Source organism: Enhydra lutris, unplaced genomic scaffold, assembly GCF_002288905.1.
Source record: "Enhydra lutris kenyoni isolate GAN:26980312 unplaced genomic scaffold, ASM228890v2 scaffoldscaffold133, whole genome shotgun sequence".
NCBI lineage: Eukaryota > Metazoa > Chordata > Mammalia > Carnivora > Mustelidae > Enhydra > Enhydra lutris.
The window spans coordinates 557,278-629,366 of record NW_019154217.1 but is presented as its reverse complement, the minus strand read 5'-3'; positions in this window follow the sequence as shown (position 1 = coordinate 629,366).

The window sequence follows — 72,089 nt, the reverse complement described above, 5'->3', positions numbered from 1 at the left end:
TTTTGTTTTGTTTTGGTTCTGTTAGCCATTAAAGTTTTTGTGGTGGAGAACACTATTAATATCACTGTTTTTCTGAAGCATGATGTGCATTGGGAAAAGAGTATTGGTACTGTTCCTAACAAGGCATCATGCATGTGTACCACAAGGAACAGGAGTGCTACACAATACAAAACGTGACAAATTGCCAATGTGCTTGCATTACTATTCACAGTGAACGGCTGATAATCAACAATATGCCTCCCAGTCTTGGTTCTGTGTTGAAGGAAATACAGAAATTTGTGGATATAATCAGATGGCAATATATGTCTGTTAGGATAGTCTGGGAAATGAGATTTTTCTTTTCCATGCTGAAGTATGCTAGCTCCCAAGATGAAATTTCCATAACTTTTAAAATGATGAAATATAACACACACAGAAGAAAAGGTACAAAACACGTAAATGTACAATATAAGAATCATTAGAAAGTGAACATCTTTTTACCTACCACTTAAAGAAATAGAATTGTCTACACTGAAGAAGTACCCTTCTCCATCACATTTCCTTCATTCTCTCTGATAGGTATAATGATTTCTCCTTTGATATCCTCTGTATTTCTGTAACTTTCATACATAGCCATAAATAAAATGGCTAATATTGACTGGCTTTAAACTTTATATAAAGGCATAGTTTAAAAGAATTTCTTTTGATAATATGTTTGTAAGATTAAAGTAGCTTGTTTGTACAAAGCTCTAGTTAGTTCACTTCAATTATGGCACAAAATTCTATTATATTAACAACCATGAGTTATTTATCTATCCTATCATCCTTATTTCCTGATGGATATTACAGTTGTTTTCAGCTGTGGCAAAAATTGCTGCCATGAACTTTTATTTACATGTTTCCTTACACACATGTGGTTGTACTTCTCTAATTCTTTGGTATTATTTGGTCACAGAATATTGTTTTGTTTTGTCACAGATAAGTATGGGAAAGGACAGTATTAAAGTGGTTGAAACAATTTTCACTCACATTAGCTCTGTATGACAGTTTCTTGTTCATTTTTTCACCGGCACTTGGTATGGTCAGACTTTTAAATTTGCCCAAGCTCATGGATGTATAGAAAGACATCATTATGGCTTGAATTTGCATATGAAGGAGGGAATTATTTAGAAGCATCTTTGACATAATAAATGAAATTTTAAAATAGCTTCATAAAATTAATAATACCAGTAAAGATCTTTTTCTATTATTTGAAATGATTCATTTAAATGATGTGCCTCAGTATATTCTCTAATAGCTAAAATGTCATCACTCTTAATGTTAATTGTAGCATACTAATATTTATTACAAAACCAATCTATGTTAGAAATGCAATATCTGCTATTTTTATACTTTCCCAATACTTGATATTTTGCTTCACTTGTTAGATAAATAAGTTAATGATTAATTGGCTTCATTTGAAAATTACACTCAGATAATGAATAGAATATAAGCAAATACTTTTCAGATGTTAATATAACTAAAGAATACTGGTAATAATCCATTTGCCATATCTTCCAACTTGAAACTTTGAAGCCTCCCGCTTTTGTTTCCATTCTGCTCACTGACCTCATTGGTGAAAGAGAGCTTAATGTTATAGTCAAAGGATATCTCCATCATTTTTGGTTAAATGTACAATAGAAATATCTCAAAATTCTCTGACAGAAGTCTCCAGAATGAGAATGCTAGCAGTCTCAATGGAGTATAATATTGTAAAAGAATAGTTAGTATAGTTGATATGATACTAAAAAAAGAAAACTGGTTATAAGTCTTAGTTTGAACTAATAGAGCAACCTTTATTTTTGTTGAGGATGCCAAACAAAACCATCTTAATCTTTGATAAGAAATGATATATTAACTGTGATTGTATTGTATATGTCTTATGTATGTTATTCAAATTATTATGATAATTTTTCAGAAAAAGCAATGATCACACTTATTCTAAAACACTATTGTGTGGTCTATCAATGATCACAATTTGATAAACACTGGTATAAAGTACCAGTGACTAAGAGTTAATGACAAAGACTAGGACTGACTTGGCATTGCAGCTTTGACAATCTGGAAGAATTATTAATACTTCTGAGTTTCTATTTCTTCATCTGGAAACTACATATCATACAGCTGCATTGATTTGCTCATACTGTTTTGTTTAAATGAGATAATATGAAATATATCTTAAAGACCATTCTGCTCCCTGTTATGATGGGGTGGCTGATATCAGACTCACTGTTCTGTAAGAAAAACTTTGAAAGTCAGGTGCAATGCAACAACAAAAATGAAAACAACAACAAAAAATGTCCTTGAAGATACTAGAGAACAAGATTCTAGATGAATTTATATTTTGCAATTTCCCTTCAAGGCATTTTCTGACCACTAATCAGTATTTGAACAGGGAATGGTGCTGAGAAAATAAGTATAAAGCAAAAACTGAGCTAAACAGAGATTATCACAGCATCAGGATTGTTTAAAGAAGAGGGGTTTTAATAAATATCCTAGAAATTATTTAGTAGAACCCTGAACACCCACTCTCTAGGAGCAGTAGCAAGCCAGAAGTAGACTAGTCTTTACTGAATTAAGGTGATATGTGTATATTCTATATACGCCTGACAGATGAAACCTAAATCCTCTTTGAAGGAGATAACATCATTCAGCAGCACTAGCTTAATTCATATATATCATTTAGTATTTATTCAGAAATTACCAGTCATGCCAAAAAACATAACCAAAGCTGGAAAAATCAAGAGAAAAATAGAAACAAATCCATAAGTGATCCAGCATTAGAACTCACAGACATGAACTGGAAGATTATTGTGACATGTTAAAAAAAAATGGAATAGGGAAAAAAATGGAATGACAGAGGGTAGAAAATTTCATAGCAAATTAAGAAACTATAAAAATAATGAAATATAAATGTTTATAGTTAATGCATTTAATAGTTGATTAGACAAATACAAACAGGATTATTAATAAACTAGAAGATAGCTTAGTAGAAAATATCTAGATTCAAGCAATAAGAGAGAGAAGAAAAGATACTTTAAAAACCATAAGAGATATATGGGACACAGTGAAAGGATTGAATTTATGTGTAATTGGAGTCCAGAAGAAGTGAGACAGAATGGGATAGGAGCTTTTTTTAAAAATATCATGGCCTGGAATTATCTATAATTGTTGAAAGGCCCATTGATTCAAAAATATCTCTAAATCAAAACCAGGGCAAAATCAAAGAACATCACACCTAGACATATCATAGTAAATCTGCTGAAAGACAAAGACAAAGAGCAAATCCTAAAAGTATCCATAGGATAAAAAGAAAGGTTACCTTCAAAGGAACATTAAAGCAATGGCTGAATTTTCAATAGTATGATTTCTTTCTTAAATGTTTTTAAGAATTCTCCAAAGGGTCTCTTTAGGCATAAAATATTCTTTGCAGGAAAGTTTTAAACTTATATTTGATTCACTATAGATATAAGAAAATCACATTTTCTGTTCCCTCTCTTAATTTGGATTGTTAATTTTAAAAAAGGAATTTGTCTATTTCTTCTAAATTTTAAATTATTAAGATAGTACTTTAAAATCATATGCTTTTTTTGAAGTGTACTTTCTAGGAATATCTTCTTTTGTTTGCATGCTATTAGTAATTTGTGATTTCTTTCTTTTTTTTCTTTTTCTTTTTCTGTTGCTTTTCCTAAGGGTGTATCATTTTTATTAATACTTTTAAAGAAGAAACCTTGGGCTTTGTTTATTTTTCTTTACTGCATACTGTTTTTTGTTTTATTGACCTCATCTATCATACATTTTTATTTCTTCTATTTCTTTGATTTTATAATGGGTTTCATCTTTCAGGTTCTTTAGATGGTTGCTTACATCTTCGATTTTCAGGCTTTTTTCTTTTCTAATATACTCATTTTAACATATAAATTTTGCTCTGATAATTACTTTAACTCATTTGACAATGCCAGCATAATCTTAACACCAGAGGACCATAAGAATTTTCCTATATGTCATAATGGCCAACTTCTGTCATTAAAATAAATGCAGTTTTTTTTCCCAAAGAAAATATTAGTAGAATCTACCTAGAAATATAAAAATGAATAATACATTATATCCAAGTAAGCTTTCTTCCAGTAATAAAAAATTGATTCAACAATCGAAAAATAAATCAACATTATTCACCACATGAAAATTAACTTTTTAAAAAAGTACAATTTGATCATCATAAACTTTTTGTTAAAAAAGCATTTAGTAAGATTCCACAACCTTCAGAATAAAAACCTTTGATATCCTTAATCTGACAAAAAATGTCCACCAAAATATCTACAATAAAAATATATTTAATGGTGTAATTACCAAATCTTTCCTCCTGAGACTGGAAGTGACAAGCATGTCCTGCTCTTGTCTCCAATATCATACTGGAGGTTCTACCCAGTGTAATAAGATAAGAAAAAGTAACAAAAAGACATAAGAAGCAGAAAGGTACAAATGAAATTGCCATTATTTGTAGATAACATGATGGTGTTCATAGAGAATTAGCAGAAGAATCGATATATGAAGCTCTGAAATTAATAAATAAATTTTGTAAGTTAATTGGCTATAAAATCACTATATCAGTTAATTATGGTCCTACCCACTAACCACAGGAAAAGTTTTTAATGAAATTTTAAAACATCATTTACTCTAATAGCAAAACAGAAATTATTTAGCGAAAAATACATGAAGAAAGCTATATAAGAGCTCTAAAAATTAAAAAAAAAATAAATAAAACCCTAGGAAACATTGCTATGAGAAATTAAAGCCTAATCAAATGGACTCTATATCATGTTCATGGATTAGAAGACTCAAAAGTGAAGAATGTTTTTCTGTAGATTCAATAAATTACAATTAATATGCAAGTCATCCAATGGAAGGAGTAGTGAAAACTGATATGCTGATTTTCAAACAGTTTTCACAGAATGAGAACAAAGTGGGAGTACTTGTATTTCCAAATATCAAGGTTTAATATAAAGTAACTACAACAGTGGTATTGGTGTCAGATTAGACAAACAGAACACAGCAGAGGAACCAGAGAGAGAACCATATGTTTATAGTCACCTGGTTCCTCTTTGCAATGCAATGGAGAAGGAATTCTCTTTTCAGTAAATGCAGTTGGATCAATTGATTATCCATAGAGATTTTTAAAAAGGACCTTTACTTCACACTTCACACTTTACATAAAACCATTTTCTAGTGGGTCAAAGACTTACACACAAAACATAAAACAATAAAGATTCAAAATATAAGAGAATATCTTCATTATCTTGGGGGTATACAAAAAATTCTCTTAAACACTAACTGAATAGAAGTACAGAAACAGTAAGCACAATACAGAAGATTGATAAATTCTTCTTCATTGAATTTAAGAACTTCTTTTAATAAACTTAACAGGTACCACTAAAAATTTAAGTCACAGAGAATATGTTCACAATAATAGAGCCAAAAATAAGGAAATCCTGAAAATTAATAAGAAACAAAAAAAAAAAGAACAGAAGATCTTATGAAAGAAAAGACAAATGACTGGGTGCCTGGGTGACTCAATCATTAAGCGTCTGCCTTCAGCTCAGGTCATGATCCCAGGGTCCTGGCATCGAGTTCTGCATCAGGCTCCCTGAGTCTGCTTCTCCCTCTGCCCCTCTCCCCCACTCGTTCTCTCTCAAGTAAATACATAAAATCTTTTAAAAAACGGACAGACATTTCATAAACAGGTAATAAGCCCATGAAAGGGTGATCAGCATCATTAGCCACTACGATAATACAAATTAAAACTACAATAAGATTATCATGAATGTATAATGTATACTAGAATGTATAAAATTTAAGGGGAAGAAAAGGTAAAACCAAGTGTAGAAAATACAGAGCAACAGAAAATCTCATTCCCTGCTAATGGGAGTAAAAACTTTAAGAATCACTTTGGAATTCTGTTTCGCAGTATGATCACATGGCCATATGCTACAGCAATTCCATTTCTAGGTACCAATGAAAAAGCATACATATATGCAGCAAAGTGTACAAAAGAGTTCATAACAATATTATCCAGCATAAAAATGAAAATCAATCTAAATGCTCAATAACAATAAAATGAATAATAAATTATGCTATATTGTACAACAGAATGCTACCAGGAATGTAAAAGAACAAACTAGTGCTACATACAACATGGGTGAACATCACAGGGATAGTGTTGAAAGATAGAGTAGAGATAAAAGAGTACATTTGTTTAATTTTATTTATATAAAATTCTAATACAGGCAAAACTAGTATGTGGTGATAGAAGTCAAAATAGCAGTTGTATTTGGTGAGAAAGTCATGATTGGGAGGGTGCATGAAAGACTTCTGGAAATTGGTAAATTTGATCTGAGTCATAGTTAACAAGTGTGTATGTAAGTTAAATTTATTGAGTTGGATTTGTGTACCTTATAATGTATATGTTATACCTCACTACTAAAGTAAACAAACCAACAAGTAAATGAATAACTTAAAAGAGAAAATTTAGGAATGCTTATTCATTCTTCTCCTGTCTCAACTGATGATAGGAACATCTTGGCTGATTACAGGGACATTACAATTTTTTAAAGTTGATAAAACTGAGACTTATGGAAACTATTTCACATGCCAAATCATTCAGTTTTTTTTTTTTAATGATTTTATTTGTTTATTTGACAGAGATCACAAGTAGGCAGAGAGGCAGGCGGGGGGCGGGTCGAGGGGGGGGAAGCAGGCTCCCTGCTTAGCAGAGAGCCCAATGTGGGACTCGATCCCAGGACCCTGAGATCATGACCTGAGCGAAGGCAGAGGCTTAACCCACTGAGCCACCCAGGAGCCCCAAATCATCCAGTTTTTGAGTGGTGTGCCTAGGTGGCTCAGATGGCTGGGTGTCTGCCTTCGGCTGGGGTCATGATCTCCAGGTCCTGGGATCAAGCCCCACCTCAGGCACCCTGCTTAGCAGGGAGCCTGCTTCTCCCTTACCCTCTGCCTGTTGTTTCTCTTTCTCTCTCTCTCAAAATAATAAATAAAATCTTAAATAAATAAATAAGAAAATCCAAGGCACTGCAAATCTTGAGACTATGTGTATAACCATCATATTTCTAAGAAAGCAGTTGGGTATATGAAGCAGGAATTTTCTCTATATCTCCATTATAGAATTAAAAACAATCCATTTCTTTATTAAGGTTAAACTTTGTAATTCCTCCTCCCTAGGCTATGAGATCCTTGAAGCAGGGATAATATTTTATTTGTCAATAAGTCCCCATTTTGTACCACAGTGCCTGGCTCATAATAAATGATGAATTTAAAAAAGATTTGTTTGGTGAGGTGGCTTGATTTGCCATGGTTCTAGGGTTACTGTAGAATCTGTCCATTCCTGTATACATGTTCATAAGTAAAATGGAAATTACCTCTCACAGCGAGCTTCACAAGGGTAGTATGAGTATTCACAGAGTCATGATGCAAATTGTGGGAACTTGGTGATATCTGCTAAATCCAAAATTAACCACTGCTCCAGGAAGAAAAGAAACAAAAAGAAGTGAAAAGAAAAAGAAAAAAAAGAATAAAAGTGACCTAGTGATTGCTTGAGAATGTAATTGAAATTATTTTTATAGTCTGTGGAGTAAAAGCAAACTTTAAGATTCTGAACAAACTTTCTTCACTCTGTTACCACATTTTCCACTTTCTCATTGGAGTGATGATTTCTTAATGCAATATTTTTGTGTTTCCTGGACACTCTTTGTGTTCAGAAGATAAGCTGTCAACACAATCTCAGAGAGTCTTTTGGAAGGGAAAGAATGCTTGGGGATTCTACCTCTGCCCAGAACCCTGCCAGGAGACACATGCCCTAAAAAAAATGTCCCTTTTCCACCAACTCTGTCCTTGGAGAGGAACCAATTTTCCTTGCTTTTAGAATGCATAAGTTATACAGAGATGCCTGGATGAAGACTTTAGCACATCATCCCTGGAATACCTTGGTCTTTGGTTTGGCAAAACATCAATACCGGAGGTGGTAATAGCTGTGCAACAATTTATGGGAGGGGCAAGGGGACTGGCAGCTGCTTTTATTTTTCCCTGTTCTGGAAGCTTGTTTCCTTTGAGTCATTTTTTGATTGTGATGGATTTATTTTCTGTTATGTATTATTTCAAAGATCTTGGGCAATCTTTTTTCAAGATTCATGAAAACAAAGATTCACGGTTCTGATGAGGAAGGGTGTTCAACGTTTGTTGGAACCTATGTTCCTATGCATTTTTATGGCACATATTTGGCATTCTAAAAAGTTATGTAGTATCTGTGATGACACATAGAAATCTCTAAATTATAGCATTCAATGGCTGATCATTCATAAGTAAAATTCTAATGTACTAGAGGTTCAGATTATCCTCTCCTGTATTGATATGATTATTTTAAATGAAACCTATGTTACTTCTTCAGTATGAAGAAGTACTGCAAAAAGAGGAATATATTAAGGAATAATTATTTATTTTCTAATGTTAACAAATATGGAACATGATTTCAGGTGACATTTAAGACCTTCTTCATCTCAGGCAGCCAGTAAGACTTCAAGATAGGACATGTCTTGTTCACTTCTACCTGTGAGTTTATTGTAGGAGAGTCATATTTTTAAATAATAGTTGTTTCTAAGTAGGTTACTGAATTTTTTCTTTTCTGAAATTCTATATAAAAAATTTAAAATATTTTTACCTCAATAGATCTGTTTATTAATAGCAATTTCTAAGAATAAATTCACAGAATTCCTCTCTCTTTATCATGAAAAATGTAGATGTAATGTGAGAAAGGTACTAGGAAAACATAGCCAATGACTTACCCCCCCACCCACACCCACCATGTTGTGAGTTAGGTCAAGTTTGCTTTTGACACCATTTCATTTTCCCTTTGATTCCCTTAGTAATAAGTAGGTTTTTTCATTGCAAGCAATAGAGAAGACACTAACCTAAATAGCAAAGAGCTTATTAGGATATAAACATAAGGCATAACATAAGGGAGTGATACTAAAAAACCCCCATTAGAAGGATATGAAGAATGGGCAAAGCATGAGGTAAGTCTGATGAACCAGCAAGTAAAGGACAAAACTAGGTAAGTCCAAGTTGTCTCTGTATCAGGAACTAAGAATGTCTAGGAAACACTGGACTGCTAAGGCTGAGGACAGTTTCAGCTATTCATCAGTGGTTTGTGATTTGGGGGAAGAGATATGATTGGTCTAGATTGGGCCACATGCCACCCATTGACCAGGGTAAGGCAGAAGATCTTGACTGACATAAAGAATCCAACAGCTGTTACAAAGGTCGCAGACCACTCCAAAATTCAGTAGTTTGAATTCATAGTCATTTATTTCCCTAGGCATCTACAGATAGGCTGGGGATCAGCTGATCTAAGTTGGGCCTAGCTGTGTGACTCTGTTTAAAGATCGGGTCAGATGGCAAAGATATATGTCACATATATTCCTTCAGGGACCCAGATAAGGGCCAGGAGCTATATGGGAGAGGTTCCTGTCATGGGAAAGTACAAAAGTGCAAGTCCTACCATATAAGCAGTGTTGAAGTCTCCACTCATCACATTTGCTAACATCCCATTGGACAAACCAAGTCATGTGGCCAAACCCAATGTCAAATGATGGAAAAGTACACTCTGCTTTTTGTGGGAGTGACAGCCAAACCAACTGACAACAGGGATGCAAAATAGGGGTACAAAAATGAGTCAATAATTAAATTGGGCTAATTACCTAAGAATCAAAAAAATAATAATTATAATAAAAGAAATCAACATTATTACCAAAAACAAAAAGAATGCTTGATAGCAAAAAGAAATGAGCCCAACAAATGACTAATTCCTGAAAGGTCTTGTTTTCACTTGGTTCTTACAAATTTTAGTTTTAGGTAGTTCTTCTGTTTTACCTTCATACACCAATAAGACTCCAAGAACTAACAAAATCATTTTATGGCAGTGATGTGACCAGTACTTCAAGCTAGAAAGTAGAAGTGGTCAAATCATTGTTAGATAATGTGCCTCCTTTTAGGAACAAACTTGCAAGTAATTGTAATTCCAATACATTGTGAAAAAAAGTCATACAGAAGAAGGAATTGTCACTTACTATATAGAACCTGTGAACATCCAAGCACCTGGTAAACTAGGCCGAAGCAACAAGTTCAGCTATTTGGGATCTCTGTGTTGCTCACTTCAGCACTAGCCACTTCTAAAGGATGGTTGGGTAGCAGTGGCTGTTACTATTCTGTGCTTTGCCTTGCGTGGGGAGTGCTAATGGAATTTGGACATCAGATTTTAATGAATCAAAGGGTCCCCTAATGCTGGTCCTCAAATCTAGGCTGGGGTGGCTACATCAAATCATACCTTCAGATTCTAGGGCTCCATTCATAAGGACCCCAATTGAGTATGTCTTGTGTCAAAGCCCTAATATTGATTTTTCTTCTGACATTCCAGAACTCTCTCAAGTGATTCCAAGGTTTATCCAGGTTGAGAATCTACTTAGTCCAGAGGTTTAAGCATGAAAAAATTTACTTAGTCCAAAGCTTTAAGTATGAAAAAACAGAGTGGATGTCAGTATGACTTTCTTTCCTGTGTCACACAAGCTTGTTTGGTGTCAGAACTTAGACTAGTACCTGCTCTACTGTCCTATCTCCCAGTCCAGTACTCATTCCTCTATACCCTGCTCTTTTCTTCACAGAACACCCAGAAGGTATCATGCTGATCTGAACTTCTGGAGAGTGAACCCCATCCCCTCCCCATTCTCAGGTACATCAGTTTCACTCTGAAACACATGTAGATGTAGATATACTTGCATACTTATGTAGACTTCATCGGTCATGGTTGCTAGAGAGGTGAGCTAAGACCATTTTTAAATGAAACCTCCAAATCTTTTTTGCCCCAGAGGCACAGAGTATAAGCCAAAGGTCACTGTGATAAGGGAGACAGCCCAGGTCTGTGGAAAAAACCTCCAGAGCAAAATCATCAACTCTTAATGGAATGTGAATTGAAAGCCAAGAACTGCTAGTGGGGAAAAAAAAAAAAAAAAAAAAAAAGATGGAAAATAGAGGAAAGAAGAACAGAGAGGAGTGAGCATAAGGTGACAGTGCAGAGGGCTTGCGATGGGCCTGGGCAGACTGTCAGGCAGCAGGTCAGCTGGCATGCAGGATAAGATAGGGGTGAGAGACAGCCACCCCAAAGGAAGAAAGATGGTCTTCAGGAAGGGAAGATACGTTTAAAATTAAACACAGGGGAGGAAAAGGGTGTTTACAGTTTTCTGAGATGAGATTCAAGGTTGAAGTCATCGTTTGGCAGCCAAACCAAAGAAATTTGATTTCCCTCTGAAAGATTTATGTCTTCTAGGGTTGAGAAATATGTCTGGCTGCCAATATTTCATAAAGCAACATAAAAAGAAATACCACCTACTTTGGTATTTGGTTTGGGACTTTTCACCTTTGTTTGGCAAGTCATTTTTCATTCTGAAAGAGAGAACAATTCATGTCAGCTTCCTATGAAGATCTCAATGCTCTTTGCCTAAATTATCTTGTGGTTCATAATGTTGTACTTTGTAACTACATACAAATATTTTAAATGGTGAATTAAACTTGTTGATGTGCATTCACAGAATCTGTGAAACTCATAACCTCTCTGTTCCAAAACGCTTTGAGATAATATCACCTTCAAAGGGAATGAAAACAAATGTAATCAAAACCTTTGGGAATTTTGCATAGTAGTTGGGGGAAGCAAAACTCAGAGCCAGCTCTGCCATTTGCTATTTGTGTTACCTTGAGAAGTTACTCAACCCCACTATGCCACAGATTCCTTATCTGGCAAATGGAAATAATAAAAGAATCTGCTTTATAGGGTTGTTGAGGGGATGAAATGACTTCAGTGCTTAGAACAATGCTTGGCACTCAAAAAGGATTCTTTGTTATTATTACGTAATCTGGAATTTCTGAGATCTCCCAATTTCAAATATTCTCTATCACTGCAGTCATGTATCATGGAAAAATCCTAAAAATGCCAACTAACTACACTTTTAGATTACCTTTTTTCGTTTAGTGGCAGACTCTTAAAACAATGGGGAGAGGAAAATTTTCTTTAGTCTTCTCCAGCTCTAAACTATGTCACCCCTATTGTAATCATTGAACTACCACCAACTCTTTGTATATAGCCACCCAAAATTTTATATACTCCCCCCCCTTTATTTAATCAGGGACATTTTTCTCTGGCATAGTCATCTGCATGTTGTAGCTACAATATCCCCCACAGCCTGTCTTCCAGCTTATCTTCCCTTCTCCTTCTGTCTCTTTCTACTTTCCTTTCCCAACCCCTCTCTTTCTCTTTGTTTCTTTTCCATCCTTCCTGTCTCTCTCCTCTCCTTAATTCCAGAAGGCTTTGGGTCCCTGGTCTCCCCCAGGCACTATGTCATTTTCTTTCCAAATTCCCCAATGTTAACCTATATTCAGGTATTATCCAGACAGTTGTTAATTTCTCTTCCCCACCTGCTCCTTAAATATCCATTCATGCTCTCAATGTCCTTGCCATTCAGCCCTTCTGCCTCTAGTTCTTTCTCAAAAGTTTTCTCTATTTCCCAGGGCACATAGACAAGTAATGTAGTCAATAGATGGTACTTGAACAACAGACAAGCAATCTAGGTTCTTCTCTTGGTTCTTTTATTTGCCATCTGAGTGACCTTGGCCAAGGCACTTAAACCACCTGAGCTTCATTCTCCACATAGGTGCATTCTGTGCTGAGTACGTATGGAGATGCTACAGGCTCATATGAGGCAGAATAAGTCAAGCAATATGTTCAAGTGCCATATATTGTTATTTATTTAATGTCATTATTGTCCCAGCCCTCCTGGCAGTCTAGATATCCTATTCACTTCCAACTGATAGAAGTGGTAGTTTCTACTTTTAGCTCTATTATCATTCCTGATGGTAATGATGGCACCCCTGATCCTTTTCCCCCAACCTCAACATCTGTTTCTTCCCCCACATATTGTTCACACCAGTACATTCAAATCACTCACCTCACCACGTTATGACAAGCTGCTGCTTATTCTTATGCTTATGACCCCTCCTCATGTGCTATTTTTGCTGTTTCCCATCTGTCTGGTGATCATTTATTATACTTCAGAACCCAGCTGAGGTATCTTATGTAAAATCATCTCTGTGAGTGACCTGTATCTATTGTCATCTATGTCATTTTGGTTTGAAATTGTTTACCTTCATATTTGTCACTCTTACTAAACTTTGCACTTCTCAGAAGAGGCCTCTTATCCTGCAGTCCCAGCACAGTGTCTGGCACATTACAGTATGTATCTTGCTTTGTTGAACTGAAGTATAAGTTCAAGTTCTCTTTTCATGGTCACGTGAATATGGACTTACACTACTTGGATTCAGGCTCTGGCCAATCATGGATATTGGCTGCCTGACCATGACCAAGTCATTTAGCCTTTAAGAAAGCCAGTTTTCTTTTGTGTAAATGGGAGACAATGTCATCCCTATTTACTAAACACTCACCATCTGCTGGAACTGTGTGTTTGCTCATTTATCTTATCTCATTCAATTCTTAAAATTGCCCTGTCATTTACCTATTGTTCCCACTTTACAAATAAGAAAGCTGAGCCTGGACAACTAAAATAATCACGTAACTAGAATCCTTGCTTCCATTCATTGTTCTTCAATATAATTTGTTATAGTATCAAGGGTGATCTTTTAAAATCATCAAAAAAATAATGTTATGCTCCTTGGGAAACAAACAAACAAACAAACCCTCCTATGGCTTAATTGCATTTAGAGGGAAAAAAAAAAAGAAATCTCAATGTCCTCTCAGGTTCTCTAAGTCTCACAAATGATCTAACTCCTAATTACCTCTCAGATTTCACCATGCTCTACTTTCCCTCTCATAGCACTCAATACACTAGCTGAATTGCTTTTCCTGGAACACGTAAGCTCTTTCCCACCATGGAGCCGTTGCATGTGCTGTTTCTTCTGCCCTAGCAGAAGATCTCTGCTCCCTTCCAGAAGACCTTTACATGGCTGACTCCTTCTTCTTATTCCAGTCTTAGTTCAAATGGTACTTTCTTAGAGTAATTTTTCCTAAAACCCAATCCCATTTAGCTCCAACCCCAGTACTCTCCATTTCATTACCCGATTTGGTTTTCCACAGAGCACTCACAAAATCTAAAAATCATCATTTACTTTATTGCCTGCCTCCTACTGAAAAGTAGCTAGCATAGCAGATTCAAAATGTATTTGTTAAAAGAATGAACTTCGCAAAGTCAACTCAGCCAAGAGCAGTAGAACTGGGATTTGAACACAAGACTGTCTGACTCTGAAGTTCATGTGCTTAACCAGTGTATTCTTTCCCTGCCTCAGCCATAAGGTTATTGGGAAGAAACAGCAGGCCAATATAGGAGACGTGCTTTGTAAATTCCGAGAGTTATACGATCATGAAGTGGCAGAGTTATGGCATTCTGTTCTTCGGTGTTCTTTGTTGGATGCCACACACATTCAGACTTCATTCTCAAGAGTCATCACCAATGTTAGGGAAAAAGAGCTAGGCTATAAGAAGTCCTTCTACTGATATCCCTTTAAGAATTTCAGGCGACATCTATGGGAAATGTTTTCTTCTTTTACTTTCATTCGTGGCCAGACCCTTGCTAATCCTACCCTTGTCTTCTACACTCTTGACCTTGCCTTTCTTGATGCCATTAAGGGAAAATTTACTGAAACATCTTCCATTTATTCTTCAATAACCATATTTAACACATTCAATTTTCATAGATATTTTAAGCCTTTGTTCAATCCCTAACTATGCCATATCCCTGCAGAGGGCTTAAAGAAACAAATTCAAGTTAGAGCTAGAGTAGACAGTGGGGAGTCCTAATTCTTAAGGCCCCCCCATCATTATAAAAGGGATAGAAAACTGAAGCATATAGGTTAATTCACCTGAAATCAACAACACAGCTGTTTAATGGCAAAGCCAGAATAAAAACCTGGTCCCCAAGAGCTCCTTCCCTGAAACTTGTTTGGTTTATTTATTTATTTTAGTAGAATATCATTTTATAAATTTCCATTTTGATTATGGTTTATTGAAGAAAAATTATTTTACATACAAATTATTGTAATAATAATAATTTATAAAATACAGTAGCAACCCATATATTTTATCTTTGTATTTATAAAAACCTCCAAATTTCAAAGGCAAATAATTTGTTTTGATATCAGTGGCATGAATTAATGTCTCTTCACCATATTCCTTTGAATTCTTAAGCTACAATCATTGTCATTTTAGGATTTGCTGAGATCAAAAGTTTTTAGAATAACCTAAAATTAGATACTTCAATAATTCTGTTGTTTTCCAAGCAAAATATGGAGTATGCCCTTTAAAACCTACCGATTGCAAAATTTATATTATTATTTATTTTTAAGTTGTGAATATTTTTGGAAATAAGCCATAGCTTCCTCGTGCTTTGAAACTTTGGGCTCTGCCCTGCTAGTGACTGTCTTTAAAGGATGAAAACACTGGGAAGAAATCAGAGAGAGAGCTAAATCATGAGAGGCTCTGAACTCCAGGAAACAAACTGAGGGTTAGAGAAGGGAGGGGAGTCGGGGGATGGGGTAACCGAATGATGGGTATTAAGGAGGGCATGTGTTGTGTAGAGCACGGGGTATTATATGCAACTGATGAATCACTTAACACTACATCAAAAACTAATGATGTATGTGGGGCCTGGGTGGTTCAGTGGGTTAAGCCTCTGCCTTGGGCTCAGGTCATGAACTCAGGGTCCTGGGATTGAGCCCTGCATCTGGCTCTGTGTTCAGCAGAGAGCCTGCTTCCCCCTCTCTGTCTGCCTCTCTGCCTCCTTGTGATCTCTCTCTCTGTCAAATAAATAGATAAAATCTTTAAAAAAAGAAAACAACTTGGAGCGCCTGGGTGGCTCAGTGGTTTAAAGCCTCTGCCTTCAGCTTAGGTCGTGATCCCAGGGTCCTGGGATTCAGCCCCGCATCTGGCTCTCTGCTTGGTGAGGAGCCAGCTTCCTCCTCTCTCTCTGCCTGCCTCTCTGCCTACTTGTGATCCCTGTCTGTCAAATAAATAAATAAAATCTTTAAAAAAAAAAACAACTAATGATGTATTATATGTTGGCTAACTGAAAATAACAAAAGGATGAAAACACTGAAACAAGGATGACATAGGTAGTCAGAGCATAAAGTATTACTCTTTAGAAATACAGTTATTTCAGCAATTATATCATAGAACTTAAAAATAAAATTTGTGGGTTGCCTGGGTGGCTCAATCAGTTAATCATCTGCCTTAGGTGCAGGTCATGATCCCAGTGCCCTGAGATCAAGCATGGCTTCCTGGGATTGAACCCCAGGAAGAGCCCCAGTAGAGAGTGTGCCTCTCCCTCTCTGGGCTCTTGCACTCTTGCTCACACTGTCTCTCTTTCCCTCTCAAATAAATAAATAAAATCTTTAAAAAAGAAAAAAAAATGTGTGATGTTTTCCTTATCAGACTGTCCAAATCATTTTTCTCTCATTCAGAAAAAACAAGTTCTTGTCCATATAGCAAATATAATGGGTGGAGAAGACTGAAAAGGGGAGAGAAAAAATTTGCTGGTCTTCCAATCTCCTTTCAAAGCATTCCTTTCTGGCATAGGTATAGCATATTAGCCTGCACACACCCACCAAACTTTCCTCAAGTACTGATAAGGAAGTTTTGAAGTTCACCAAGCTCTGTCCTTATATTGAAAAAAAAAAATGTATTTTTACTTTTTTCCCCATCATTTTTAGTTATTGAAACTACTTTCTTCTCTCTATAGGAAGTAGGTTATTATGTTTGAGTCATAGATCATTGCTATTACTAATACATAATGTCATTTGGAGGATACTCACACCCTAGAAAGTTTCCAAGTTTACAATGTCTACTTGAATTCTTCCAGAGAACATTTGTCATTTCATTCAAGAGCAGGCCTATGGGTAATCATTTAATCAAAACTGCTGCAGTGATTGCTACTTGTGCAGAAAATTATAAAGCTACAGCAGGAGTAAAGCCCAGATTGCCAAGTTTAAATGGGCACTGCTTTTTTGTTAAGTGTTGGGTTAGAGTGAATACCACATCCTTAAATTTGGAGGAAATTGAAGAAAGAGATTCATTCTTTGGTCAGAACCACATTTCCTAATTTTCATTTCCTCTATTTTATTTACACAAAAATACATAATGAAAATTCATAGAAGGCACATACAGAGAACATCTAATTATGAGTCATGCATTTAAAGAAAAGTCTTATTCTAGCCTTGAGGCCTTTGATACATCCTTTTTTTTAAGCCACGATGCAAAAAAAAAAAAAAAAATGAAAAACATTGAATAGGTTTTTTTTATGCCTCATTATGATTTCATATATACCAACCATTGAGTGAAAAAAATAAATTGAGATGATAGTTTATGAGATAGTTAATCCTAATATGTGAACAAGAACTTATTAGGAAGCAGGTTAGTATGGAAATAACTGCTCTTCTGGAAGGAAGCTTTGTTTGGTGTCCTAAACTCTATAACTTATGCTTTTGTGTATGTAATTCTTTCTTTCATTGTCTCTAATGGACATAAAGTTTAATATATTGTTAACTCAGAGCATAGCTGTTTATGTATACTAGAGAAAGTAAACAAAGTTCCTTAAAGGATAATACAGTGAGGTCATACTCTCTGTAAAGAAATTTTAACAAAGACAGTTTGGACCTACTATTTATTTTCTTTCCCAATAGCATTCTTTAAAAAGTGAACTCAACTTTTAAGTTAGAAAGTGTCTTTCTCAAATGCTGATATAAAAAGCAGGTCAAGGGGACACATGGGTGGCTCAGTCAGTTAAGCATCTGCCTTCAGCAAGATGATCCCAGGATCCTGGGATCTAGACCCACATCGGGCTCCTTGCTCAGCAGGGAACCTGCTTCTCTCTCTGCCTGCTGCTCTGCCTGCTTGTGTGTGTGATTGCTCTCTATCTGACAAAATATAAAATCTTAAAAAAAATAAAAATAAAAGCAGGTCAAAATTGGTAACCTCAAAAGAGGAATTCAGCTCTCATTTATGGTTAATGAAATGATGGGTGATATATGAATGACACTGGGTCTTATAACATCAAAACATATTTTCTGTGTGGAAATAAAGCATGTAAGATTTTACTGCTATCTCACATTGGCAGAAGAAATGGGAAGCTTTAAATCTATGGCTTCTCTTGATGAGTGATGAAAGACAACATGAATGGGTAGATTTTAGAGGAGCTAACCCACTCTGGGAAGATGCAAGCATGTTGATAAAACCTCACTAGCCCACTGCACCAAGTCTAGCAATAAATAAGACTTCCCATGGAGCACATTTCACCACCACAAGAATTTGTTTCTGACAACAAATTGTCCTAACAAGTTTCTTATCCAAGTTTAAATATAGTTCTTCAGGATATCAGGCCATGTTGCTAAAATTTAGTCCCTGTGAATTTTGATATAGCATTAAGGAAACTCTCTGTATCCATCATCTGGACGGATACTTGATCTGTGTAGCTAAAAGCTGGAGATAGACTCAGACTTATCCTGGCCACAGGCAGCAGGAGAACAAAGCTGATCAGAGGGCAGAGACCTGTAGTTCAGCAAAGTTGAAGACCTATTTGCCAGGAATATGATTCACTCAAGCCAGAAATCATATTCAGGAGAACAGCTAAATCAGGGAAGAGTAGGTAGGAACTGTGGAGCTAAACAAACTAGGGGTTAAGTACTCAAAATCAGCAAAAAGAGAAAAGAAAATGGAAGTACCATTGCACAATGGTTGAAAGTCAAACAGAGCTGGATTAATAACTTTAGCCCTGCCTCTCTCTGGCTGAGAGAATTTGGATAGGTATGAGTACATTATTTGCTGAAAATATTAGCTGTCCTTTATTAGGTACCACCACCTCAGAGCCCCTCCTAGTAGGAGGAGTCCCCTCTACACCCATTGATAACCAGGACTGACCTCGTGACTTGCTTCACAATAGAATAGGAACAGAAGTGATGAAAATCATGTCTAAATAGAAGATTTAGGTTCCATTGCATACTTTTTCTTCACTGTTCTTTTCCCTCTACCATGCAAAGGGTATGTTGCAGATAGGGTCTGCCTGTTCCTTCAGCCTGGATCCCAGAATGGCTTGTATGGAGAGACACAGCCAAATTAGAGACCTACAGCTGACATTTATTGTGAATCTGTGCTGTTAGCCCCTGAAATTTGAAGTAGTTTGTTACTGAAGCATAACCTGGCAAAAACTGACTAGCATAGGAAGTCAGGGTGCTCATCTGTAAAATCAGGACATGGTTATTGTAAAGAGAAAATGGTATGATATTTGGATATTTTGTGGGGGTTTTTTGGCAGCCTCTCACAAGTAGTGGTTATTATTCCGGAGGCCCAGCCCATGAATCTGGAACAAAGAATCAGGAATCCAGAAGAGCTAGGCGGGAATTGATGAAGACCACAGGCCCAGGGTCTACGTTAGATGTTGGAACTTATTTGGAGGCATAAGTAACAAACTCTGGAGGGTGGAGTAGAGGGATATTGGAGCATAAAGTGTAACACTTGAAGATGACCAACTCCCCTCTGAGGCATACACTTTGTAAGGGCTTTCCATAAAGACCAATGCCACCTGAGAGCATAGTCAAATCGAGGCTGTCAGATGCGGACAAATATGGGATAGCAGGTACTTCCTGACATGAGATTTACATGAGGCATATCTTTACAAAATAAACTTTCTATTTGTTCCCAAATATGTTTTTTCACTCTTAGTGTTATTTGGGTATATTATGGTTATGTCTGAAGTTCCTCTCCTTATGGACTGAGTTATCATTTCTATGAAAGCTACATCATTTATATATCTAAAGTTATGTTTAAAATAGTAACATTTTTTAAATACATTAACACAGAAACATATACTTACAATTATTGATAGGGTTGGTTTTGATGGTAATGATGCAAAAGTATACATAAGTTTCTTCCCATAAATTGTTTAGAGGGAAAAACTGATCTGCTCTTTTCCCTTGATGCAAGACAACTGATACAGGACAAGTGAGCCTCAACTAGGCCTAATAATGTTTTTTGGGTAGGGCATATTTTGCCACTAGAATGGTTTTGTGGGGCCAGAGGGCAAAATCCAAGAGTCTAAATCAATCATCCATTGGAAGTGTTTCAGTTGGTTTTCAGTACTGGCCTCACATTAGAATCACCTGGGGCACTTAAAACTGATACTCAGACTACTCCCAATTAATTAAAAAAAAAAAAAAAGACGGGGCACCTGGGTGGCTCAGTGGGTTAAAGCCTCTGCCTTCAGCTCAGGTCATGATCCCGGAGTCCTGGGATCGAGCCCCACATCGGGCTATCTGCTCAGCAGGGAGCCTGCTTCCCTTCCTCTCTCTCTGCCTGCCTCTCTGCCTACTTGCGATCTCTCTCTCTGTCAAATAAGGAAAGAAAATATAAAAAAACAAACAAACAAACAAACAAAAAAAACAAAGACAAAGACAAAAACCTCTTGGTGGGGTGGGAACTAGCCATCACAAATACAAAGCAAAATTCCCCAGGTGATTCTAGTATGCACCCAAGGTTGAGAACCATTGAGTTAGAGGCGGAGAAGTCCAAAGGTAGTTGAGAAATAAGGATGAATAGAGGAAAAGAGAGAGAGACAAGACTACTGACTGGTGCTTCCCAAACTTCAACATGCATAAGAATCACCTGGGTATCTTGTTAGAATGCAGATTCTGATTCAATAGGACTGAGGTAGGGTCTGAGCATCTGCAGTTCCTAATAAGCAACCAGAAGAAGCTGCCAGCCTCCTGACCATACATGGAGTAATAAGAAATTAGAGGAGACAGGTAGGAATTGTTTTGACCAAATCCTAGGCAACTAAAGCCGAGTGACTCCTTCAGAGCTGTATGGGCAAGCTAGGGTTGGGTAAAGTCTGTTGGCAGGTGCCAATAGAAAGACTATAGGGATTTCTCATAAATAAAAGGATGGTTGCTTGAATTTATTTTAAGAATTTTGTCTGGGATGCCTGGCTTGCTAAATTGGAAGAGCATGTGACTCCTGATCTCAGGTAATGTGTTCAAGCCCCATGTTGGGTATAAAGATTACTAAAAACAATAAACTCTCAAAAAAAAAAAAAAAAAGAATTTTGTTGGTGACCTTGTAGCCAATGATACACATGGAATTAGAAATTAAACATCAATAGGAACCTTGCATATAACGTGGTTGCTTGTTAAAAATCATTCACTCTAAGAGGTAAAGTCCAGAGAGCATAGTGGTATTGATAGACAACCATAACAGGAGCCAATTCAGAAAGCAAAATTAAATGATTTTAAATGGCATTTCCAAAACACTGTTGTCACTGAGGTCATTTTAGTTGATCAGACTAAAATGAGAAAGACATGGTGATAAATTATACCGTATCACAGAATAATAAATATTATTTCCCTTTTAACTTTCTTTCAATCCTTTTTTAGTTTTAGGGAGAAAAGTATTAGCTCAGGTTGTACACCTTTAGTAATTTTCTCACAACTGCTAATTACCCATTTAAATACCCAAGCTCAAAACTACAGCACACAAAGAAATATGGTTGGTTTATTTTCGTTATAATTATATGTCTAGTTACTTTCTACTTTCAGCAAGTGATAGTTTTCTTTCAATATAAATTTTAGTAAATAAAGTTAATTTCTAAAATATTAGTACTACTACAACAGTGTACAGATAGGACAAAAATCATAAAGGTGCTACTTACATAGTTGAAATTTAGAAAATCTGGCTTGGAATAAACATGAAACTACATAGAAATCTGTGTTGTTTACAAACTTAGATCCTCACAAAATATTTGCATTGATTTATTTAGCAAAAACTGCACATAGAATAGGCTTATGAAGACCATATTTAATTAAGAAATATTTATGGAAACAAAAGAGCAAATTTTAAAATTCAAAATGTTTCCCTGGTTTTATCTATTTTTTTCTGCATATAGACAGTTTTGTGGGTTCAGTTGAATGTATCAATTGATTAATTAAAAGATTCAGCAAATATGATTCAGCTGTTTTCCAAAAGTATTTTTCCCAATTTAAAAAAGAAAATTTAAGGTTTTTATTTGTTTATTTGACAGAGACACAGTGAGAGAGAGGGAACACAAGCTGGGGGAGTGGGAGAGGAAGAAGCAGGCTTCCTGCCGAGCAAGGAGCCTGATATGGGATGTGGGGCTTGATCCCAGGACCCTGGGATCATGACCTAAGCCAAAGGCAGATGCTTAATGACTGAGCCACCCAGGCGCCCCTATTTTTTCTACTTTGAGTCCCTGCATATGTTTAAAGAAAAAGTAGGAACTTTTTTTAAGATTTTATTTATTCATTTCAGACAGAGAGATACAGAGGAGAGAGTGCATGAACAGAGGAGAGGCAGAGGGAGGGGAGAAGCCAACTCCCTGCTGAGCAGAGAGCCCGACTTGGGGCTCCATCTCTGGACCCACAGATCACAACTTGAGCTGAAGGCAGATGTTCAACCTGCTGAGCCACCCAGGTGCCCCAGAATTTATTTTTCTTTATTATACTGTTCAAAATAGTTTCTGAGGTGCCTAGGTGTCTCAGTCAGTTAAGCATCTGACTCTTGATTTTGGCTCAGGGTGTGATCTCGGGGTCATGAGATCCAGCCCTGAGTTGTGCTCCACACTGGGCATGAAGCCTACTTAAGACTCTTTCTCTCCCTGTCCGTCTCCCCCTCCCCCTTACCGCCACTCATGCTCACTCTTTCTCTCTCTGTCCAAAAAAAAAAAAAAAGTAGTTTTCATCTCAATTATTTTGTGTCTAGCCATCAGGTAACACAATCATTTTCTTGGTACGCAGTAATGATGTTGGAAATACGCCCCTACCCAGTAACCAACCTAGCAAGCTATGTTTGGTTTCAGGGAACCCACATGGTCTTCATAAAATTAATACAGATAAATAGATAACAGATTCATTAGACAGAATAGTCCCTAAGAAATGAGTTTCTGCTTACATTCCATTGGACAGTTTTTTGTCTGTTTTTACTTACAGTTCCTTATTACCATATGTACCACACCACAAAATCCACACAATTATGCAGTTCTCCAGCTTCCCAATCTTTACCTCTTGCCTTGATCTGAATGTTTGTGTCCCCCACAAAATTCATGTGTTGAAATCCTAATTTCCAATGTGATAGTATTAGGTCCTTCATGAATCAGATTAATGTTCTCATAAAAGAATCCCCCCAGTGACCTCTGTCCCTTTCACCGCGTGAGGATACAGTGAGAAATTGGCAGCACCGTGGAAGAGGGCCTTTACCAGATCATGCTTGCACTCTGAACCTGGACTTCTAGCCTCCAGAACTGTGAGAAATAAATTTCTATTGTTTATAAGCCATTTGGTTTATTGTATTTTTGTAATACCTGCCTAAATGGACAAAGCAACTTCTGAAGACTCATTCTAGATCATCAGAATTGTATCTGGAGTACTTTGAGAAATGAATCCTCTAGGGTGTCATGTCCATCCCCTCAGCTGATGATAATGAATATATGTATTGGAAAAGATGGAACTGTGACAAGATGGGAACCTAATCCCCTAAAGGTTTCTGGAATCCGAATATGTCTGAACACATTCGGCAGGCTGGTGGGTGGGCCCACCAGATCCATTTGCATGAGTTAACTCACCTGAAGATGTTCTGATAGGAGTAGAAAAGAGCTGGAGTCGGAGTGCACTAGTTTCCTCTTGTTGCTATAACTGTCACAAACTTAGTGGTTTAAAACAAGGCAAAGTTAGTATTTTACAGTTTCGGATGTCAGAAGTCTAAAATGGGTCTCACTGGGGTAAAATTAAGGTGATGGCAGGAATGCATTCTTTCTGGAGATTCTAGAAGAGAATTTATTTCCTTGCCTTTTCTAGTTTCTACAGGCTGCCCACAGCCCTAGGTTCATGGCCCTCTGCTATCTCCAAAGCCAGGAATTGTATCACTCCAGCTTCTGCTTTCATCCTCATCTCTCCTTATCTGTTCTCTTTTCTTTCTCCTTCCATGTATAACAGCTCATCAACATCATCCAGGATAATCTCCCTATGTTAAAATCAGCCAATCAGCAACCTTCATTCCATTCCCAACCTTAATATCCCTTTGCCATGTAACATAACATATTCATGGATTCTGAGAGTTAGGGCGTAGACTTTTGATTTTTCATTTTTTTAAAAAAGATTTTAGTTATTTATTTGAGAGAGAAAGGGAGGGGGAAAGAGAGAGATCAGGAGCAGGGGGCAGGGCAGAGGCAGAAACAGTCTCCCCACTGAGCAGGGAGCCCAACATGGGACTCCATTCCAGGACTCTGAGATCATGACCTGAGCCAAAAGCAGACACTTAACTGACTGAGCCACCCAGGTGCCCCTGGACATGGACATTTTGGAGGACAATTATTTTGCCTACCACACAGAGGTAGAGAAAGGATAGGAAGAGACTTAGGATTGGTCTTAAGAGTTTATTCCCTTCTAAGTGGCCGTGAGTGTCCTCTCAGTGGTCATAAGTGATAGTGGGAAGAAAAGGAAGGCAAAGCACTGTGTTTTGAGATGTATGGATGCAGTAGTAACACTATTTTCATTCCAATCATATGGGAGGCCACCAATATACCTTGTTTCTCCTGCAGGGAACGTAGTGGGAAGCATGAAGACCTCCAGAGACCAGATTGCCATCTCTGATTGATGCATCACTGGTATAGGGCCTCAGAAGCAGTGATAAGAGACTTTTCACAATTGTTGGGAAGGATTAGCCATAGACCACACCAGGACACACTAGAAAATAAAGCAAGAATACAGTCTAGATTTATTTATGAGATACTTCTGGAACCTATTTCAAGGAACTCAAAGACAAAAGACAAAAACAAAACATTGACAACAACAACAAAAAATAGGCAGTAGGAAAACTATAAATTAGTACTTATTATATTAATATCATCCCATTTTTCACAGCATCTTGGGGCATCTAGAGGGAGCCTCAAACAGATGGCTGGAGAAAAGAAACATCTTGCATTTTAGCAGAGTCATCATGTCAGTTGTGAATCAAGGGCCATGCCTGTTAATCTGCACCTCTGATTATGGTTTCATTTTAATTTAATGTCAATTGACTTGACAATTTAACTCTTACCTCCCTGTCCAGGTGCTTGATTATACAACTCTCTCTCTCTCTCTTTTTTTTTTTTTTCCCCCCCAAAACTGAGGCATTATACCCATGGTCCTGTGCTTAGGACATTTCAAGAAGTTCAGCTATCCTAGTGGGCCCTGTTGTGGCTTTACCATGTGCCCCCTGGCATTCATTTTACCAGTTTCCTGGTTGACTGCTAACAGCTCACAGTTGAGTTGCCCTCTGTGGAAAGGATCTGCTTCACCCAAGGTTATGTTTCCTCCCTGGAAACAGCCCATATTCACTGTCTGGTCACTATGGAGGTACAAAAGCCTTCCACCTGCCCCTGTGAGGAGATCTGTGAAGGGCCATCGCAGCTGCAAAACATCCCTTGGCTCTGGTTGAGGTCTCTGCTGTGACTCTATCTTGGTTCAGTATCTCCCTCTGCCCAGTCCTTATTCCCTCAGAGGGGTTGTTCCTAGGAGCAGACATTTCTTGCATGCAGATCTCCATCTCTGAGAATCTGTTTCCCAGAGGACTTAAATTAAGACACTTGATGTGAAAATTGGCCTAAGGGGACAGATTCTAAAATGAGACTTGGGAGCTGGATCACTTATTGGCCAATTGGCAGTGAGAACCCGTGGTTGGTCATACATAGGTGGAGTCCCGGGAGCGCTGGCATGGAGTAGTTGTATAAGTATTAAACCTTTCACTGGTGATGAACTGAGACAGGATATGAATATAAGGAAATGCTCTATGGGCTCAGTGTCCTCAGGCATTTGAGAGGTCCAGAGGAAATGATAATTAGAAGGACAATGAAATTGGATGGCTGTCACTAAGTACCATGCAGCTGGGAAAGACAATGAAAGATGGAGGTGATTGATCACTAATTTAAGGCAAAGTGTGAAAAGTTAGTCTCCATGGCAGTGTTTTAAAAAGGCTCTCCTGGGGGCACCTGGGTGGCTCAGTGGGTTAAGCCTCTGCCTTCACCTCAGGTCATGATCTCAGGGTCTGGGATCGAGCCCCACATTGGGCTCTCTGCTCAGCAGGGAGCCTACTTCCCCCCCACTCTGCCTGCCTCTCTGCCTAATTGTGATCTCTGTCTGTCGAATAAATAAATAATTTTTTTTAAAGGGCTCTCCTGTAGCTGGAGAATGGAAAAGGTGAAGTCTGGGCTCAGGGTTTAGTTGTAAGGATAGCAGACAGAATTCCAGGGAAGACTGAATTCCCAGGACCTGAAAGACTTCAGCACAAAGGTCAGGGACCTAGTAGAGAAGAAATAGGATTCTAAGGCTTCAGTTGGGACATCTGGGTCAACACACTACAAAACCTTGAAACCCCAACCCCTGAACCCCCTGGGCCCACAGAAGCAGCCTACTGCTCTCTGTTAAGGTCCAGCACCCCCCTCCTGAGGACTTACCTCTACTTCCTCTCCCCATCATCAGACATTGGAGTCTTGGAAAGAAACAAGACACACGAACACTAGTAGGTGGGAGATATTCCATATAAAAATACAGGGATTCATCATATGAAGTTTGGGGAGATATCAAGTTCTTAAGGGCATGCTGCAACTCTTCCTTCACTGTAGAGGATAAATTATTACATCTTCTACTACTAATGAGGAGTAACTCCCTGCTAGACCTCCTCCAGTTCTGGAAGCAGTATATTTTACATTAGCAATTACAGTTTTTACTCAGGTACTAGAAACATGAAAGCCTGCCAGTTTTGAGTAGGACTCAGAACAGGAAGACCTTTGCAGCAGGTCCATGCTATGATCCAAGCAGCCCTACTTCTTAGGCCCTAGGACCTGGTAAATCCAATGGAAATAAAAACATTTTGGGTAGAAAAGAAACTATGTGGAGTTTATGGCAAGTCTCAGTGGGAGAATCATAACATAGCTAAGATTCTGGAACAAGATCATGCCACATGCAACATGGAATTACATATATAACTCAAAAAACAGCTCTTAGGGTTCCATAGGACTCTGGTAGAAATAGAGCATCTGACTCTGAGATATCAAAAAATGTGTCTAAAACTGCTCATTATGAGCTGAATTTTGTCAGACCAATAAATTCGTAGTATTAGGCATGTCTAGTAGTAATGCTTTAAAAAACAATATTATATATCTGAGACTGGGCCACAGTAGGGCTCAAGTAGGCCACATAGCAGGTGGTCCATAACCCTATGTAATATACTGGTTTCATTGCTGCCTTTATATCAGCTGATATCTATGACCACATTAGGGGAGGGTCACTTATAAGTAGTTGCTGGGCGAGAAAAATGGTCAAGATTGTTCTCAGGTGGGTGGTTCTACCAAATGAATGGAACTGCTCTTGCACTACAGCCCCACTCAGGGGTGGCCCTGAAAGGCAGTGGTGAGAGAAGATCCTCACAATGGGCAGAATTCTGAGTAATTTACTGGGTTATCTACTTGGTGTTTCCTATTTAAATTGATTTCTATTCATTATTTCTTTCTGTTTGCTTACTTCTGATTTAACTTGCTCATCTTTTCTGTTTCTTAGGATGGAAGTGTATATATCATTGATTTGAGAACTTCCTTTTTTTTTAAGATTTTTTTAAAAATTTATTTATTTATTTGACAGACAGAGATCACAAGTAGGCAGAGTGGCAGGCAGAGAGAGAGAGGAGGAAGCAGGCTCCCCACCAGGCAGAGAGCCCGATGTGGGACTTGATCCCAGGACCCCGAGATCATGACCTGAGCCGAAGGCAGAGGCTCAACCCACTGAGCCACTCAGGCGCCCCTTTTAAGATTTTATTTATTAATTTGATAGTGAGAGAGAGAATGACAGGGGAGAAGGTCAGAGGGAGAAGCAGACTCCTCATGGAGCTGGGAGCCCGATGTGGGACTTGATCCCCGGACTCTGGGATCATGACCCGAGCCGAAGGCAGTCACTTAACCAACTGAGCCACCCAGGCACTTGAGAACTTCCTTTTAAAAAATATAAATATCTAATACTAGTTTAAATGTCCCTTTAAGCAATACTTAAACTGCATCCTATAAATTTGGATATATATGTTTATATTTTCATTCAGTTCAAAATTTTGAATTTTCTTCATGATTTCTTTTTTGACCCATGACTTAAAAGTATGTTCTGTAGTTTCCAAATATTTGGGAATTTTCCATATATCTTTCTGTAATTGATTTCTAGTTTAACTCACTGAAGAAAGATAACATACATTATATGCTCTCAATTCTCTTAAATTCAATGAGACTTACTTTATGACTCACAATATAGTCTGCTTTGATGAATGTTCCATGTAGGTTCAATTGTTAATGGGATTTTAAATAAATGTTAAGTCATTTTATAATTGTTTAAAGTCTTCTATATTGATCTTATTTCTCCTGGTTTTATCAGTTATGCAAGAGGAGTATTGAAATCTCCAATTATTATTGTGGATTTGTTTATTTTTCTTTTCCATTCTCATCTTTTATTTCATGTATTTTGAGAATTCATAGGTCCTCCTGATAAAGTTATCCTTTTGTCCTATATGTAATACCATCTTAAATCTGGCCATATTCCTTTCTGTAAAATCTATTTTGTTAATATTAATATAGCCCCCTTACTTTCTTCCTGTTAGCATTAACATGGAATATCTTTTCTGTCCCTTTACTTTGAATCTGTTCAGGTCTTTATATTTAAAGTGGGTATCTTTTAGATGGCATGTAGTTGGGTATTGATTTTAATCCAATATGATAGGTTTTTTTTCTAAGTGATGTTTTTAACGATGTAATTTAATTGTTGATGTGGATTGATATAATACTACCATATTGCTATTTGTCTTCAATTATTCTCATCTGCTCTTTGTTCCTTTTTGTCTCCTTTTCTGACTAATTTTGGATTAGTTGAAATTTTTCTTTAATGATTTTATTTTATCTCTACTCTTGACTTATTAGTTATCTCTGTGGATTTTATTATTGTTATTGTTTTTAATTTTGTTTTATTTTTACTCTGGGTTCCCCTTTTTAAGTTATCACATTTTACCCTCAAACTACAGCACATCATAATTTCAGAAATCTGTAACAATAAACTCTCATTCCCCAAGTCGTGTTATTCTAATTATACATTTTACATGTACTCGTATACTAAATCCCACAATTCATTGTTTCTACTTTTGCTTTCAACCACCATTACCTCTTAAAATGAGAAAAAATATCTCTTATATTTATCCACATATTTACCATTTTTGGCACTCTTCATTTCCTTATCTAAATTTCTTCGCAGTATCATTTTCTTCTGCCTAAAGAACTAACCATTAACATTTTTTATAGTGAAAATATAATGGCGATGAATTCTTTCAGATTTGTCTGGAACAGTATTTTGCCCTCAATTTTGAAGATATTTACACTGGGTAAAGAATTTCAGATTGACTTTTTTTTTTTTCTTCAGTGCTTATGGATATCACTCCACTGTTTTCTGACTTACATGGTTGTAATAAGAATATGCTACAATTTTTATATTCATTTCTCTGTATGTAATGTATATTTTTGAACAAGATACTTTTTTAAATGAACTTTTTAAAAATTAGTTTTAGATATACAGAATAGTTACAGATAGTACCGAGAGTTCCCATACACACCTTATACACAATTTCCCTTTATCATTAACATTACTCTGGTACTTCTATCACAACTAATGAACCAATATTGTTTCATAATTATTAACTAAACTTCATACTTACTCAGATTTGATTACTTTTTCCCTAATGTCTTATGTTCCAGAATATCCATAATACTAATTTATGTACTGTCACTATGTTTCTTTAGCTTTCTCTGTATTGTAACAATTTCATAAACTTCCCTTGTTTTTAGTTATCTTAAGTAGTACTGGTTAGGACCTTTTGTAGAATGTCCCTCAATTTGGATTTGTCTGATGAGCTTATTATTATTAGGCTGGAATTATGGGTTTTTGAGAGAAAGATAGCAGAAGTACATGCCATTGTCACCACATCATACCAAGGTTATATGCTATGAACATGAATTATCCCTAATGATGTTAATCTTCATTGTTTGGCTGAAGTACTATTTGCCTGTTTATCTAGTATAAAGCTACTCCCTCCCCTAATATTCTATTCTTTAGAAGCAAGTCACTAAGCATAGTCAATACTTAAGGCATAGATAATTAAATGCCACCCCCTTGTGGGGGCAGTAGCTATGTAAATTATTTGGAATTCTTCTTTATAAGAGATTTGTCTATTATCCAACATTTATTTATTCAATCATTTATTTATATCAGTAGCAACTCATGGATATATAATTTATACTTTTGGTTATAACCCAAAACTACATTATTTTTTGGTTCAAATAATTCCAGCTTGGAACTTTGGAAGCTTTTTTCAGCTTGGCTCCCATGTCCCTTCAGCACACATCTAGTTTTTTAAATTCTTAAGACAGCCCTCAGATGATTTTTTAAACTGTTTATTTTTAATGGGGTTTATTGAGATTCTTGGGCCTTTGGGTATATGAATTTCCTAGGGCTGCAATAACAAATTACCACAATCTGAGTGTCTTAAAACAACAGAAATTCTTTCTCTCACAGTTATGAAGGCTAGAAATCCAGAATCAAGGTATGACAGGGCCCTGATCTCTCCAAAGGAGAAGAATTCTTTCTTGACTCTTCTAGGTTCTTGTGGTGGCCACAACACTTCGTGTTCTTTGGCTTAGACATGCATCACCCCAATCTCTACCTCTATCTTCACATGGCCTTCCCACCTGTGTCAGTGTACAAATTTCCTTCTGCTTATAGAGACGTAAATCATTGGGCTACATCCTAATCCAGTATGACGTCATCTTGATTACATCTGTAAAGACTTGATTTCCAAATTAGGTCACATTCATAGGTTCTGGGTAGACATGAGTTTGGGTGTGGGGGAATCGAACACTATTCAACCCTGTACAGTGGGATTTATAGTTTCCATCAAGTTTGGAAAATGGCCATTATTCTTCTAGTATTTTTTTTAACTCCCTTTTCCTCCCAAAACTCCAATTATAGAAATGTTAGACTATTTGATATTCTCTCAGGTTACTGAATCTCTGTTCATTTTTTTGTTCTTTTGTACTATGTACTTCATTTTATTTTTTTCATCTTTCAATTAACTGATCTTTTCTTTTATACTGTCTGATTTACTTTTAATTCCAACCAGATTTTTCTCCACATATATCAAATATCTATTATTTCATGATATGTATTTTTCATCGACTTTCTTAAACACATTGAATATACTTCAAGTGGTTTTTTTCGAAAATCTTTATCTCCCAATTCCATCATCTCTGACCCTTAAGGTCCATTTCTGTTATGTGATTTTTTTTTCTTCTGGTATTCCTCCTTTGAAAAATAGATCATTCTTGGCTGGCCTCCTGATATTGTGAATTTTTTATTGCTGTTTGCTAGATTTGGTTGTTTTCTCTTAAATCATGTTGGATTTTATTCTGACTTGAAGTGAAGTTACTTGGGATCAGTTGGAGCCTTCCAACTCTTTGTTTTGAATTTTGTTAGGGCAGATCCAGAGCAGCCTTAGTTTAGAGCTAATGTAGCTTCAGCACTAAGGCAATATTCTTCTGACTCTACTTGATGCCTGAATATTACAAGACCTTTCATTATGACTGATGGAAACACAAACTCTTTACAGCACCTACTTGAACTCCTAGAACTGTTCTCAAATTAAATATCACCCAACACTTTAATATGTTTCATCCTTGACCTTTTTTTAAGCACTTATTACTATCTCATAAACTATATACTTATCTAAATTTTATTATTATTTCTTTCTGTTTTAGGGGAAAGAATTTTATTTTGTTATTCACTGCTATTTAACTAGCTTCCAGAAAAAGCTTGACTCATTATAGTCACTTGATAAAAATTTGCAATATTAGTGAATTAATCAATGAATTATCTTTTAATTAGACATACTTTTTAAATTTCCATTTCTTCCAGTCCCTAATATCTAATTTAATAAATTACTGTTGATAAATAGTGGTAATAGTGTTACTCATGAGGCTTCTATCAAGTGTGATTATCCCAAGATGAGGACTTCTGATCATCTTATAGGTTGCAAATAGTATATTGCACAAAACTATATGGTGACATTCATGTTTGTGGCCATCTTAGATTAAGATATTTATTATTCTAATTTTCCAACAGATGGCAATAAATATCTTGGAGACTAATTTTCCCATTTTTTAATAGTGGCAGGTCTGTTACCAATGAGGAAACATTCCTATCTTATAAGACCCCCAAATTTCCCTTTCCATTTTGGTGGGTTTCAGGATATTATACTTCTGTATTCTGCCATAACTATTGTTGAAGAATGTTAAAGTAGGTTGAAGACTTTCCATTTATACTTCTGCTTTTGATTCTGTAGCTCGAAGAAGCATTCAATTATGTTGATTCAGTAACTAAAGAGTTCTAGAATACCACAGGGCAGGGCCTCCAAAAGACCTTTCCTTCCATATCCCCATGGAATATACTGTTTTCTTCACAAAGCCTCCTTTCCTATAGGTCTACCTTGCACGGACAGTGCCTGAAAATTACTCCATTAGCCAAGGGCAGAGGTTCAGTTTCCCTGTTTGGGGGATGGTTTACCAAAAAGTTCAGGGACTTTGAGGCCATATAGACCTAGTCTCAAATCTTGGATCTAACCTATGCTAGCAAATTATATCTCCTAGTCCATTTATTTAATATCCCCAATGCTGTCTCTTCATCTGATAAATGAAGATAAGTGCCTCACAGAATTAAGACCTAAATGAAAAAACACAGTGAACATACAACTCTTGACAAGTGCACAATAAATGCCATTTCCTATTCGTCTTCCATTGTAAGTATCTATACGCTAAATCAGCCATCAAGAAGTTGGTAAAGTCATAGAATTATACAGTATAAAAAAAAAAAATGGGCCCATGTTTTTGGTCCAGTGCGACTTCATTAGTGCTACAGTTTCCTCCACAGCACCCACACCGACTTGCATCCGGTCGTCTCAAGTTAAACACGCCAGTGATAGAAATGCCCCCTCCCTTCTAAGGGAGGTAACTGTAAGGGCCTGCCCCTCCCAGAGGAACTAGCTTGTGGACCCCGGATGTAGGGGCGGGGCAGGCCAAGTGGAGACGTCCAATCAGTGGGGCGCACGTATATCCACTAGGGTGAATTGAAATTCAATTGGCCGCCTGTGTAGGGGCGGGGCTCAACCACCTCCATAAAGGTTGGTCTGCGAGGGTGTCCGAGGAAGAAGAAGGAGAGCCGGCGGGAGCAGAAGAAAGGGAGCTGGTGGTAGCAGAGCTGTAAGAACTGTGAAAGCTGTAGGAGCTCTTGTAAGAGCTGTAGGCGGAGTGGAGACAGCAAGCTGTGGGAGGCAGGCGGTTCCTTTGGCTCCCGCGCTGAAGCTGCCCTCGAGCGGCGCGCCAGGCCTAAGCCCGCAGCGCAGGCGCCTTCACCACACACCCCGATGGCGCCTGCCCGCCAGCTGATGCTGGAGTGAGCACTGCGGAGACGGGATGCTAGCGCTGCTGGCCACCAGCGCCCAAGATGGCCCGCCGCCCGGCAGCCGCTTCGTGTGCACGGCGCTGTCCCCGGAGGTGGCGCGTGCCGGCTGCCGGTTGCCGGCGATGCCCATGCAGGGCAGCGCGCTGAGCCCCGAGGAGGAGCTGTGAGCCATGATGCTGCAGAGACTGCCGTGCAGCAGAAGGAGACGCTGGTGTGCTGCGAGGGGCTGGTGGGCGGCAAGGCGCAAGGCACGGCAACCACAGGCAAGGACACAATGGGCGATCCCCCGCGGGACCCTGGCCATGTCGTGGAGCAGCTCAGCTGCTCGCTGCAGCCGCCAGCGGTCCCGACGCCAGCAGTCCCGAGCCGCCAGCAGTTCAGCCACCAGCGGTCCCGAGGCCAGCGGCCCTGAGCAGCCAGTGGTTCCGCTGCCGGCGGTCCCACCGCTAGCCGCCCCGAGACACCTGCGGCCTCCAGACGCTAGTGGTCCCGCCGCCAGCAGTCCCGAGCCACCAGCAGCCCTGAGCGACCAGCAGCCCTGAGCAGCCAGCCGTTCCGCCACCAGTGGTCCCACACCGCCAGCGGCCCCGATGCCTGCGGCACCGAGATGCCAGCGGCCCATGCAGTCGGTGGCCCCGACGCCTGTGGCACCGAGCCACCAGCAGTCCCACGCCACCAGCGGTCCCGTGCCGCCAGCGGCCGCGACACCTGCGACCCCAAAACGCCTGCGGCACCCACACACCAGCAGCCCCAGTATTAGCGGCCCGCCCACAGACCGCGACCCTTGGCAGTGGCGCTGCGGGGAATGGCGTAAACGCCAGTAGCCTCGCTGCGAACCCTGAGCCGCTGCCTCGCTGGAGCTGTGTCATTCAGGGGAGTGGCTTTGTCCCGGCGAGGCCTCCTCAGTAAGTGGCCCTGCGGGAGCAGCATCATCAGGGAAGTGGCTTCCTCCAGAGCAGCCTCTCCAGAGCAGCCCTGTCCAGGGAGCGGCCACGTTGGAGCAGCCTTGTCCAGGGAGCGGCCTCGCTGGAGCAGTCTTGTCCGGGGAGCAACCCTGTCCATGGAGCAACCTCCATAGCAGTGGCCTTCATGGGAGTGGCCTCTTCTTGGGAGTGGCTCTGACCGGGGAGCGGCCTCATCTGCGGAGCAACCTCGTCTGGAGCGGCCTTCTTGGGAGTGACCTTGTCGGAATTGTCATCATCGTCTTTTCATAAGAGACAGCCCTGACCAGTCAGTTTGATTTTTGATGCTTGGCGTGAAATAAAGCTGTTTGATTTTCACTTTATATCAGTCTCATTCCTTTGATCACGGAGCCTAACAGTAACAACCAGAAAATTCTGGACATAGTAAGGAAGAGTCAACCACTGGTCCTGGCTCTTACTTCCTGTGACCTCATGGAACAATATTAATCCCTCATCTAAAAGATCCTTCCACATGTATGAATGAAGCTATTAGGTGAAGCTTTTGAGTCACCTCTTTAATACACAGGCCATTTATACTCCCCTAACCTGCACATGTAACATATTTTTTTTTAAAGATTTTATTTATTTATTTGACAGAGATCACAAGTAGGCAGAGAGGCAGGCAGAGAGAGAGAGAGAGAGGAGGAAGCAGGCTCCCCGCTGAGCAGAGAGCCCTATGCGGGGCTCGATCCCAGGACCCTGGGATCATGACCCGAGCCGAAGGCAGAGGCTTTAACCCACTGAGCCACCCAGGTGCCCCATGTAACATAATATTGATCCCTATTACCGTGGTGTTGGAACTCTCCAATCTGTCTTGGGGTTCTGTCATCATTTCTATATATTCAGTGCTGTCTTATTATTTATTGCCCCTTTATCAAATCTGATCTGTATCATTTCTCATTTCTTCAATCTCTGAAATATTAATATTGACACATAAATATTTCTATCTTGGCAATATTTAGTTTCTTTTTTTTTAAGATTTTATTTATTTATTTGACAGACAGAGATCACAAGTAGACAGGCAGGCAGAGAAAGAGAGGCAGAAGCAGGCTCCCTGACGAGCAGAGAGCTCAATGCAGGGCTTGATCTCAGGACCTGGGGTCAGACCTGAGCCAAAGGCAGAGGCTTTAACCCACTGAGCCACCCAGGTGCCCCTAGGTTCTTATCTAAGAAAATAAGTAATCTCATTACCTAAGAAAATTTTAGGGACAATGTAAAAGCCAGTAACAGAGGCCCTGCTAGTGATGATACTTCTTGATATCTGTATCTTTTTTTTTTTTTTTTTTGGCATCTGTATCATAACATGGTGTTCTATGTGTTCAATTTCAATAACCTCTCCCTGGCTGGTAACTATTTCCATGGGCATATCTATGTGTTTGTATTGAAGCACAAACAGGCAAGAGGGAGGCACAGGTGTGTGCTAAGGAAAGAGAGGCACCATGATTACTTTTGATTAAAGAGGAGCTTTCATATAGGGCTGTCTCAGGATATTAACAAAACGGGAAACCAATCAATATACCTTTATCCTAAAAGCCTATAAATAGGCATTAGCATTAAAATAACTTCCTAAGTTGAGCTATGATTGTCATCAACATTTCTTCCAAGGATCCAACTAATATATTGTGGGTTAAATAATATTGACCTTTAATACTTTTTAATCCCATTGACTTTCCTCGTTCTTGCTTCTGAGTTTACATTTTTAAGTGACATTTAAGGATGCATGTACTTAGCTACATTTAATTTTAAAGAAATATCAGGGGACAATTTTATAATAAAATAGCGCCAAAAGTAAAAAATGAAAGGGAAAAGGTGTTTGGTATTTTAAAACTGAGTGACAGTATCTGGTAGAGGGCTTCAGGGGTGGTAGGAGTAGTCTGAACATTAAAGACCCCTTAAGCTGTAAACGAAGAGCACAGCCCGAGAGTGAGTCGAAGTGACCTTGTGCACTCTGATTTGCCAACCTGAGCACAGTCTTTAGGAGTTGGAGTAGATTGATGTTCATCTGCTGTCTACCCTGGATCCAAACCACAGGACTAGTATCCATGCTCAGCTAGATGTAAGACACATCAGGGCTTAACTTTGTGTTCCATTTCAGCACAGTTTCACCCCAGACCTGCAAGCATCTTGGAAACATTGCTTCATTCATCTCTACAACATTCCATTTGGGGAGTTAAGTTACAAATATTATGAAGCCTACTCTCCAGTTGAGAAAGCTAAATTACAGGAAGGTTAAGAGGCTTGCTTGAGGTCAGAAATTGGTAATAGAGATCAAGTGCCGACTGAAGGGGACCCAGCAATAGTTCCCGGGATACCTTGGCAGCGTCATTCTAAAATACTTTCAGTCATTTCTCTCTGTTATTCCCCAGGGCAGCAGATTCACAAGTGTTAATACCAAGTTTCTTTGAGGCGGTGGTATAGGCAGAATTCTTTCTCTAGGAGGCAGATACTATGTTGTTAACTTTAGACCCCTCTACATTTTCAAAGGCACAGAATTAATGACTGAATTAGTCCTAACACTGGATACACCTCACATTTAAAGTCACAGACAGCACCTTGCAATACAGACATCCACAGTTCAGAAGGGCTTCTTGAAGAAATATATTGCAATGCAAGAAAACTCTTGGGCTTTCCAAAGCTGCAGCCTAGATATAGTTTCTTTTCCTTCAAAGAGGAAACTTGAGAGGGAACGTTTAGAATACCTTCACAATCAGTCCTTTCTATGAACAAGCTTTGGCTTGAGAAACTTCAAAATGTCCTCATTCTGTGGTTATCTTCATCTCCAAGTAAATCTCTAGAGCTTCATATGCAGAGGTATGAGGCATTTTTGTGGTTTCTTATACTTTGGCTTTATTACTAACTGAAATCCAATGGGTTCAAAAGAAGTGGAGGAAATTGGAAGGAAAATTAAAATTGAGTATTTACTTTAATAGGTGAGGCCCCTACCTCTGATGGTGGCCAAACTTGTCTTACTGGGAAGTAGCAAGTTTAAGACTTTTGAATCTGTTTTCTAGGGTGAAGAGAAGATTAGAAATTATTCCTAGACTTCTGATCCAATAATTTACAATGAAGGTGGCACTATTTTCTGTTATCTTTAACTTCTGATGTGAGCTAAGTTGTAGGTATATCTTTATAGCCACAATAGTTTTTCGGATAATATATAGCAAAGCATAAACTTCTTCCCAAAGAGAAGAAATATTTTATTTCCTGAACCATTCAAGAATATATATTCCCTTTGAACATTTTGCTGCCTTGAATATTTGTAACTTTATGCATATAACAAGAAAATCAATAATAATTACTGTTTATTAAACAGCATATTGCCTAACTATACAAAGTATATGTGTATTTATGTATGCATATACACATATACACACATATAAAATCTTTTTTAATAATTCAACAACCTTTCATTGTAATTACCACCACTTTTATTTCACCTATGAGGTAAAGGAGACTAAAAAAGACTCATAGTTTCACAATTCTATGTTGCTGACAGAAATTTTTTACATGAAAGCACAAAGTTAAATTTAAAACAAACTAAAATAAGAAAGATGCAGGGTATTATCTATATATTCCTCCATACAATTAAATCTGGAGAGAGAAAAGTTCGAGGAAAGAAAATCATTATCTAATTGCACTATCAGAATAATTCTGTGTGGTGGGCTAAAGCTATTAGAACCAACTTTCTGATGAAGACTCTGAGGCTCACAAGATTGCAAACTGTTGCCTGAGAAATGTTTAATATCAACCAGGTGTTCTGTAGCATCTCATTCTGACCATAGGCCCTAAAATCAGGTTAGAGTTTTCTTAGAATGTGCCGTTTGTACTCCAAGGATAAGATGGTATAAAACTATCCAACTTGATGTATACAAGTGGTGGGTCTAGGAAGTGCACAAATATCCATGAAAATCCGAGGAATAAAATCATAGTTGATGGTTAAAAGTGTCAAACATGTAGATTGTAGCAGTTAAACTATGCAGAGGTCAGGAAACATTTTCTGCATCCTCAATCCTCAGGGCTTCAGAAATTTGGGGTTTATTTTTTAATTTTTAATTTTTTAATTTTACAGCCTTTAATTTTAATTAGATGACTCTTAAGGCAAAATTAGCTACTATATTCCTCCAAGTTCCATTACAAATTTGGCGTCAGCTTTCACTGAAACACTCCATTTCCTTTATAGGCTAGTTTGTCTCCCCTGTGTCTACTCACCTATAGATGGGATGATAGAGCTGCTGAATATCTTTCTATATAATAGGTAGGTAGGTAGGTAGGTAGATAGACAGGTAGATAGGTAAGGTAAGTAAATAGGTGATAGGTAGGTAGGTAGATAGATGGATAGACAGATCACACTTCTGGATCTGATACTGAGTTGCTTTAACATTGATTTTTCTACCCCGATAGACTCTTTAACAGCTAATGCTTTTTCTTACTCTGCTCATTGGATCTCTCACAGCAAGCCTTCCATAGCAAGAAGGTTTCAGAAATCCCTATTTACCATCATTTGTATTATCTACATTTCACCTGGCTTCTCCACTCAAATGCAGTTTTAGGCCAAGAGCCCAGCAGTGTTATTCTTTTAATTTTATTTTATGCCCACAGAGCTGAAACATTTGAAGTGCAAGCGTGGGGCTGTATACTTTTCAATTAGATGTTGGCACATGCAAACACTCACGGACACTAACTGGCACAGACCAACTACCATTCACTTAACTTAATGGTACTCTAATGGCATGGCCAATGGTAGAACAATTTCGGAGCCTTGAGAAACCTAAAAGCAGTGGAAATTATAGTCCACAGCATGACAAGAAGTCCTTTATAAAGGTTTTGCACAATTAGCTTATTTCAGAAATGAAAAACGCCCATTGGATTAATCTGCCAATCTTGTCAGGACAACGATACCAATTGCCTTTTGTAACTATTTACTTATTTCTCTGTTTCCTTAGGTATAGGGGACCAGACAAAGTATTGCTCCTTACATTTGTACTGATGTCTTTTTACTTGAGAAAGCATAGGACAGTGAGTCTTCCTTCATTCTTTCCCTGTTGAACCCTGTGAATTTTCAAACTTTAAGTCCTTTTTTTCACATTTAGTTTCTCATTAAATATTCTGGGTCTGTGTTTGGATTGCGATTTCTTTGAGGCTTATAACCACAAATCAAAATTTTATCTATTAGCATTATTATTTTCAAATTTCTAGTAGTTGTTTTTATAGTCTACAACTATGGGTGTTATTGTTCCCTATCCATTTTATAATTTCAACGAAATCAAGCAATGAAAATTTTATAGTGCATCCCTAATTGTGCACCAGACTGGAACTGTTCATACAAATTCCAAGCAATTATAAGGCTTTCTGGGAAACATTGGCAGCAAACACTGGATTAAATGTTTATAACAGCAAGCCAGATGGGAAACAGAGATAAGGAAAATCTCATGGAAACTTATTTTTTTTTCCCAAACCAAAACACTATTTTAAATTAACCTGGCCAAGAGAAAGCATTTTCACATTGTTGACCAATAAATAGCTTTTGGTCAGTTAAATTGTGGGAATAATTTTACATGGACATAACTCTTTGTGTCAACTGTGATTGATGTTACAAACAGATACTAAATAGACAGAGTTGATGACTGAGACTCCAGTGATGTTAGTTCAAATTTAAACAGTGGACACTTTAAAGTTTCAAAAAATATGCTTTGTTTTATATTGAAGGTGGAAAAAATCACATGGAAATATTTAGCTGTACTTGAAAATGTTTGACATGGAGACTGCGGTGCATATATAGTCAACTTACTCATGCTAAAAATATTTTTATTGCTTGAGAACTCAGAGTGAAGACTGCCTTTTTTTTTTCAAAGATTTTATTTATTTATTTGGCAGAGAGAGAGAGAGAGAGAGAGACAGTGAGAGAGGGAATACAGGGAAGGGAAGCAGAAGAGGTAGAAACAGGCTTTCTGCCGAGCAGGGAGCCTGATGTGGGGCTCAATCCCAGGACACTGGGATCATGACCTGAGCCGAAGGCAGATGCTTAACAACTGAGCCACCCAGGCACCCTGAAGACTGCCATTTTTGTGGATAAATCTATCTTCATGGAATTGGGCAATAAGCTACTCCCACCAATTTGAACCCATGCTTGCTTCTTCTGATTTGACTAAAATGTGAAAGTTACAAAGGTAGATTTGTAGGGAAACTAATAACACTAAAGTTTCAAGTCCCCTCACTTGTATGGGTACCTTCCCTGGAATGACTCCTAACAATATGTTCACATGCTCGTACATTTTTTGAAGTTTGTAAGGAAAGATATTTTAAATATGATTGGTTAAGACTACTCTGTCTTTCCATTCTGATTTTCCCTCCATCACACTTCCTTTTTGTTAGGTAGCATTAGAGTGGCCATGAGCATTCCTAGATTATGGCTAGGTGAGTGTTAAATTTAGGAGACATTTATTGGGTTTAGTCCTATATATTTATGTGGGATGCAGTCAATTCCATATAGTTAAGTTAGTGCTACTTAGAAGCTTAGAGATGGCTTCTGGGAATAGTTTACTACCCACTATGCCTAGCCACTTGTTATGGAAATATGAAGGTACAGGCCAGAAGCACTATTAATAGATGCTACCTCACCTGATATACTTAGTGGAGAAGAAATAAGGTTTAAAATGTGTATAGCAAGGAGCTGGTTTATAGAACATTTTTTTAGTCAACAAATATGTAAATTCATACTTAAAACAGGAGTACAATGTCTTTTTAAGAACTCCAGGTTATATTTTCTAGAAATTGGAAAAGGAAAACATAAAGAAGCTGCAAACATTTTTTCAGAAAGTTGTGAGGCTCAAAGACAACTTTTTACTGCTAGCTGGGAAGATGTTTTAGAGTATTTAAGTGAAACAGATGAGAAATTATGGACTTCTGATTTAGACATACATATGTGAAGATGTTTTCTTTTGCAAACTTTAGTTCTATTAAAGATATTGAGAAAATATTAAATATAAATTAATGCAATATGAAATATAAGGGATAAAGGTGAAAAGTATAATCAATAGAAATTATTCTTAAGAGAATTTGACAAATATTTTTATATCATACTGAAAGTAATTTGTTAAGTTTCGCGAAACATTTTAAATAGAAGACATATCAGGCCCTGGGCTTGTTGTGAATCCAATAATGAAAAAAAGAATTTTATGAATGTATTTGGGAAACCACTTAAACTTCCTGATAAATTAGTTAGCTTTTGCTGTATAACAAACTTTCCCTAAACTTAATGGCTTATACTATGTGATATGGGCCAAATGAGGCCCATGACTTCTTTTTTGTTGTTGTTGTTTTGGGTTTTGTTGTTCTTTTGTTTTGTTTTTTAAAGAAGAAGAAGAAATGCAACAGAGACTTTCAAGTGGTCCACAAATCCTAAAATATTTACTACCTGGTTCTATACAGAAAAAAGTCTGCCAAGCTCTGGCTTAAAACAATTTATTTTGCTCCCTATTCACTACATTAGTGATTTGGGCTGGACTCAGTTGGGCACTCCTGCTACTGCTCTGGGCTGACCTCATTTATTTATTTTACAGTATCCAATAGGTCCCCTAAAGCCTAGTGATCTGGCATTTCCTCCCTTCCAGGTTTGCAGTTGGCTGGCAGTCAACTGGGATGATGGGTCCATGGCCTCTCATTATTTAGCAGACAAGTCAGGGCTTGTTCTTCTGGTGGTAGTTGCACTGTTTCCAACAATAGCAAGCAGAGACAAGCCCAAATCCAAACACTGGTTTGCATCATGTTTGGTAATGTTCCAATAAAGTAAGTCACGTGGCTAAATCTAGAGTTATTGTAAGGTGGTAGGGTAAGGAGGGGATACTACCAAAGGCATAGATGAAGAAAAGGGAAAAACATTTGGGGTAACCTTGGCTCAGTAGGTAGAACATGAGACTCTTAATCTCAGGGTTGTGAGTTCAAGCTCCACCTTGGGCATGGAGCTTACTTATAAAAAAGAAAAAAGATAGCCATCTTTACAATTGTCCATGCTTGATTTGACATAAAATAATGACAATAACAAAGATAATGTACAACTAATAATATGCCATTACTATGAGGATATTGATGACAAACTCTTAAATAAGCATTTAAGAGTTTTTTTAATTTAATACTTCAATAAGTATTTAAGATTAGTAGCTACAGGGGCGCCTGGGTGGCTCAGTTGGTTAGGCAACTGCCTTCAGCTCAGGTCATGATTCTGGAGTCCCAGGATCGAGTCCCACATCGGGCTCCCTGCTCAGCAGGGAGTCTGCTTCTCCCACTGACCTCTCTCCTCTCATGCTCTCTCTCATGCTCTCTCTCTCTCAAATAATTAAATAAAATCTTTAAAAAAAAAAAAGATTAGTAGCTACATAGGAAAGTTTAAAAGCTGTGAAATATTTTTGTTCATATATGAAAAAAATCTGATAGATATTTTCTCCAATTGACAGTAATCCTCAAATTTTACATGGAATTATCAATACAAATTATGAACTTAAATAAATATTTGCTAAACTATCAATAATTAAAAAAACCTGATTAATGACACTTAGTAGAAATTCAATGATCATTATATTCTTTTTTTTTTAAAGATAACAAAATCATTGTCATATGAGTATAAAAGGTATAATCAACCAAAAAATGTAGGAGGGAAATATTATAGAAGAGCAACAGGCATTTCACATAAAAGCATATTTTTTTTCTCGATTTGTGAAGGGGGATGGTATTTTCAACTTTTTATTCTCATGAACATAAAAGCAAAAATCCTCAAGAAAATATTAGCAAACCAAATCCAACAATACGTTAAAATATTATACACAACAGTCAAGTGGGGTTTATTCCCAGGATGCAGTGGTGGTTCAATATTTGTAAAACAATCAACATGATATGTCACATCAATAAAAGAAAGGATAAAAACCATATGATCATTTCAAGAGATGCAGAAAAAGCATTTGATAAAGTACAACGTCCATTCATGATAAAAACCCTCTGCAAAGTAGGTCTAGAAGGAATACACCTCAACGTAATGAAGGCCTTAAATGAAAAATCCACAGCCAACATCATACTCAATGGTGAAAATATGAGAGCTTTTCCCCTAAGGTCAGGAACAAGACAAGGATGTCCATTCTCACCCTTATTATTATTATTATTTTTTTTAAAGATTTTATTTATTTATTTGACAGACAGAGATCACAAGCAGGCAGAGAGGCAGGCAGAGAGAGAGGTGGAGGCAGGCTCCCTGCGGAGCAGAGAGCCCGATGCGGGGCTCAATCCCAGGAGCCTGGGATCATGACCTGAGCTGAAGGCAGAGGCTTAACCCACTGAGCCACCCAGGCACCCCACTCACCCTTATTATTTAACATAGTCCTGGAAGTCCTAGCCACAAGCAACTAGACAACATAAAGAAATAAAAGTCATCCAAATTGATAAAAAGAAGTGAAACTCTATTTGCAGATGACATGGTAGTGTATGTAGAAAACCCTAAAGACTCCACCAAAAAACTATTAAAATTGATAAATGAATTCAGTAAAGTCACAGGATACAAAATCAATATACTGAAATCTGTGGCATTCCTATAGACTAATAATGAAACAGCAGAAAGTGAATACTCTGAAAAACTATAAAACACTGATGAAAAAGATTCAAGACAACAGAAAAAATGGAACGACATCCCATGCTCATGGGTTGGAAGTACAAATAGTGTTAAAATATCTATACTACATAGCAATCTGCAAATTGAAAGCAATTCCATCAAAATGCAATCATATTTTTCACAGAACTAGAATAAACAATCCTGAAATTTGTATGGAACAACAAGAGACCTCAAATAGCCAAGGAAATCTTGAAAAACTAAAACAAAACTAGAGGTTTCACAATTCTAGACTTCAAGTTATATTATAAAGTGGTAGTAATTAAAACAATAAAGACACATAGATTAATGGAACAGAACAGAAAACCTAGATATATACTCACAATTATATGGTCAATTAATCTTCCACAAAGGATAAATGAACATACAATGGGAAAATACAGTCTTCAACAAATGGTGTTGGCAAAACTGGGCAGCCACACACAAAAGAATGAAACTGGACCGATTTCTTTCACCATACAAAAATAAACTCAAATGGCTTAAAGACCTAACTGTGAAACCTGAAATCATAACCTGAAGAGAGAACAGGCAGTAATCTCTCTGACATTGTCCATAGCTATTTTTCTAGTTATGGCTCCTGATGCAAGGGAAATAAAAGCAAAAGTAAGCTATCAGGACTATGTCAAAATAAAAATTTCTGCACAGTGAAGGAAATTATCAATAAAACTAAAAGAAACCTACTAAATGGGAGAGAATATTTGCAAATGACATATCTGTAAAGGGTTCATATCCAAAATAGATGATGAACTGATACAACTCAGCACCCAAAAAACAAGTAATCTATTTTAAAATGGGCAGAAGACATGAACAGACATTTTCCCAAAGAAGACATACAGATGCTCAATATCTCTTATCATTCATGGAAATGGAAATCAAAACTACAATGAGATAGCACCTCACACCTGTCAGAATGGCTAAAATAAAAACACAGGAAACAACAAGTGTTGGTGAGGGTGTGGAGAAAAAGGAACACTTGTGCTCTGTTGGTGGGAATGCAAACTAGTGCAGCCACTGAGGAAAACAGTATGGAAGTTCTCAAAAAATTAAAAATAGAACTATCATATGATCTAGGAATTGCAGTATGGGGTATTTACCCCCAAAATGCAAAAACACTAATTCAAAGGGTGCATGCACCCCTGTGTTTCTTGCAGCATTATTTACAATAGCCAAACTATGGAAGCAGCCCAAGTGTCCATTTATAGATGAATGGATAAAGAAGTGAGATGATAGATGATAGATAGATAGATAATGGAATATTATTCAGTCATAAAAAAGAATGAAATCTTGCCATTTGCAATGACATGGATGGAGCTAGACAGTAATGTTAATCAAGTGAAATAAGCTAGTCAGAGAAAGACAAATATCATATTATATCACTCATATGTGGAATTGAAGAAACGAAACAAATGAGGAAAGGAAAAAGAAGGAGATAAACCGAAAAACAGACTCTTCACTATAGGGAACAAACTGATGGTTACTAAAGGGGAGGTGGGTAGTAGGGTGTGGATTAAAAATACACTTATTATGATGAAATAAAATAAAAATTTTGTGATTTGTTATATTTTCTTATTCTAAAATGTACTTTCACGCCTAATTTTAAATATATACTTTTTAAAAATTCTTTTCCTTCTATAGACTTTCCAAAATGTTCTAGATTTCAGGCCCCATAAAACCTGAATCCACCTAGGGAAGGACCAGTAAGTGTTCCTGCTCTGGAGAATTAGGCCTGGGTGGGAGAGCAGCTAGTAGAAAGAAACAAGAAAGGAGACAGTTTCAGCTTTTTTGGGGGGGGGGGGTTGTAATCCTGAATCTTTTTGTCAGCTTCAATTTTTATTTGAAAGCCTTTAATAATCCTTTCTGCTCATGATCAAATGCAATCTATCAACTGTAGGGTGATGAAAACCCCATAGTTTTAAGACTGCTAAGTTGCTATATTAAATACCCGCCTTCTTTGTTACTCCCATTCTTACTTGTCTGGTAACTTTCCCCCTTCTTGAGGGTGTTTGACTGACACCAGAAGGGGTTTTCATTTAGGAAATGGAGGAAAAAGCCTCTGAGAGATCAAATAATTTGCCCATGGACATACAGTTCATTGGGGGAGCTAGACTTGTAAACAATGTGTATCTGTGGCCAAGGATTATTCTTTTCCCATCCGTCTTTCTTGGCCTTCAACCTCCCAATGTGTCTCTAAATTGATGAGAAATACATCTTCTATGGAAACTGAGACTTTATTATATGCTAATTATCATCCACTACATATCTTCTGTATGCATAGTCCTATGTTAAGTGCCAGAAATCCTGGGGAAACAGAGAAAACAAAAAATAGATATACTAGGAGGTAGCACATGTGAAGTGTCTAGTAAGTGATATATAATTTGTCATATGTGAAAATTCAGGTAGATGGCCTTGAAAGGAATATATGGTATACAAGTAGCTAAAGAGGCGCTGGTGAGGTCAACTCAGAAAGGAAGGAGGAACAGTGACTGGCTTTATTTATTTAATAAATTACATGATACCTCTCATAAACATAGAATTGCAGATCCTAAAAGGTCTTTTAGAAATCATCTAGTACAAACCTTCACCATTTATATCAGAGATATTTGATTTTCTTTTCTTTTTTTTAAGCTTTTATATATTTATATATTTCAGAGAGAGAAAGAGCACACTCATGAGTGGGGGGAGGGGCAGAGGGAATAGGATAAGCAAAGTCCTCACTGAGTAGGGAGATGAATGTGGGGCTTGATCCCAGGACCCTGAGATCATGACCTGAGCTGAAGGCAGCTGCATAACGAGTGAGCCACTCAGGTGCCCTGGTACTTGATTTTCTACAACTCTACTAACCTAACCAACTTGCCCAGTATTGTCAACCGTAGAGCCAGGGCGTTTAATCATGTTTTCTCAGCATTCTCTTGGCTGAATTACCAAGACCAAACACGATATTACTTGAAGCCAATAGGTGTTCTCTAAAGCCATCTCTAGATTAATTCAGATCCTTAAAGTTACTTGTTATTTACAATAGTGTGCCCTGATATTTTTCAGATTTTTTTCCAAGGTTGAAGTCTCTGATCTTTATTCTTCATTTCTACTTTACTGTTTACTTTCATTTTCCCTTTGTATTGTGAGCATCCTAGAGAAAGTAATTGAATGCAGAAAATAGTTCTTATAGTCATGAACTGGTTTTCTTCCCATTCCAAGTTTGAGGGCATTTTATCAAGAAAGATAGGTAATAAGTCCTTTTTTATTTAGGTATAGTCTTTGATAAAAGCAAGTGAATTATGTGTATCTTATCTTTGTTGTAAGTGTCAAGCATTTGTTAAAAACTTCATATACATTTGATAATATGAGTTATAGGATCTCCAGCCAGTGACTCCACGCTTCCCTTATAGCTTCTAGTTATCACTGTCCTTATTGTTAAATGACTAGATTTTAATCCTGGCTGGAGAGAACCAAGATTGAGGTAAGCTATTTCCAAATGGTTCTTAATGCACTAGGAAAAAGTAATATTAATAGATTAAGCTTGTTTAACAATGCAATTTTTTGTCTTTTAAAAATTATCTCAAGTAATCATCCTAAAAAATCAAAGTAATAGTTATTACTACTATTTATAGTTGAAGATTAAGGTACAAAGATATCAAATCATGAGTTCAAGGTTACAGTAAGAACAGAACTAGGATTAAGCACTGATGCTAACCTGGGTCCCATGGCTCTTTCCTCTCACTATGCCATGCATCTTTCTCAACTATGTATCACCATCCTAATACCCTCTTCCACATCTACTCCAGATACAAAGACATAGTATTCTTGGTTTCCAATATTGTTCAGTATTTTTTGTTATTCAGTGAAGGGTCCCATACTTCTTTATAATCACTAGACAAGACCACCACACAAAGTCATTCTACATAAAAATATTTTGTGAGAAATCTTTAAATCAAACTAAACATTTTCCCAAGACCAGAGGGACAAAGTAGGCAAGAGTTGTTCCACAATTCCTGCAACCATTTTCTTTGATCATGAAATCCGTGTACTTAGGATCAAAGAGCAAATGCTTGTAGATTGAAGACAAAGCCCATAATTTTAATGATTAAAATATGTGTCCAAAAAGCTAAACCTAATTATTAATCTATTGTATTTATTGTCTTCTTGGTTAACATGCCCAGAGGCTAATGCCACAGTGGTGAGTCAAAGGTATCACACAACGATTTACTTTATATTTCTAGATAAAATAACAAAATTACACTTACTACAAACACTACATCACTTTAACCTTCGGTTTCTTCCCACATCTTGTCTTCCCAGAGTCATTATGTCATCTGACATGAGTGCAGGGCCTCTGAGAAGAAAGCCCACAGCAAGGGTACAGAAGCTGTGAGGAAATCTGGATAAGCAGGTAAGCAGGCTATTATTTGGCCTAATTACAAAGTCCTCTTCCTACACTTTAGAATCCAGAGGTTTCAGAAACAAAATTAAAATGGTGCCACAACCAAGTCATAGATGCAAGTCCAAATGCTTATAATTCCTCCATCACCCCTATGAGAGGTTCTGATTAAAATAAGTCACATTGACCTTAGATGACATGGCCTTAGGGGCAATTATTCCCCAAGGGACTTAATTAAATGCAATTAGACCAATGAGAGTATATTTAACAAGGCCCCTTGCGATACCTATGTTTCTAATTTATTTTTCCAGCAACTTTCACTAATGATTTGATTCATTCAACATCCATCAATGGATAATGATTGAATATTCACCCCTACAAGGTGACAGTAGGATACCTGCATCCCATGATTCAGAAATTAGAGAGAAAAGACAGACAAATGACAAATTAAACAGTGTTGCCCAGATTTATCTGGTAATTGTGTCCTAGATGTATGGAAAATGGTAGGAACTGATACAGGCCTGTATTAGGCCACTATTAATTATAACAAGAGCCTCTCATAGGAACAATGATTTCTGGCAATAATATGAGAAGCCACAAGCATTGTGCAAGTGATTCTGGACAAGGGAGGCACAGTGTCAAATATGGCCCCCAGGGTTAAAGCATGGATGTCAGGAGGCAGCAGGCAGTAGTGGTCATCAGAGATGGGAAACAGAGAGGACCCTGAGAGGAAAAAGGAGGGGTCCAAGGTCAGAGAGTCCTGAGAAAGTTCAGGAGTGCACAGTCAGGAATGAGCCAGGGTCTAGATAAATAGTCAGAAACTGAGGTGAACCTGGGCACTTTAGATCTGAGAAAGGAATGAGTTTGGAATGAGCAGACTTCCGGGGCCCCAGAAGACTCAGACATTGAAAGGAAAGGGGCAGCCTCCCCAGACCAGGAAATCTGGAATAAACTGTGGTATTATAACCCAGATCAGCAGGCTTGGCAGCAGCAAACAGAGTCTGGCAAGGGATTCCAGTCAGGTGTGGATACACAGCATTAACAAAGCACTGACACTACTAACTGGAGCCCCTGGTTTTCTTAGGGTGTCTGCAAATCTGCAGAAGCTCCAAGAAAAGAAAGAAAAGAAACAAGTGAAAATTAAATTTTAAGAAATATATAGATGTAATCGTCACAGAAAAAAAAAAAGAGCAATGTAGGATTCCTCACATAATAGTTTTGATTTATGGGGACATGGAATGTGCATGAAAGTAGAACATGAAGTTGTCAATGAGGCTAAATATATTTCTCTGGTTCTGCTGAAAATTGAGGAAACTTTTGCTCCAACCAGGAAGTTGCTGAGATGTTTCCTTGTTTGTTAGTTAGGCACTGTCTTACCCCAGAATTGCAGTAGAGATAAGGTCATGTGCAACTCCTAGTTACAGAGAGCAGTATGGAAAGGGAGTTCACCTGGATCTGATTTAGTTCTAGAAGAAGAAAATAGGTGTGTGTCGGGGGCGTGTTAATATTAGGAGAATCAGCTGGTTTCCAGGAGAAATGATGAGTTGTGCGGACGTGGAGCAAGACATTGAAGGAAAAGTCTCTACTAGCCAGCTGAAAGAAGATTAGGGCTGAAGTATAGACTTTGGAGTCATACACAGAGCTGATAAATGAAGGTGAGTAGGGGAGGCATTGTTACTTCTCAACATCATCATCTGTTATTTACATGAAATTCTTTCTGTTACCTCCATTTTTAAGGGGCTGACTCATTTTACATAAACAAGAGTATGCCTGGTGTTGTAGACTTTGACCCCAGTTGGACATGGTCTTAATTAGATGGACAGCAGTGGAAGTTTGTGAACTGCAAACATCTGAAGGTGCAGTTTAAAAGATACCTGCTGCAAAGAGGTGACAGAGCAGAGCCTAGGGGCTGGCTGGTCATCAGCAGCCATTGGGCAGATGCTTAAGAAAATAGGGTTTATACCTCCATCAGTCACTTGAGTTAAGACTGGCTCATTTCAGCATTTGAAAAATCATGGGAGATATGCTAAAAATATTCTCTCTTGAGTTTTCAGTTATTTTCTGGTTGCTATCATGGCGTCATTATCCTGGCCCTTCACATGGCATCCTGGAACTTCTGCCTCTATTCCAACCTAAACTTCAAAGCCAAAAGCAAAATAAAAAGTAAAATAAACCCAAACAAAAATATTCTGTGGGGGAAACTGCTTTTGAATAAAGGTTTTATTGGTTTATAAAACATCTGAATTTAGAATACAGTGGCCAAACACTTCAGGTACTCATTTTCTCACTGAGCCAGCTTTAGTGCCATTAACTATGGGTGAACGTTGGGATGGGTATGACACCCTATATGCAGAAACAGGTCTGGGTCCATTGGCTTGGTGATAGCAAGGACAAGTGTGTTCCATGCCAACTCTGTTGAAACGCACCCAATTTTGGAACAACAATTTAATATAAGCAGCCAAACATGGACTTAGTCCAACCCCAAATGTCCTACTAAAACTGTGTGATGGCTCATAAAGATAGCTCTGTCTCTAGGAATTTTATGGACTAAAACAGTGTGTTGAAGTGATAAATAGCATCCCCAATACTTCCATTAAGAGCTATGTCTGTATTGCTTTGGACCACCATGCAGCAGAGAAATATCCAGCAGAAGGGAATTAAGAATGAAGCCTGCACTCTCCTTTTCTTTCTTATGCTGCACATATGACTTCATTTTTTTCCCTAATCTTCAAACTGGAAAAAAGAAAATTCTAAGTATAATCAAATGAAGGAATATTAAGGCGCTCCATTGTTTTGAGAAGGCATCTTCCACTGCGTCACTAATGTCCCTTCTGTGACAATCCATGATCCCGGATGCATTTCTTTTGGAATTATGCCCACATATCTCTTAAACATCTTTAAATTTAAATGGAAATAATAAGAACTATGTGTTACATTGGGTTTCCCTTTTTGTAGTAGTTTCTAAGGAGCTCAGAGTGAAAATCAGTGCAGACTTTCTTATCCCAAGCACTTAAATACAATGATTTTCTGCCTTCTTTATTTGAATCCACCCTCTTTTTAAAAATCTCTATTGTAAATATAGTTTGGCATGTTTTTAATTTCTCAATATTTTGGAGGGGGTGTAATTTTTATGGGGGTATAAAGTTGAAGAATAGAAATAATCCATGCTTTGCATGGTCGTTATGACCTGAGATATTTTTTCCAACACAGCGTGGCTTTGTTGAGTGGATAACATTAATGCACATCATACTATCTTGCCACTGAGCTTCCTATGGGATCTTGTTTATTTTGCTCCAAGTATAAAGGGTGGATTTAAGATGGAAAGATAGAAAAAGATGAGATAAAGGGGGAGGAACAAGGGAAGAATACATAGTTTCTTGAACAAGTGAGTGAGAATAAAGGTGTTTTTGAGTAATTTTTATAAAATACTTTGAAATTCTTTTTCTCTCTGAAATTGTACATACTTTCCCACCATTAGCATGAGTTATTGAGAGGTTATTATAATGGCAGTGCTTTATATGACATCAACAGAAAGAATGAGTACATGTAAACTTTTGATCATATGGAAGACCCATTGAGATAAATGCCAGAATTTTCCTGTAGAATGTATTAAATGTATTTTGACTTTATATTTGGTCTTAGATACTGAAATATTTTACTCTTACCCAAATCCTTTTGACCTTGGCAATTTGGGAACCAATATAATGTGTTTTGTGCTATGTTAAGATATCATCAACCTTGAGATTCATAACTGCTAATGAAATTATAGGGTACTCAACAAAACGAACTTCTGGACTGGGCTTTAACTAATGGTTTAGGATGGGAATTTCTCAGAGAAATTGTGAATGAATTCATTCAATGAGAGAAAGAAATACCAAAATATGCTATTTCTTCTGGATGCCTGAAGACCAAAATCTTATTTATATTCTCAACAGGGTTAGAAAAACTCATATTCTTTGGCTGAAATTAGAAGTGGAAATTGTAGATGTATTAGGATTATTTAAGGAGCTCTCTTGCATAAAATGAACAAGATGATAGTCAAGAAACTAATTTTTCATTTTGAAATATGTGTACACTAGGGATGCCTGGGTGGCTCAGTTGATTAAGTTTCTGCCTTTGGCTCAGGTCATGATGCCAGGGTCCTGGGATCAAGTCCTGCATCAGGTTTCTTTTTTGATGGGGAGCCTGCTTTACCCTCTGCCTGCTGCTCTCTCTGCTTGTGCTCTCTCTCTCTTTTGGACAAATAAATAGATAAATAAATAAATAAATAAAATCTTTTAAAAAACACATGTATATATACATATATATATATATATATATATATATATATGCATGCTAAGGAATAAAAAGGTACCCACATCCTTAATAGCAACTTCTATTTTTTATTAGACTGATAGGAAAATTCAGTGGGAAACGATGATAGGATATCGGTGCTTATGCCCATACTTGCATTCCTTCTTCAAGGAGAATTTCTTCATCTTTTCACTGCTAGAACACGGTAGACCCCCTGAGGCCTAACACACAGTAAGTCTACATTGGGCTACAGGATCCCTTCATTCTGACTAAATTAACCTTTTGAATTCGTCAAATAAACAGGCTCTGTTTCTGTTACTTGGCCATTTTATTGAGTAAACTGATTGACTTGAGCATTCATTTCAGGTCACTTAAAAATGTATACCTGCAGTATACATGATCTCTGTAGATTCAACAGGTCTTATTGAAATCTAATGCTTGAAAACAAAAATGACCATCTCTAAGTAGCATAGGAAACTGATACAAAGCCAATTCATTTTTTAAATTTCTTTTTAATTCACTTACTCAGCAGAAACTTTTTGAATAGTAATGGGAACAACTATGAACCAGTAAGACCTATTATTTCTTTTGTCCCTGGAGCTTATGGCTAGAGATGGTGTTCTCAGTGCAAAGCTAGGAGTTAGTGCGGCGTTACATGGGAGGACATGGGCAGGACATCTAACCCTGCTGGAGGTGGGGTGGGAGCAGAGAACAGACTAGACTTCCCAGAGGAAATGACCAAAGAAGCTGGAAGGAGTGATGGGGAGACTAATGCAATAAGAAGCAAGAAATACATGACCTATTTTTCACTATATCAAAAGAAAAGAAGAAAAAGATGAATGTGGAAAACTTGTGATTTCAATGGCAAGAATCTGCCAGGATTCCCTTTGGGATTTTCTTTGTGGAACAAGACGGGGTACAATCATATTCTAGGTGTAGAAGAAAGAATGAGGAAGAAAAATCAGGATGGGATAATACAGGCAGGGAGAATTGTGCAAGTGAGGTAGAAGGTTTGAGAAGAGTAAGGAATATAATAGGATTGCCAACAGCATTGAGAGGGCAGTTAAGATGAGTTCATGACTTTTTAGAGACATCATTTCCCATAGTTCTGTGATATCAACCAGCAGGACTCCACTGATCAGGTATAGATGTAGAGGAAATGGTGAGATGGATGACTGAGGGTAATGGTTTTGTTAGGCTGGAGTGTTAGAATAATCACAGGCAAAGAGTGAGTTTGAAAACATAAACCATCTAGTCTCACTTGAATAGGAAAAGCAGTAACTCTGGAGGAAGCTGACAGAGAGGTTCAAGGTATTAGGAGTCTCAGTTGGGTCAAAAAACCAATCTCAACAGTGACTCATTAAGAGGGTTCAGTGATAAGGTGGGGGCCAACCCTTGGGGGAGCAGTTCCAGATGATGACACAGTGTAGTGTGTCTCTAAGGAACAGGTGGTTGAAGTGATGTAAAGGTAAAGTTCTCTGGAGGATAAGCCCTGGGTGGCAAGAGAGCATCCATGCTGGTGTGGGAGCTGCATAGGAGGATGTTAGGATATGAGGAATGATGGAAGACTCTGAACCATGTGTTAGGCTCACTAACGAACTGAAAGCAGGATAGTGGGCATTTCATAGAAGCAGAGTTTTTAAAAGGTCCTGGGGTAGTTATAGCATGGGGAACTGGATAAACACCAACCACATCTGCCCCAAGCTGGGAAAGTGAGAAGCTTCTCCTAGAGAAGGTGTCAATAACTCACTATTTTCAGGAGAGAGCTTCTGGGAAGAAAGGTGAAGAGCTAAGGATTTAGACACAAAGAGGTTCCATGACTTGCCCAAAGTCACCAAATAAGAAACTCAGGTTTTATCAATACCCCTTGGTACTTAAGGTTCTAATACTTGCCATAGACTTCTACTGCAAGTACTTGCAACTCTCTGCCAAGGAATTCTGTGACTGCAGGGCAAACAGAATGGGCAGGAGAGGGCTTATGCTCCAGGACCAACACTTAACAAATAAGGGAAAAAGACAGTGAATACATGTCCACGTTCCTTTGCCCCCAGATAGTACAACTCTAAGATATGTTCTCAATAGTTTCCCAGAGTCCCCAGAGGTGAGCTATAGTTGTCCACCCCTGCTCATTAACGCATTCTGCATTGGTCTTTCCTTGTTTGTTTTGTGTTCCCCCCTCCTTAGCTTCCTGGGATCGTGTTACCTCCTCAAATGCAGGAAGCCCATCTATGTTTGAATTTCATATAAAAAACATTTTTTAGTGTAATTATATCCCAAATATTGCATGGGACACAACTTATACTAAAAATTTTTTTTGTTATTTATTTGAACTTCAAATTTAGCTGAGTTACTGCATGTTTATTTGCCAAATCTAGCAACCCTATTTGGGATTGCCTTTCAAATAATCTGTGTGTATTCCTATCCTTGCCTCAAGATCTGCTTCTGATGGAGCCCAAAGTAAGATAGTCAGCACTATTCCAGAGGGATAAACTGTGAAGGAGAAAACAAACTTGAGAAGCAACATTCAAATAAGATTGAAATTATAGATGACTGTCTTTCTATTGCCAGCTCTGAAGTTACTTGGAAAAGGCTACAAACCAGCCACAGCACATTTAGCTTGATTTGTAAAAGCCATCACCTCATCAGAAAAGCACCTGTTATCCAGTCACCTTTATTAAACTCAATGCCAAGTATCATTAGTACAGCAATGCTATGATGATATGTATTCATTCCATCAGCAAATGTCCTAAATGTCTATCACTGGAGAACAACCTCTATTTCGATAAAATAATATAACTGAATAGGAAAAGGGGAGGCCATGAATCCCTGGTGATCTCCTTGACCCACCACTTCTTAGCAATAAATTGGGCTTGATTACATCAACACTGGGAATCCCAGATGCATTATTATTAATGAACTTGCAAACTGAGGCTTGCTTGTTAATAATTTAATTAAAACCCCAAGTGTTTACTTGTCGCTGTTCCTCCCAAGAGATCCCTTTGCAAATTCTGCATAGGAGCTGTCTTGCTCATCTACCCCAACAATATCGCCAATGTTTTCCAAGCTGATACTCAGTACACCCTAATTCCTCATTTCCATGAAAACCTCCAAGCCTTGATGGTGTGTGGTTTCATTTCTCATCAGTGTAAAACTAGGCCTTTCAGAATATCTGCATTTCCTTCAACATGTCTGGAGATTCCTGTGTCTTGAATTTCAATAGCAGAAGTTCAGTTGTTCATCACTTTTGTTCATGTGCAGTGAATACAGATTGTTGGTGCTATTGCAAAGTTGGGTTCGATTCAGGTATAAAACTTGTTCATCTATTAAACAAAATTGTTGGTTTAATGAATGTGTGGTAACTTCTCTAAATATTTAAATGATGTCCCACTGGTGCAATCCATTTTGGGCATCCACATTATTTTTATCTCTATTTTTAAAATTTAATCTATTTAAACTAAAATGAAACAAAAAACCCAGTTCACCCATTTCTCTCATCCTCTCGCCCCTGCCTCTGGCAAGCTCCAATCTTCTTTTCTCTGGATCTATGACCTTGTTTTCTTTGTTATAAATTCCACACATAAAAGAGATCATACAGTATTTGTCTTTCTCTGTCTGACTTACTTCCCATAACAAAATGTTCTTTTGGTCCATATTGTCACAGTGGCAAGATTTAGTTCTATTTTTAATTTTTTGAGAAAACTCCATACTGTTTCTCATAGTGGCTGCAGCAATTTACATTCCCACCAACAGTGCACAAAGGTTCTCTTTTCTCCACATCCTCGCCAACACTTGTTATTTCTTGTCTTTTTGATACTAGCCATTCTGCCAAATGTAAGGTGTTATCTCCTTGTGGTTTTGATTTGCATTTCCCTGATGATTAATGATATTGAGCATCTTTTCATGTACCTTTTGGCCATCTGTATGTCTTCTTTGGAAAAATGTCTATTCGGATTGCCATTATTTTCATGTATATTACCAATCTGTGGCAGTATCAGCAAACCTCAGGGCTGCTAACAGCACTTGAGTCACTGGGGAATGCTAGTGAAGTTCACTTTAAAGAAAATAATTCTCACTTTTATATGCATTCGCAGACTTCCTTTTGATTTCCACGGTGAGCCTATTGACTTCAATCAGTCCTTTCAGGATCACTTAGAAGGCCAGAGACTCATCGTGTCCTGATTCATTGACTTTGCTCCGTGCTCGGCACTTGTTTGAAATCTGTGGGGTTCTGTCTAAAAGAAGCTCAATAGGCAGCAGAGAGAGGCAAGTGTCTAGTCTCAAACCTCCCTTGTAAAATGATTACAAAACCAAGTGGAGACTGGGGAATTGGGTATCATCTTGACAATGAGTCATCTTCGGAAAATGAGTACTCAGATCCAGCATGGCAGGAGAATGACTACAAAAGAAGGGACTTTATAAAGGGGCTTACATCTTTCTCCCCTGCCTGTGCAAACTTCACCATTTTGAAATCTTAAGAAGTTGGTTCTACACCAGAGTTTGAAGGCAAATGATCTCCTGATTTATAAATCATGAAATTGTTTGAATAAAAATTGAAATCAAGATGAATGAAGATAACTATCTTCATTTACTTTCATCATACATTCCTAATTGTAGTTCAGGATTTTCCCTGTAGAATGAATGGCAGAAACCCTGCCCAGAGGAGCTGTAAGGGTTCCAAAACAATGCACAAAATCACAATGAGCCTTCTCCTATCTGCTTCTTTCTGAGGTCAGCATTGTTCTAATAATAATATCAGATGGTTTTTCTATTAACGGCAACTTAGGGCAATATGTACTTCGTAAGACCAGTCTGAAGAACCATAGTCCTGATGTCCTCTTTCCTTGCTCCATGTGGTTAATCCTACACTATATTTGGACATTTGAACATGACACAGTAACATAGATCGATTGCGGGGGAGGGTGCTCAATGACCAGGCATCCCAGGCTTTGAACTTCACCCATGATCAAGGGCTCTCCACCCATTCATACTCTAATTCAACTTCGTAATTAATTTTATTTAACTATTAAACACATTCTGAGTGATTTTTAGATCATTTAGTGTCTGGACTGTGCTCATATGACATAAGATGAAGTGACTGAAACATGCAAAAATTCACACAAAGTGGGAATTTTTCTGTGGGATTAAGCCAGTTAGCTATTTCATGGAATTCAACAGTTCATTTTTTTTTAAAAATTATTTATTTATTTATTTATTTTTTCAATACTTCATTTTTTTTTTTTTTAAAGATTTCATTTATTTATTTGACAGAGAGAGATCACAAGTAGACGGAGAGGCAGGCAGAGAGAGAGAGAGGGAAGCAGGCACCCTGCTGAGCAGAGAGCCCGATGCGGGACTCGATCCCAGGACCCTGAGATCCTGACCTGAGCCGAAGGCAGCAGCTTAATCCACTGAGCCACCCAGGTGCCCCGTCAATACTTCATTTTTAAGAATGACTTTTCTTTATCGCTTGAACTTAGCTGGGCATACCAACATTTGCCAAGAGGATAGTTTTTTCATGTTAATGTCTTCAGACCACACATTTGTAAACTTCATGCTGTTCTCACCTTCATAGGAATTTGGAAAGACCTTAGTTGAAAAATTAAAATTCATAGGCATCTCCCCAAAACTTTTTTTCCTTCCTTTCTTTCTTTTTCTTTCTTTTCTTTTCTTTACTTTTTTTTTCACTGTTTGTAGAGCACACCTCAGAGTCTACTGGGAGCCTGTTTTTACTACACAGTTTTTCCAAAGACCCAGGGCAAGGGCCACATCATTTTAATCTGGAAAATGACTCTTTTGAGCAAGTACCAGATAAAGTTAGTGATTTACGAAAGCTTTTATCAGCCTCCTGATGGCTTTTACAGAGTGGAACACTACATGACCCATGTGATTTGTTTTCATTTACAAAGGTGCAGAGGCTTTGAATTTAAAAATGGAACGTTTTCTTCTCGTGCCAAGTGTAAACAATTTAACATCCATTTCCCATCCAGCTATTTTACCAGTTCAAAAGAGTTTATATGAATCTTATCTGTATTATATTTCCTGCTGATTGGCAGCACCTCCTCCTTCAGCTGGGAAGCCAAAAATGTGCTGGCTCAGATTTGAACAGGAAAGGAATAACAAAGAAAACTGGGAAATAAACGTAATGAGTGGTTACAGGGTGCTGAAAACTATACTTATCGTTTCTTATTCTCGCAGAGTTGGTCCTGCCATATTGATTTATGCCTGGGAAGTCTTTTATGGAAACACACAACAAAAGCTTCAGATTATTTTGTCAACAAGAAAACACAGTTTACTTTATCTTCAAAGTCCGCATCTATTCCTGATTTGAACAGTTCCATATTCTGTGCTTGCTGAGATCTCTGTGAGCCCTGGAGGAGATATGCATTGGATACAGTAATTCACCTTAAGAGTTAAAGGCCCCCAGAATGTCACAGAGCTGGTTTTCTAGGCTGGACGAAGAATTCTGGGGGAACCACGAGCAGTCTGGAGAACAAAAAGTATTGTGGCTCTTCCAGGCCGACTTAGAGTCAGTTTACTGAGCCCCAGAGACCCTTTTTTTTTTTTTCCTTCCAGAATGCAAAAGACATTTATTTGGCATATTGTTTGAGGGTCTTAAGTTTCTTTCTCACATTCAAGGCCTGGACAGTTGGAAAGGGGAAGAGGGAAAGAACAAAAACAGCCGTCTAGACATTTTCTAGTGGAGTATCATGTTTATAAACCCTTTCCTTGCCTTGTCCTAACAATACATTATGAACTGAGATAAAATACTAGATCATAAACTTGGACCCCACTGTAAGGATGACAGGCAAGCATTATAGTTTTCTTTCCAAAATTAAACTTTAATTTGTTTTAAAATTATGTGACCAACAATTTCTGTTAAAGGCCCTTCCTCTAACCACCTTCCCAGAAATTTTCTCACTTGCCATTGGCTTTGCTACCCCACATTCCCTTACACTGTCCGCCCTACACTCTGCCTGCAATTTTCACTCCACTCTCAAGCTTCAGTTTAATTGGACTTAATAAGTATATGGGGAGGGTATGTTATTTTTCAATAAATACCCTGCTTTTCCTATCAATAAACATCATGACTATCCCCACTATCTAACAAATGGGTGCTCATATTAAAGATAAGACATAATGTAAGGTAACCTTAGGACTAATTAATGAAGTATAGTTGTAGATGTGCTTTCTGAGGCTCTCTAGGCAAAATGCATTTGGTAGACAGAGCATTGTAGGCATCCCAGGTTCTAGTCCTTGACTAAGACTTGTAACCTCTTTGAGCCTCTACTTTAATCACCAATTAAATGAGGGTATGGAGCTGAGAACTTGGAAAGTCTGTGATTCCTGAAAGGTTTTTTTAAGCTTTTAAGTTTTGTGTTTCTAGGAAGCTGACCATGACCTCAAAAATTAGTTCCTGGGTATTAGATGTCCTTACTATGAGGAGTGCAAAGTGTTTTACTAGAATACACATGTACTTATCTTCATATTAATATTTTACATCATTGAGTGCTATTGGCTCACCAAGAGTTCACCCATCGGATAACTTCTCATTCATTAGCCAACACACCGGTACAGTGGGTAACAGTATAAACGGCCACCTGCAGTATAGTGACATTCCAAAGAGCAAATAGAATGGGGGCATATGATGGACAAATAACTGGTAAACTGAAGTTCACCAACCAGAAATTGTAACTGACATTTAACAGCAGTTTCCTAGCCTCCTCTTCTTTCCTCTATACCATGATACCTGCCTTCTTTTTCTTCCTCTGTACAAAAAAATACACTGATTTCCTGTCCCTGTATTTACATATGGTTTCCATTTGAAAGGTCATCGGTTATTTGGACAATGATAACAAGATATTTCATTAAAAAGTAATCTTCAAATATTGAGCAACTCCAGAGATGGAATACACTCATTAAGTTCATTTGATGATATGCAGTGTATGTACACAGTTACAGCTGGAGGAGGAGGCGCACCATTTCCCCAGCCTCAAAAACCCAGCCTCAGATATAAGATTATGTTTCAAGAAAGTACAAGTTCATTTAAGAGATATATGCAAAATAAGAGGCCTGGGTGGCTCAGTTGGTTAAGCATCTGCCCTTGGGTCGGGTCATGATCAGCCTTGCATCCAGCTCCTTGCTCAGCAGGAGTCTGCTTCTCCCTTTACTTCTCCCCCTTTCCCAACTTGTGCTCTCTTTCTCTCTCTTTCTAATAAATAAAATCTTAAAAAAAAAAAGATATACACTAAGTGTACATTTTGCTTCTTACCAAGACACTAGTCCTTTGAGCAGTAAATTCAAATTATATGCCCAAAGAATATCTGTTAAAACAATGAATGGGTAAGTGAATAAGTTGCCTCTATATTAATATACAGTTGACCCTTGAACACAGGTTTGAAGTGCACAGGTCCACTTACATGTGGACTTTTAACATAGTACAGAACTGCCAATGTATTTTCTCTTCCCTGTGATTTTCTTAATAACATTTTCTTTTCTGCAGCTTATTTTATTGTCAGAATACAGCATATAGTACTTGTAAAATACAAATATGTGTTAATCAACTGTTTATGTTATCAGTAAAGCTTCCAGTCAACAGTGGGCTATTAAAGTTCCAGTGCAGTCCAAAATTATACATGGATTTTTGGCTGTGAAAAAATCATGAATGCCCCTAATTTCCACATTGTTCAAGGGTCAACTGTATATTGCACTGGTCACTGACTAGCGTATGATGTTTATTATGTAGTCTACTTCACCAAAGTTGGAAAGTTGGAGAAATAATATTAGTATGTCTCATATTATTTTTTTTCTTTATCTGTTTGTTTTCTTCTCCAAGGACAGAGCATTAAGCTTATCAGGTATATAATTTTTTTAGGTGTCTTTGAGATTTAAAACTATACAGAGCTTTCCTAAAGTGCCATTCTGTTAGATAGATAATCTGATACCTCATGCACATCCAATGGAGACAACTATTAGGTTCATTTATACCAGTTACTGGCTGGACTGGTGCCATAGAGCTAATTACTTGGTTTTCCTTGATATAAATGATGGAATGGGGTCCACATGATCTCCCGGTTCCCTCATGGCATAAATATCCTGTGGTTCTATGAAAGCAGCAACTGCGCAGACGGAATGGTCTTTGTTCACTGTAATATGTAATGGGGGAAAAAAGATAGCATTTATCCATGTTTATCTTTGCATAGTGGGATAATTGGTAATTTTTAACTTACTATTTAAATTTTTGGGTAAGAACTTTTTTACAATGAACATTCATGATTTTAAAATCAAATGAGACAAACTTTATTTTGTTTTATTTTAAGAAAAAAAAATACCTGGGGCTTTGGGTGGCTCAGTCAGTAAGCGTCTTTGGCTCAGGTCATGATCCTAGAGTCCTGGGATCAAGCCCTGCATCAGGCTCCCTGCTCACCGGGAAGCCTGTGAGAATTCTTCCTCTTCCACTCCCCCTGCTTGTGTTCCCTCTCTTGCTGCGTCTCTGTCAAAAAACCAAAAACCAAAACCAAAACAAACAAAACAAAGCAAAAAACTAAAGGAAGAAAAATAAAAGGCAATAATAATATTAGTTTCTGTATTCAGGTCTAGAGCCTTGCTTTTCAGACTTTTCTGGACCCCATACTGGAGGTTCCGATTCAGTAACTCAGAATGAGGCCTGCACATTTGCGTTTTAGCAGCTCCAAGATCACACTTTGAGGAACCTGTGTCTAATAGTGAAGCATCATATGGATATAGTGCTTTGAGTCAATCATAGTGATAATTATTCCTTATCTGTGACTACCACACTTATAAGGAAAAACTTCTGCATCAAAAAGTATTTAACTGGGAGTGCCTGGGTGGCATAGCCAGTTAAGCATCTGACTCTCGGTTTCAGCTCAGGTCATGATCTCAGGGTTGTGAGATCGAGCCCCAAGTCAGGCTCCATGCTCAGCTCAGAGTCTGCTTGGGATTCTCTCTCCCTGTCGCTCTGCTTTCCCCACCCCTGTGCGCTCTCTCTCTCTCTCTCTCTCTCAAATAAACAAATAAGTCTTAAAAAACAAAAGAAAAAAAAGCAACATAAGGATCATTTAGGGCTAAAGAATTACCAAAGACTCAGCTCCACCGAAAAATGGTGTTTCCACCCCAGATGGCACTTAAATAACCCAAAACGGGCAACTCACTATTCCAGTTTATTCCGTTTGGGTCCTGAAGACCCAGGATCCTCCAAAACTGCACACCAAGAAAACACAGACTGATATTCACACTCAGCGGTCAGTGGTTTGGAACAGATCTTTTTCTGGAACTTTGGTACTAGAACACATTCTCCATAACGGAATCATGGGTCATCCCTCAGCAATGGATTAGCTGGTCAGTGAACGGAACTGACTGTTTCATCATCAGGGTTCGCTTGAAATGCCAAGAAGTAAAAACTCAGAGGGAAAGAGTGAGAAAGGAAATGGCTTCCAAGGGCCCTCAAGATTAACTTATTAAGGGCTAAAGTTTGTGTGATGAATACTGACTTCCTTATGATTTTGTTGATTTGACCACATTACTGAGGTCTAAATGACAGAAGAAAGGAGGAATGGATCTTCCAGACACAGAATGCTTTCAATTTATAAGTCCTCATTTCGGAAGCAGCAAAAATACTAATATTTATTGTTTTTTCAGTACTTATGATCAGAATGTTTGTTTCTCCCTAAAGATCCTATGTTGATGCCCTGACTAATCTCCATGGTGATGGCATTTGGAGATGGAAACTCTGGGAGGTAAATAAGGTTAGGTGAGGCCATGAGGATGGAGTACTCATGATGAGATTAGTGGCCTTGTAAGAGGACACAGCAAGATCAGTCTCTCCATGCTCAGGCACCGAAGAAAGGCCGTGTAAGGACAGAGGGAGAAGGTGGCCATATGCAAGTCAGGAACCAAATCAGAAGATCCCTTGAGCTTGGATTTCCCAGGCTCCAGAATGTTGAGAAATAAATTTCTGCTGTTTAAGCCACCCAACCTGTGGTATTGTGTTACAGCAGCCTGAATACGGGCACTGTTAAGACAGTGCTTAAGTGTATTAGCCGATTCAGTCATCCCCACAGGGCCACTTTAAAGAAGAAACCCCAAATCACCAAAATCTTTTACTGTGTTCAGGGTCAGTGTCACTTTGGCAACAGTGCTCTTTTACGTTTCGCCGCAGGCTGACAGCTAAAGGATCTTGGTACACATCTTACTTGTGTGTGTGCAAGAACCTGTCGTGCTCATGTGGGAAGTGTAAGGGTGTGTTTTGAGCTCCTGAGCCTGCAGTGGGGCGGATACTGGATTCACTTTATTGAGCACCTAATTCCCTCCCATTTTCCTCTAAGGAGTTCTCTGTCTCCAAATTATTCCCCGAGGGGAAAAAGGAAGGATGCAGGAAGAAGGAGAAAGGAAGAGAAAAGAAAACCAAGAGTGAAAAGAGAAGACACCTGGGTGGCTCAGTTGACCATCCAACTCTTGATTTCACCGCAGGGTCATGAGATGGAGCCCCCCATCCACCCACCCAGGCTCTGCGCTTCTCAGGAAGTCTGCTTAAGATTATCTCTCTCCCTCTCCCCATCGCTCATGTGTTCTCTTTCCCTCTCAAAAAAAAAAGAGAGAGAGAGAGAGAGAGAGAGAGAAAGGGAGAGTGATAAGAGGGCTTTCCCTCTCAAAAAAAAAAAAAAAAAGGTGGGAGAGAAGTAGGAGAGCAAATGGAGTGACTTTGAGGATCGCTCCTTTCTCCTGCCCCACCCTCTGCTCTGTCCCCAGATTCCCAGACTGCTGCCACACCCGCCCCACACCTCTTGGATCCATTCCTTCACCCTGTGCCTGCTGAAGGTATCACCTCCCTCTCCAAGTTCTGCCCCAGCACTCCGGCTAGAAGCTAAAATATAAGATTTGTTGCACCAAGAGACTATTAAAGAAAACACAAAAACCTACAAGGGATTTCCGACACTTTCCAATTCTTCAAAACCACAGCTCTTTACAGCCCTTCATGGGGTGGCCTGCCAGCATGTCTTCCCTCCCAGCTCTGGAGACCTTCTTAAATGTATGCAGCACGGACACCAGGAGCCCTCGTCAGACTGAATTCTGAACTGCCCATTACACATCACCCCATTATGCATTCCATTCCTTGGGGTTTTATTGGGGGGATGTACATCACTGAGGAAAGAGAGGCCTTTAGGGTACAGTATATTTCAAAACACAATTAAACTCTTCATGTGGAAATGTAAAAGGCATTTGTATTCTATTAAAGCCTTTGGCCTTACCAACTGCAGAGTGCTCTGTAACAAGGTCATTAGTAACCAGCCTTACACAATGGGCAACAGGCATCAGCTGCACAAAAACAAACAGGGGCCCCAAACACCACAATACCTTCCCGTACCTGTTCTTGTTTGCTTGCTGAGCCCTCAAACACTGGGAGTTGCTGAAATACATAAAAGCGTAACAGCTTGAGTCAATATTTACCAGCCTAAGCGAGTGATTTTATTTAGTGAGATGACTGAACCCCTTTGAATAAACACATCTTGCAGAGAACAACCCCAGGCAGGCACTGGGGGAAGGGCTAAGGCAGAACTGGTTCTGTCCTCAGGCTGGGGCTCAGAGACTGTAGAGGGGCCTTCTCTGGCCACTCACCTGCACTTCTCTGCCACCTAGGGCGAGAGATCCAGTCCAGGCACAAGCTGGGAGAACTCTCCCCTCCAGCCTGCACTGGCTTCTGGATTCATGGTTCTCCTCACGTCACTGGAAAGTTTCATAAACACTCGTTCCTGGGCCCACAGGTGCTGATTCGGTTAAGTGCGGGGTAGGGCCTGAGGATCTGCGTTTCTAACAAGTTGTTGGTTCTGGGACCACACTGAGAACTCCTGGTCCAAGCCCAGCTCTGTGCGATAGAAATGTAATGCAAGCCACAGGTGTAGTGAAATTTTTCGGTGGGCATGTTAAAAAAAAAAAAAAAAAAAAGCAAACAGAAACAGTTGAAATTAAGTTTAATAATATATCACAAATATAATTAATTCAAAACATAATCAATGTAAAAGTGACTGAAATATTTATGCTATTTTTTTTTTGGTACTAAGTCTTCAAATTCCAGTATGTATTTTATACTTGCATCGCATCTCTGTTTGGACTGGCCATATTTCAGCAGCTCCACAGCTGCCTGTGGCTAGTGGTTGTTTTATCACAGGGCAGAGTTCGAGACTGTGCTCTGGGTATACAGAACCTAGGATCAGGATTTCCAGGACCTCCAGCCCTAAGCCTACCTCCAGAGCCCGAGTGTCCCCACAGTGTGTGTCTTGCTGTTGGAATAGAATGCACAACCCCAGGCTCAAAGTTTGTCTTGGCGCTGGGTATGAGCTGAGCAGATGAAGAGTATTGGAATCAACTTGGACATAAGGGCTGGGGCGTCTGTACATATGAACATGAGTCCCCCTGAGGTGTGGGACCCAGGTGGAGGGGTGGAGAAAAGGGGCAAGCCCAGAGGGAGGGAGGGAGAGGCGAGAGAAGAAAAGGCAGAGAGGAAGAAAGGGAGACAGGCAGAGAGGGAAGGAGAGAGAGCTATGATTGATTCTGTTGCAGCCTCGCTTCAGTTACAGAACAATCCATTCCCATGACATACCCTCAGTGAGTTTCACAGAAAGTTCTGGTGACCACCAGGCTTGCACTGTCTCATCTGTCATCAGGACACTCCAGGATTCCTAAGAGGAGATACCTCATATGCCTTTCTGCTGCAGGGCTCCACTTCCTGTCTTTTCTCCTTTCTTTTGCAAATGGTTTGGGGTCTAACTTGAAGGAGTGGTCATAAAGAGAATGACTACTTTTACACTGGCTGAAATGAGGAGAGGATTCTGTGAGGAGGGATTTATACATGAAAATCAATACCGGCATTGGAAAGCATCCCCTTCTGCCCATATAAGTGCTGCCCACAGGGTCCAGAGCTGGAATTAACCTGGATCCTTTTTATTATTATTACTATTTTTAATAAAACTGCTTTATGATAGACTCTGATGTGAGCTCCCACTCTTCAGCTGCACCAGTGTGAAGGGAAGGAGCAAATAGTTTCATTTAAGAATTATCTTTTATCCCACTTGGTACTGTACCCCACTTCCACCCCCCAAATCCTCCTGCAAGTCTCCAGAAAGTCAGAAGGAGAGAATTAAATTAAGCTTTTTATGAGCATAAACTCATATTTACCAACATAATACAAACATTTCTCAACATTATCAACATAAAAGACAATGAGCTCATTGCCTGATTTTATAGGTTGTTTAGTTTGTGATTTGCAATAATAAAAATTAGCTTTTGTACAGACGCCGTACTGAATGCTTACTGTCAGCCAGACTCCATGCTTGGTACGTTGCTTACTTCACTAATTTTTTTCAACAATCCTATCAGAAGAAATGAGACCCATGTCTTTAGGAGGGAATAAGTGCTTGATAGCCTTTCTCCTACCAAAGTCTTTTTGCCTCCCCAAGCTGTGCCATTTGCTGGATCGGAAAGATGGAATGGAGGGTTGCTCCTCATTGTCTAGAAGAGGTAGTGGGAGCCTCACATATCTGTGCCAGTTATTGGGGCAAGCATCTGCCATTCTTTCCATTAGAGCCTACAAAGATGGGGTGGTAAGAAATTGCTTTTGTGATAACCCAAGAGTCAGTCCTTGAATCCTCCGTCATTCTCACACCTCACAACCAGTTCATTGATAAATCCCATTAGTTCTACATTTAAAAATCTATCAGACTCTGGAGTTGCCTGGGTGGTGCAGTCCGTTGGCTGTCTGATTCTTGGATTTGGCTCAGGTCATGATCTCCGGTGGTGGGATCAAGCCCCATGTCAGTTAGGGAGTGTGCTAGAGATTCTCTCTCTCTCCCTTTGCCCCTACCACCCCACTACGTGTGTGTGTGCTTTCTCTCTAAAATAAATAAGCTTTAAAAAAATAAAATATATCAGACTCTAAGAATGGTTCACTTCCACTAGTTTCACCTCCACTGGTCATTAACTTCCACTCTCATCCCCATACAGACTCTGCTCCACACAGCAGCCAAAGTGAAACTTGAGTAAGTTAGGTCCTACCCAGTGTGTGTTTAAGATCTTCCAGTGGCTTTCCATCTCATTCAGAGTAACAGTCACATTCCTTGCAATGGCCTATAAGGCCCTACATGTTCTTCACACAGACCCAGACACACACACAAGCACACACACACAAACACACACACACATTCTTCTGATTTCAGCTTCTTCACTTCTGTCCTTGCTCACACCCTTCAACTACACTGTCTTGATGTAGTTCTTCAAAGTCACCAAACACCCTCCAGCATCTAGGCCTTTGCACTGATGATTCCCTCCGCCTGGAACATATTTTCCTTGGTTAATAAAATAGTTCACTCCCTCACTTCTATCGAGTTTCTACCCAAATGTTTTCTTACCAGAGAGAATCCTGCCCAGACTATTGTGTAAGAATAGTAATCTCTCGTCCCTTACATTCTCTGAGCTGCATTTCTCTATAGTACTTTCCACTGCCAGACATTTAAATATTTATTTGTTTCCTGTCTTTGTTTTTCTTATACTCCATCTTTCTAGTAAAGATATTAGTTCCATTGAGGTTTATTTGATTCACCACCAAAACAGTTTCTGGAGTAGTTTCTACCAGGCAGAGGACACTCTGTAAATATTTGCCAGATGAATGAATGACAACCATTTGGGAAAACTAGAGATAGGAAAGGAGGTGATAAAATGAATTTTAGGACAACCCATTGGGTGCCCAGACAGTAAGAGCCTCCTCAATTAGGAGCCAGTCCTGACAAAATCCCTCAAATGCAAATTCTGGGGGGTTGTGAGCACCACTTCTGGCCAGGAGCTCAACACTTTAGTGCTGACAACACTTTGTAAGCTTTTGTATGTGGCATCCATGGCACTTGAATAAAGCAAGAGCACTGCAGTTAACAACCCAAATTGTTTCTCATGATTCTCTGTATTGCTCAGACCTTAGAGGACCAGTTGGCACCAGAGTGGGACTTTGGGCATGGGTGGTCATTCCTCTTTCCATTAGCTATGCTGTCTCATCTGTCTGAATTCTTTGAGCAGAAAGATATAGAAAACTATTGGAAATTTGTAAGTTTAGCCAAGTCTTTGTACCAGATGCATCCTTCAAGGTGACTTTCCACACCTTGAGCAGGGCCGGCTCATGGATTGGGCAGTGGGCATAAAGCAGAGTTAGGGAAAGCTGATCTGCCACACAGAGGATAATCTGAACAAGGTTCAACATATAATTCATCTCCTTCTACTCTGCTATCTGATGTGAACCTAGCAGCCCTAAGAATGCTAATGTTGCAGAAAGCCTCAGCCCTTCAAAATGGAACACAGACCAATTCAAATTGATGCTTGCCAGCTGGCAAGCTAAAAACAGTGTTTTGTACCTGTACAGACTCAGTCCCAGGCAACGTGGCAATTCCCATCTCTCTCTCTTTAACGTTGTCTGGCTTTGGGGATCTTGCCGTGCATGCTGGGCTATAATTATTGGTTCAATTAACCAGTAATTTTTAAATCTTGGTGTCATCTTGTTTGGCGCAGACACAGTCTCATTGCAGGTATGTGTGCCTCATGGGTCTGAAACACCAGCCTGTATCAGGAAAGCCTGGGAGGAAGGCTCCAGCCTCCCGGCAATATTAGAGTGTGTCTTTGGCTGCCATAGCAGAAGAACAGTTCACAAAGGTAATATATTCTGGGAGCCTGCTGGAACGTTCAACTGACAAGAGCCCTGTTGAGATGATGTTCATTCCCCCGGGAGCTTTTCTGTTTACATGTGCCTTTACTCATCTTTCAGCTGAATCAGAAAGCTGAATGGAAACTGCACTGTTTGAGAACACAAAATGGATTTTGATGCTTAAAAGGACTTTCATACAGAGAAACCCAGACTTAACAATCTTCACGTGTAGTTCTAAAACCTTAGAATTGGGGAGTTGTCTGGGACTATAGAGATTGCTTCCTGTGTAGTCCAATATGGTAGTCACCAGCCAAAGTGATTTGGCTATTTACATTGCAACCTAAATTAATTTATTTCAAGTAAAATTAAAAATTCAGAAAAAAGTCTTTCAGTCACACCAGCTAGTCACAAGTCACACGAAGTTAGTGGCTACCATATTGGACAGCACAAATATGGAACATTTCCATTATTGCAGAAAGTTCTACTAAGCAGCACTACTTAGACTACTTCCCTCATTTTATAGAAAAGAAAACAAAGGCTTATAATGGTCAAGGTCAAGTGTCTTGCTTTCTTATCTTAAAGACAATAGCTTGGTTGCTATCTTAGAAAAGATCCAGTTTGTCTTATTCTATCCTTTCATACCAAGAGGCCATCTCCCATCTCTGATGATAGTATCAAATGTTATTCTAATAACATCCAGCACAAATACAAATGAAGGAAAGCAGGCTGGTGACACAGTTAGCCTATAAATGTCCAAGTATGAGTGATTACAAAGTGAAATTAAAATAGAGTCAGGAAATCCTGTCTTTTCCGTGAAACTCTGTAAGCCTAATATGAAAAGAAGAGACAGTTTCCCCAATAGCACCGTGCCTACACCTGCAGCTCACAGGGCTGTATTGGTTACTATAGGACTTCATTTCTTATATAATTAACAAATGGTTTTTATCATGTTTCTTCAGTTGTGTATAATGAATGTCATGGGGGATTTTAATTGCTTAAGTAACTCCAAGAAATCTTCCCTCATACTATATATACGGGGCACATTTAGGAGCATTTTGGCCATACCAACCAATAAGCAATAATGGCTACTCTCAGCTTGTATATAACAGAAACTATTTTCTTTTTCTTTTTTTTTTTTTAAAGATTTTATTTATTTATTTGACAGAGAGAGATCACAAGCAGGCAGAGAGGCAGGCAGAGAGAGAGGAGGAAGCAGGCTCCCCGCTGAGCAGAGAGCCCGATGCGGGGCTCGATCCCAGGACCCCGAGATCATGACCTGAGCCGAAGGCAGCGGCTCAACCCACTGAGCCACCCAGGCGCCCCAGAAACTATTTTCAATGACCCTGTGATTCAAAGTTTTCAGTACAGCCTAAGGTGTCAGAATTGAGTGGGCTACAGTTCTGTGGTTAATGACTATTCACACAAAGAAACCTGGAAAATCGTATGAAACCTGGATCATGTCTACATATAAGACTCTCTTTCTAGTCATTTGACTAGATTTGCCTAGACACCACATTTAGGCCAAATGATGTCAAGCTAATACTACCCTTTTCAGAGTTGATATAGACTTCGGGAAACTTCTAGAGCTCCTGAGGGTCAGGAACAGTATCCTTGTTCATCTATATCACTTAACAATATGCCTGGAACACAGTATGTGTTCAGCTACTATCCAGAAGGAAGGAAGGAAGAAAGGAAGGAAGGAAGGAAAAGATGCTATTTTAGAATCCCATCTAGCCTTTCAAGTGGAAGAGGAAATATATTGTGGAGAAATTTTATTGTTCTAATTTGGTCCCCTTTCTTCACATATATGGCTAAAGGCAATAATACCCCTAAAAGCGAACACCTCCATTTTTTTTTTTTTTTTTTTTTTGCCTGCTCAACATCCCTCCCATTAAGAGAACCTATCTCTTCCTTTAGCCACTACTTCCCTTCAGGCCATACGCATCAGCTGGAATTGATCCTACTCTTGGCTCTAGGAATAGATACTAGAACTGGGCCTGGCCAAAGAGATTAGTTAAATGTGAGCAAACTACTTAGAATAATTTCCAGAGGTATCAAGAAAAATAAACTCTCTGCTGGTATCTTTAAGTTGGACAAAAATAATCCTGGAACTGTTACTAGCCATCTTTGGTCTCTCACTGGCCAGCTGAGAGCAAACAGCAGAGGCAAAAGATGGAGAAGGACAGATTCATGTCATGGCTTGGACATCTAGATCCAACCTTGAACTTTTCAGTTACCTGAATTGATAAATTATTCTTTCTTCCCTCCATCCCCCAGCTCTTTTTGAGCCTGTTTTAGTTTGGTTTCTGTTCCTTAGAGCAGAAAGAGTAATGATTAATATGAACACCAATTCCCAAAAGTCTCTTTCGAAAGATTACCCCATGATTCTTGCAGCTATTACTAAAAGTGGTGACC